Here is a 58,585-nt window from a genome sequence, read left to right as displayed (position 1 = left end):
GTCCTTTATAAAATGATACTAAAAATAATTTTCATTAGCAATTATCAGTCAAAAGATTTGGTCGAATAAAATCGCAGTAGAAATAGCGTTAAACACGAAATCAACGGTATTTATAAATAAAATTTCATCGATTTTATTTATTTAATTCGTAGCTTGACGTTCGACGAAAATCTCTCACAGTTGTCGTTGTCTTCGACGAACTGCAGATGATCGTGCAAGTATGTATTTTTCATTGAAAATATTTAAAAGTTTAACAATTTAAGAATTTCAAACACACATAATACATATTTTTTAAAATCCAAGAAACAAGCAGTGAAATACATGTAGAGAATTCTGCTGGTCTAGGAAAATCGATCTTCCAAATTAAAAAATTTCAAAACACAGTCTACGTATTTTTAAAAATAGAAAATAGAAAAAATATATCTAGAAATTATTTTTTAAGTTTAATAATTTGTCCTTGTTTGACTTTCTGATTTTTCCTACAATGATTATTAAATTAATTTTATGTTTTTTAAATCATTTCCAAATCTATTTGGGTCAAAATGCATTTTAAGGAATATCCTTTTGATCGAAATAGCTATGCATAAAGCCACGAAAGAAACAGTGAAAAGACTCCTTGAAACTACTTAATTTGTTCAAATAAAATTTGTATTCTACTTTCTGCCATTTCAACGCCATGGCGCGTCCCAATATGGACAACTTGAAGTTGTTTGTGTAAGAATTAATTGTCGGCAATTTGTACGGACTAAACGGAAACAGTATTTCTTGTACATTCCTTGCATAAACATCCGCAGTTTAATCATAGCTTTCATCGCATTAGCGCGAGCTTCGAAGAAGCGATTCTTATCGGACGAACGCAGAAAAAGGAAAGAAACTCGATTAATTAATGACTTCTTCAACTCGACCCGTTGCGCTCGCTAACTTTCCAATTCAACTACTTCCGCGTGGCAGTTATATAATTTTCTAGATCTCCGCCATAGAGGAACTGCAGGAGATTAGCTCAGATTTCTATCGAGGTTATATCCTTGCTTTCCTAACAACAAGCTTCCTTAATTTGCGAGAACACTGCACAGTCTTTACGTCGAAATTCTACGAGTCTCGACAAACGCTATTCCGCCTAAAAGTAAATCCACAAGTTATTCTTTCGGATTAATAATATTCTTACAAGGTCGATCATAATTTTTCTATGAAATTTACAAATATACTCTGTACAGACCTATCGTTATTCCGATAGTTCCAATAGTTTATTCGCTTCATCTTTTAGTCAATCATCGTACGACTCTTTTAACGGAAGAAACTTTTTTAATTTAAAAAAAAACACTTTATACAGTCTTTTCATTATTTCATAGAAATTCTACATTGTCAAGTTACTCCTAGATATAAGTCCAACAATTGATTCATTTCTTTTTTAAATTTAACAATATTCGAACAGGGTAGATTTTGAATTTTCTAAGAAAAGAAGCTTTCTTAATTTACAAATATACTTTATACAGACCTTCCATTGTTATTCCATGCAAATTCTACGAGTCCTTGCAAACTACACCATTTAATTATGGATCCAGCAGTTCATTCTCTTCGTTTTCTAGTCGATCAACGTTCTTACGACTCTTTTAACAATAGAAATTCTCTTAATTCGTAAGAAAATTTTATACAGTCCCTCCAAAACTTATCTACGTCCAGACGTAGGCTCAACGATCAATTCACTTTGTTCTTCCGGCAATATTTTCACAAGATCAGCGTTAACTCTTTCAACAAAAGAAGCTTTCTCAATTTACAAAAAAACACTTTCTACAGTCCTTTCAATATTCGTTTCTTCCTTCGCGCAACCAACGTTTTTACAGAATCGATTCCAACTGTTCTAACAGAAGGTACCTCCTTACTTTACATGAACACTTTGTACAGTCTTCTCGGTGCAATTTACTCGAATATACAGCCAGGATATAAATCGCGAGCGGTTCGTATAGACTCGGAATCGACAAATGTGCTCTACGATACGCATAGGTATTGAAAAATGTTAATGGTCGCATCATATGAACTCCGTGACGAAAATCTTTTTGAAATCGGGCACGGAACCACCAATGTCGTGCCTGCAGATGTCCCCATTGTCCAGGTAACTAACTCCGGGGTTGGTCAGGATGCTCTTCAGGCTCTCTATCGATAGATCGGGCAGTTTACCGTCCACGGTCAGCTTGTCCAAGTCGTTCATCGAGTAGCCAGGCCCTATCCTTTTCTGCTTCAGGTGATAGGATTGTATGCTCGGCTTCGTGTCGTCCGTCTTGCTCCTCCTCTCGTCGCGGTCGTTCGTCCCGTTCTCGATGATCCTCGGCGTGAAAGATCGCATGTTGACCTTTACCTCACTGGCTCTCTTCGAGGGCAACAGCTCCACCTGCAAAACAGGACGTTCTCACGATCCTCGTTGCGCAACTGCTCACCCGACGAAAGGCCAATAAAGTGCTCGACCGAGTAATTCCTACGTTCTTCGCGCCTTTCAGGATAAATACACGAGTAACGGGAGGATCGAACCGATTTACAGGGTGACTGGAAAGTGTGCATTTAGGAGATGCGTGTTTTTATACTGGAACGAATGTGACGGTAACCCGGTGCACAGGAAAATAGCTGGGAAGATCTTTGAGCAGTAGTTTTTGTAGTCTTCATCCCTGCTTAATCCATTTATATCATCCACACACAGTTCACCTTTAAAGAAACGTTCGCAGAAGGTTCAATTCCACACAAAACGAGCGTGGTAAATTAGTATTTATGTCTACGTTTTCGTGGAAATTGTCTAAATATTGTAATTTCTACTGTTTCAGAAGTCTGCAGTTTTTACTTTGAGTATAAATGGGTTAGAACGAGTATCATCTACTTAATTCAAGAATCTAGTGGCATCAGTGCACAGTATTCAAGAAGCAGGAAATTATGGCTGGATAAGTTAATAATCGCCCAGATATTGTAATTTCTACTATTTGTGAGGTTTCGAATTTTTAATTTCGGCATAAATGGATCGGAATGCGTGTCGTCTAGACGATCCAGGAATTAAATGTGCAGTATTCAGTCACGAGATACTGTAATTATTTCCATTACACGGATAGGATCGTGAAATTCCTTAATGATGCATTGTGATGCGATCGGTTCTACGTTTCGTGTACATAGTATCTCATTAATTCAGTTTTGGAGCGAGTGTACGTGGACGGAGTATTCTGTTCGACAAGATTACGAGGTAAATTGAGGAATTTATTATTCAAGTATCGCACAGGACTTGGCAAGCATAGATAGCTTGAAGATTAATCGAAAGATAAATGAAACGCTTAGATAGTTAGACTACCTGTTAACTCTTGACAATATTCAGGAATCCATAGTTAAAATTTCAATTCTAATTCCGTCAGAATCTTAATTTTTCAATGAGAAAATTGCCATTTAAATTGTAATTTCGTCAGAACCTTGAATTTTCAGTGGAAAAATTACTATTTAGTAGAGACTTTACGAACCTACGTTTTATGAAAAGGAAGACGATGATAGTTTAAATTATAATTTTATCATAACTTCAATATTTCAATTTGTCATAACAAGAAAGATGATTATTGTTATAATTTCATCAAAATCTTAATATTTTATGAAAAATTGCATACTATAAAAAGAAAAATAATAGTAGTTTAAATTGTAATTCCATCAGAACCTTGAATTTTCAGTGAAAAAATTGCTATTTAGTAGACTTTACGAATCTACGGTTTATACGAAGGACGACGATGACAGTTTGAATTGTAATTTTGTCAAAACTTCAATTCTTCAGTGAAAAAATTGTCATTTTGTAGAGACTCTACGAATCTACGTTTCATAAGAAGAAAGACGAATGTAGTTTAAATATTAATTCTATCAGAATCTCAATTCTTTAGTGAAAAAGATGCCATTTGGTAGAAATTTCGCGAATTTACATAGTGTAAGAAGGAAGAGATGATTATAGGTAATCTTCGTGACACAGAGAAGAGCATCAGGAATGTTACCTTGGTTCCCTTACGTTGGAAATATTCAAAATCGTCGTTTGCCACGGTGGTGACGGAGCAACAGCTTCTGCTTCGACTTCTGCAGGAGCTCATTGTGTCAAAGTCCCCGTTTTCCATATCGCAGCTCTCATCGTCGGAGGTTTCGTATCCGTCTGCACCTCCCTGGACCTCTTGTTTCTGCGCGTTCTGTTGCTCCTTCCTCTGATCCTGCTTCTTTAAATCGTACGACCTTGAGTCGAGGATTGGTCGATGATACCTGAGAACGTGATCAATCTTGTCAAAACGAAGCAATTCCCTCTCGTGAACCGCAACGGCTGAGTTACGTTAGCTTCAAACGATAGAATCTTGAATTTTCTTTCAAAGAAGAAGTTGGATAGTAGTTTCTAACGTAATGATTATAATTGTACGAAGTTTGAAACGTGGAACCAACTAATTCAAAGCTTTCTGTCAGGCGTGTAAGACGTTATTTGCAAAGTAATGAACTTGCAGGGTAGAAGTAGTAAGAATAGGATCGAAAAAACTGGATATAAAAGTAACATGGCATGGACTTTGAAAATAAAAAACGAAGGGAATTTTATTTAATACAGTTGAGTATCGGTTGAAAAGTTTATGAAAGAAATATCAGAAGAGTATTTCTGCATTATTTAAAGGGAATCTAAAAAAAAGTTATATTAACAAAGTGCGATGAACCTCGATAAAAACACATTAAAATTGTCCAAAACTGGTGACTCAATTTTAATCAAAGAAGATTTCCAAAGTACTGCTTTGTCATTTCTCACAATAATTAACACTTTTGCTTTTTATATACAACACTGGCACATCTAGAGGAGCTCAAAAAGGGTGGGGGGGGGGTTGATGATTATTCAACATTAAACAATTAAAATCAAATAATAGAATTCTTTATCATATCCACTATTGATATTAATATATCTCACATTCGATACTTCAATTTTTATACAAAAAAAAATTGTAACTTTTCGATACCAATTCCACGGAAAATCCTGCAGTATACATATGTACAGTTAAAACAATTTTAACCAACGTACGAATATGTTACAGGGACACGATCGGCTAAGGCAGCGATTCTCAACCGGGACGATAAATTTTTATAAACTGCCGAATAAATGTTTCCAAAAATTTTAAATAGTTTTGGGCAATCGTATATCTGTTTTTCTTGTTTTAAATTCGAAAAGTAAGGAAAAATAAGGCTTCGACTCTAGTAAAGGGAATCACCAGGAATTAATACTATCTCGATATTGTGTCTCATCGGTAGATCGTTGTTATTTCCATAACAAACACAAGGATCATATTAAATAAACAAGGTATGTGAAATTAATTTACGAAGGAATCGTAGACGAGAGATTAAGAGCAGAAAGCAATCGAAGAATAAAGGTTGTGAATCGCTGGGCTAAGGACTCATAGACGTGTGCTCACGATTGGCATCGAGCATGATCGAAGCTCTGATTTCTCCGCAGGGCGATTCTAGGGTAACGCTGCTGCTGTTCCTGGAGGTTGTTGTCCAATCCCACCATTAAATTCTCCAAACCCAGCACGCTCCTCGCGTGTCTTCTCGGCGGTTCCTCTCGTATCTCGTCCAGACTTTTGGTAAACTTATGTTTGCTGCAGGGATCTTCCAGCTGGACAAGGTTCTCCATATTCTGTCCAAAGACGTCCGTGCTACCGATTTTCCGGCGACAGATAGGCAGCTCTTGGAAACTCTCGTTCGGTCTTGGACGTTTGCTCTGCTGTTCCATCGTGATTTTCTTCGGTGCTTCAACCGTGTTCGCGTCCTGACGCGGCTCGAAAGTTGAACTGGTGATGGACGACAGCTCCGCGGGAAGAGAAGCGTAATTGCTATCCTCGTTTAGGGACTGTGTTCTGGGATAATGCTGTATGCCCATTGTGATGGTTCCAGTCTTTCCTGCAAAACAATTTTCCTTTAGGACCCACGTATTTGCAACGATAAAGGAAAGATAGGAACATGAGACTGGACACATGGGCGAACTTATTTCAAATAGTAATTTAAAAATAATCGTTCCGAATAAAATTAACGGGTATTTTATATTATTAGCCAATGATCCTTCTTCAACAAAATTTGCAGAGGAGAAAGTATTTTCAGCATTACCGTTATTGTTTTGATCTGTAACAAAACTTCCTTTCAAGCACAGCATTCATCTTTAAAAAATCATGAAACTCTGAATAAATCGTGTTAATGGAAACTATGTAACTGTAAAGTATGTACAATTATTAAATGATCGAAAACACAGTCAGATGCAAGTAAAATGAATTTACAGTATTGTAAAATCTTTAAACGAAAATTCTGTTTATAATTATAACAATATACAGTATATATTTACTAGTTAGCTTTAGTCTTTAACGAAATACATAATCTATATGCCACATTTTATCTGATTACAATCCTTGTTAGTCATTTCCAAGTTCATAAAGATTGAAATATTACTATGATCATAATTAAATTCACTTATTTGAACGAAAACTCCAGTTACTTAAGGGGCCTTTCTACCTTGTGGGATTAAAAAAATCGATATTTTTTTTTTGCATTTTCCTTTAGTATGTAGTCTCGAAAATATGTCTACCAAATATTAAATTGAAATTTGAAAAACTAACGAAGTTATAACCTGCTGAAATGTACCGCGTGCAGGTATAACAACTGGACGTGAAACTTTAAAGCTGTTTTTCTCGAAACTACATTTTTCGGCACTGCGTGCGTGATAACTAAAAAACTATTCAAGATATCAACATCAAATTTATACAGTATCTCCAGAACTGGTCTCCCTATAGCACGAACTAGGATAATTGCGATATATGCAATACTTTTTCTTTTATTAACAAAAAAGCAACCAAATATATGAAAATATTCAGTATTTTTTCGTAAAATAGCTACCATTTTGCCATTTTTTGTTTTTTTGAAAAGATCCTAGTTCATGCTATAACCACACTCATCTATATTAAGAATATCGTTGGTTTTAGGATTTCGAATAACTTGTTCGCAAGATATCACGTACGCAGTCGGGTGCCGTTCGTAAAAACTGTTGTTTGATGATCAACAAAAACAGCGTAATCAATAGATATTATGCGTTGCAAAAATTCGTAAATATAGCTAAATATATAATAAATGTATCTACAAAATCCGGAATTAATCGCTCTTTAATAACCCGCAAAAAAAAATCACAAAGAAACACGTATTTGTCATGCCTACAAGGTAGAATGGCCCCTTAAGTGAAAGATTATAATTAATGGAGATAATCACACTTTTAATATATGAACTGCTTGCCCTTCGTCATAGACGTTCGATATATGATCGAACTGATCTACTGCATAAATGCCCTGTTTTCATCCCCACTACTGAGATTCTTTTCTATTTTCGACAGTCGACGTGGACTATTTCTATAATTAAAATCGATCCATCTATTCCATAATCGTCTGACTTTGAGTCCCAATTTCCGGGTATGTATCCAACTTTTATTGTAAATGGAATTCCGCTATATATCGATTTTATTAATTTAAACCTGTTCTCGGACTTCCCAGGGCAAAAAATAAAATTCCTCTTCTGCTTCTATATAAAGACTTATAAAAGGAGGTTTTATGAAGCGAATCTAGATTGATACAGAACTTTATATTCTTGCTTTTAGCGCGCAGCAAATGTAGAGCAAAATAAAGTTTCCGCTTGAGTATCGACATTTTCTAAATAACTGTCAACGGAATCGATCGCGTTCTATTTGATCGAACGAACATTATAACAGGTTTGGCGAGGAAGTGTTGCTCGTTTCTAACTCGAATATATGTTTTTGATAAAAGAAAAAATTCTTTAAATATTATATAGCACTGTCTTTTTATAGCTTTATGTATAGAATACTTTATATAAACATGTAACTGTTAGAACCTGTACAGAAATATTCTACGTACTTTATTTAACGATTCCATGTAAAAAATAATGTGTAGTTTCCTATAAAAACCAATGAAAATTAATGTATCATGCTAAATATCGTCCATCTGTTTTTATTTGTAAAACTTAAACATTAATTTAAAAATTACGTACATTTAATATTTTATCGAAAGTCATCTATTAGTTTTTACAGCTTTTAATCTGTTATACGATATTTTCAGTATGATCGCTTAAAATTTCTGTGTATTGACCAAATGAAGAACCTAAGATCCATTGAAATACATCATCTATGAAACACCAATTAACATGATTTGAAATGATTATTTTTAAATTACTATTTGAAATAAATTTTGTCCAGGTCTGTTCGCAGATACAGTTGCGTAAGTTATACCTATTTTTCATTTTGGTTATAACAGTTAGATATCCTGAATAAATAGGTACAATTAAAATACTAAAAAAGTAAGTGGAAAAATTCATTTACCTCTGTTCTGATGATTGTGTAATCTCCCGTAGAGGCTTCCGTTGGTCAATGGAAACTTTAAGCCATGATTTAGGTTCAGCTGCAACTTGTACTCGGCGTCCTGCTCGAAATGACGAAACTTGCCGTCTATACCACCTGAAATGGAAGCATAACAGAATTTTTGGTCAAATCAGCTGAAAAAAGCAACTATTGTCTATGAAAATGCTCACGACCCATTAACGCGATTCAGATTTTCAAAAGCGAAGAAGAATCATTTTATAATATCTCCACGATAAAAAGTTACTCCATAAATAATTAATTGACCATATGTCGATTTAGGACACAATCAGACGGTTCCAAAACGATCAATTAAAAAGGGAGCCGAAAATTAAAATCAGCAATTGTAATCTTTCTGTTTTTTTTCTTAAATTAATTGACGAACGATACAATTAAGTGTGTCTGATATGTATTTAAACTTAAATTATGTCAAGATACATTTTTATATCATTCTTGAATTGTATTTAATATATTCTATTTTCGTTCTATTTTTTGATTACGAGCTTGTTTCGACCGCCTTTATTAAAAAGATAATTGACAGCTACTATTTGTTGCCAATTATCACCTGTTTCGATCACTAAAATATTTTTCAATGAACAATATATCAACAAATAACATCAAATGTTTTAATTCAAAAATTCCAGAATGTGTTTAAAGATGGAATTAAAAAGTTGACGGATAGAAGATGGCAATAGAAAGCGACGATACAAAATAAACGCAAGTATTAATGGAATTTGGTGTGACATTATGGGATTGACAGGGTGTTAGTGGACTGCAAGGAAAACAAGAATAGCAAGAGTAAAAGGGAAATTAACCGCGCGGTATGTGGTTAGCCTGATTACGAGACTGCGGCTTGTAATATAATTAGTATTTTTACTTGGCGATGACGCGTCGATGCATCTTTTGCAGCTGATTCCCACGCGTGCAGCTGTTTATGAATTTTTCATTCTGAAATCGATGCCATCCTCCGACGCAGAAATATCACAGAACAAGAGAATCCTGTTCCATCGATCGTATTACCCGATTAGGGCATACCAAAAATCGTTTCTCGATGCTTGAATTTATCGGTAGAGGAAGTGCAACATATTTAGAATTCCGAAGTATTAAAACAACCACTGATATTATATAATTTTTAATACAGCAAATAATAGAAGAATTTTTATATTCCCGACTTGCAAAAATTAATGTTCAAAGATTCAAAATTTTAGAGTAAATGATATCTACTCGTTTGCTCGATAATTCTATGATATCTATGGCATTGTCATCGTTTCAAATATAAACATATTGCTAATACCGAAGATAATTTAGAACATTGTTTTTTCGTCATGTAAATTACAGTAAAGATAGTAAAATTAAAGTAAATTTTAGGGCTTATTGACTTTTGGTTTTTTGTTATTACTGACAATTTGAAATATAAAAGTTTATTAGTTTCTGTATCGTGTTATATAATTTGTTTCTGTTCTCTGCTGTAATTTTTCATTTACCTTGAAGAGACTGGTATTTCAAACATGCTGCACCTCCTCTACAATAATGTAAATCGGTGGTGTCAAACTTATATTACAAACATGACTTACCAAATACAATTTTTAAAAAGCAGCAAGGAACCAATTATTGTTCAAAATATTTTTTCCTATAATTTTGCATTATCAAAAAATCGCATCGAGTGACTCACAAGAACATTTTGTTTGCTATGGTTTGTTTCGACGAGTTTGTTTAGTTTGATAACAAGAAACTATGGTTTTCATGCATCGATTTAATAATATCAAGGCTTACCGTGCGACAATCTTCTCGCGTGATCTTGCTTCGTGTAGACCTTCGCTACGTACCGACAAAACATTTTGTCGAAAAGCGCCAGGAACACTGGTAACAGGGTATCTTTCACCAGGGGTAACCAAGTCGCGAGATTTTGGGGTGTACAGAAATCCATAAGAAGCTTTGGCATGATGGATATCACCTGTAAACGAATAACCACATTATTCGAGTAAATTTTCATATAAATAACCCTTTATCGCAAACTGCAATAACAAATCGTCTTTGTCGAATTCATTAGAACCCCTAAATTAATTGGTCGAGAATTTTTTATACAAAATCTACTGGATTAACCCTCGGACAGCAGTATCAGTGGGTCCATTTTGACCCAAAGTCTGGATTTTATTACAAATTTTGCACTATTCGTTCAATTCTTTGCAAATCAAATTCATTGATTTTCCAACTACGAATTCCATAGACATTTAGATGTAATTAATGATACTCCTGCAACTGTTACCCCCGACAAATTATCACAATTATTATATGAATAAATAAATGAAATTACCATCGGCTGCATAGTATTCATATTATACTTGAAACGTATGTTAACTAATAGTCTCTATCAAACAAACGACGTAGTACGATATATGAACGAAGAGTATACCGATATGCTTTATGAATTGGGTGTGTGCGACGGAATGAAAGATACAATGATTATTTTACTACCTAGGTTTAATGCATCCTTCAATCGCATTTCAACAAGTTCTGACATTGTACCATGTGATTAAACCTTACGCTGTATGATAAAGTTGAATGAATTTAAAGTGGATTTTCAATTAATACTGCTACTTTAAATCAATATTATTCTGTTCACTTTATTCTTCCTTTAATTACTTTATTTTTAGTAATTCTTCATCTATTTTATTTAACTGTTAATGGGTCAAGTAACCCTTTAAAGATTTATTATAATTTTATTTATTAATTTTATTATCATTATACAATTTCCTTATTATTTAAGAGACCCAGCCAAGTTTATTAGCAAACCCAATAATTACATCTGAACATATTAAACCGGAATGATTTCTGTATTCGCTTATTCTAAGCATTTCTGGGCTCACATTAGATTTTCGATAAAGAATTTTTTCCCCGAAAGTGCGTAGGATTTCGGGGGTATGTCTATTCACCAAAAATGATTAAAATTGGCCCCCGCAAATAAAAATAATTTTTTTAGAACGATTTCAAATTTTTTAATTTCGCCAAAGAATTTAGGCACCTACCCCCTTGTCGATTTTTCTTAAAAATTCGTTTTTCATTTTCAATAAATTTGTTTGACGCCCTACAGAAAAGTTGTCTAATACTTTTTTGTAGGTACCCATGAGCTCTACTTCGGAAAACAGTTTCATTGAAATATATTCACTATTGTAGGAGTTATGGCCGTTTGAGAATTCAACTATTTTTATGGGGTTTTTCTCACTTTACGGGGTTAAGGGACAACTTTTCGAATATTTTTGCAATTTCTACATATTCTTCATCAAAATACGCGTTGTTTGCCTTCTGAAACATTAAAATCGTCCAATCCGTTTAGGAGTTACGATATTTTAAACTTACTCATGAAATTTCAGGGTAACATTTCTGACTAGAGATTATATTTTCGGTAATGAATTTTTTTCTCGAATTCGGGGGTATGTCTATTCACCAAAAATGATTAAAATTGACCCCCGCAACTAAAAATAATTTTTTTAGAACGATTTGAAATTTTTTAATTTCACCACCTGCCCCTATCGATTTTTCTTAAAAATTTGTTTCTGATTTTTAATAAACACAATCATGGGTAATGTAGTAATACAATTTATTAATCAAAAATAAAATATATAAAATTGCTGCTTTATTCGTCAACTGTTTAGTATCGACGTCACTGCTGGATGCGTACGACTGTGACTTCTTTGTTTGTGTGAAATATAATCCGTAACACTTACTTACTTATCGAAGAATAGTCGGGACACTACTGTAATTCGTATACCTGCATATTTTGTATCCTTTTAACTAACTTATACGACGTATAAATTGAATAAATTCTGTATTTTCAAAGTGAATCCCCATTGTGTTTATTAAGCGAATTCACGGACCTAGTTTATTTAAAATCACATTTAAAATATAATACTTCTCAATCTGTATATATGGATGACATTTTCACTAAGGAGATGAGAAAATTAATTCTCAAGATTGGATGTTAAAGAAAATAAATCTAGATAGGACTTTTGAATTTTAATAAAAAGTTTGACTAAAAAGAAAGTTTCGAGGGTAATTTGAGGAGTTTGGTCTAGCAGTGAAACCGTTAACTAAATTTTATCGAAACGATTCAAACAAAAACAAGATTTCACTTTAGCAGCACTGACCAGCATACCATCGGATAATGACATCCTCCTCCAAATTTAGGAAACGAAACATGAAGTCACAGAAAAGGGCAACAAAATAATACTCACATGGATACCGGGACACGTAGGCATTCCAAGAAATGAAAAAGCCGACCAGATAGCAAAACAAGTAGCCAACTCACCAATTAGCTACCAAAATATCCCCACCAAAGAGGATTTAATTAAAGAAATCAGAACCAAGTTAAAATGCCAGTGGGAATCTGAGTGGAAAAACACAGCTCCATCACACATCAAAAACATAGATGACTCCTTTTTTACAGAAAACAAAACAACTACTTTAACTAGAAAAGAGCAAACTGCTATATCCCGAATAAGAATGGGACACTCAAAAATCTCCCACTCATACTTATTATCAAAGGAACCCATCCTAATATGAGAACACTGCAACACAACAATTACAACGGACCACCTAATCCTTGACTGCCCAAAATACAATACTTCTTCGCCGTAAACACAAGCTGGAATCTCAAGTTAAAGAAAACCTCACCAACAAAAAGCTACACAACCTACTGGGATTCATCAAAGAAACAAAATTAATTGACAAAATATAAGAAAAAACCACCCGACCGACGCCGCTAATAACCTCGCAGTGGATGCGGCGTAAAAAACCACTAAATAAAAAAAAAAAAAACAAGATTTCCTGTGCAAATTAAATTTGATCGCCTGATGGCGTATCGCGAACAGGGGAAGCTTGAAAGATTAAAGTACCGTGTGTTTTGTGTATATACAAAAGATTCGAAACGTACGATGCTTTGTGAAATATTTGTACTTAAGTTTAATAAAAACAATTTCGGTACTAATATTTTGTTTTTTTATGCAATGGAACTGAGTTAACTGGATCAGATTCAGCTTTCCAAATAGGATCGCGAGGGATGTTTTCCTCGACACGCACGACATCGATATCGACGACGGCCGCGTAGAAATCGTGTCAGGATCAGTCGCGGCTTTCGCTGGGCAAAAAGGAACGGAATGCAGCTACATCGCATGCAGCTAATTGTTCGACTCGTCAGCCCTGGACGCGTCGATAAACAACCGACGCGTGCGCTCCTGTAATTTCGCGGGCGCGCTAATGAAACGAGAGAGAGAACAAAGAGAGAACGCGACGAGGGAAACGTCGAAACGTCGTTGGTCTTACGTGTCCGCTATACTTTCGATTTTAATGATCCACAATTTCCACAGTGAAAACTCAGACTCGGTCGCGCTTTCAAAAGCGCGCGCGTTTCGCGCCAGAGACCCACGGGTTTCCTCACGTGTTCCATGCACGTAACATGGACGATATTTTCGTCGTAACAGCACACCAAGAGAAGCGTTATTGTCGTTGATCGTATTTAAAAATTCTTATTCGTTTTGATTTTCAAAAGGGAAATAAAATCGAAATTAAAACTACAACTACCGACAATTACAGTGGATTTGTATCAAAGAAATTGAAACGATAGATACGTGAAGAAATGTATAATGCAATAGAAATGAGTGTTTATTCATTCTCCTATAGAAAATTACGATAAATTTTCAAAAATCCAACCGTGTAAATTTTTTATAATTTTTATTAGAAATTGCGAATGAGTCATTTCCTAGTGTTAAGAAACGCGATACACTGCGGGCGAAAGTGTAGCATACTTTGAAATAAATCTAATTTTTGTTATACAGGGCGTTCGGCCACTCCTGGGCAAAATTGTAATGGGAGATTCTAGAGGTCGAAATAGGACGAAAATCAAGAATATCAATTTCTTGACTGAGACTTCGTTAAAAAGTTATTTCAAAATTAAATTAAAACATTAAAAATCGTTCTAAAAAAATTATTATCGATTGCAGGGGTCAATTACAATTATTTTTGGTCAATAGACATATCCACGAAATCCTAACCATTTTCGAGAAAAAAATTCCTTACCGAAAATATAATCTGAGGCCAGAAATGTCACTCCAAAATTTCTTGAGTATCTTTAAAACGTCATAACTTCTGAACGGATTGGAGGATTTTAATGTTTCAAACGGCAAACAACGCGTATTTTAGTGAAGAATATGCAGAAATTCTAACAATATTGAAAAAGTTATTTCTTAACCCCGTAAAGTGAGAAAAGCCCCATAAAAATGGTCCAATTTTCAAACAGCCATAACTTCTACAATAGTGAATATATTTCAATGAAACTTTTTTTTGTAGTAGAGCTCATGAGTGCCTACAAAAAAGTATTAGATAACTTTTCTGTATGGCGTCAAACAAAATTACTAGAAATCAAAACCGAGTGTTTAAGAAAAATCGACAGGGTGCCTAAATTTTTCGGCGAAAAAAAGTTTTTTCAAATCTGCCTAGACAAATTATTTTTAGTTATGGGGGTCAATAACAATCATTTTTTGTCAACAGACATACGCTCGAAAGCCTACGCTTTTTCGAGAAAAAAATTTAGTACGAGCGGAAATTTAAATGTTAATAATTTTTTAACGAAGCCTCCATCAACAAATTGGTATTCTTGATTTTCGACTTATTTTGGCCTCGAGAATCTCTGTATATATTTTCAGAATATCTTATCGTTGTATCTTGAAAACTAATAAAACTCGAGTGAATAAATTGCAGGTTAATGAATTCGTCTTGAAAAGCACTATCGCATGATCCACAAAAAAATATATAGTTGTATTTAAAAAACGAAACTTCACCATCATATCTTTTAAACTAAGTACATAAACAAACTTTTCGTTTACGCCAAAATAGAGATCCTATTTTATCCTGCAATTTACATACAAACAATTTTTTCGTATCATCAATAGTTATTGAAATATTGCGACTGTCACACTTTAGCGTGAACACCCTGTATATGAATAAAATAAAACGAAATTGCATCGCCCTACTTAGTTTTATTGTAAAAAATTCTATTATTAATCAAATATAGAGCAAAAAAACTGATAGTACACTGAAAGTTTCAAATTTGATCATGTTTCTTTACGAATAAATTATTACAAGCTCTAAGCTTAGTTTTTGTTGACAAAGTCCATTTAGTCCCGTTGAACGATCGCAACAAATGGCGTCCGATCGTGTCGACCTCGATTAAAGGGAAACTAAGATGTTCACCCAGATACATGCCTTAAAAATCGATCAAATTCTACACGATGTTCGGACGCGTGCAGCGTGACGCCTGCGTTCTCTCGGACAATTAAAGCAAAGTAAAACGAACATGCTAGTTACGGATTCAGCACGAGTTCGCGACTGCAGTTGATTGGTGAAACTCGCGACTGAGAGAGAGAAAATGATGGAACTAGGATCGGACATTAGGGATAAGAGAGAGAAAAAAATATGCGCTAACCGGAGCGATAACGCTTCTCTTAGCACGCGTTACCTATCGAACATACGCCGCGTACCAAAAGTACACGGCAGCCGTATTTATCGAGACATTTGGAGCAGAAAATGTATCGCCTGAGATTTAATTACGAGGATGGTTGAAAAACGAAGGTTGCAACGGTGGGAGACTCTGTTTCTTCTCTCATTCGCGAAAGAATCAAAATTACATCGTTGGGTAATTGGTAGCAGAAAACGGTAGATATTTATGCAAAAATTTAGAATGTATCGTGAAAACCTTGTTTCCGAAATATTATTATATACTTCGTATACACGAATTTCGTTGCTCGACGAATTTTAACAAACTTTCACTTTTCTTTGTTTGATTTAAGGAGTTGCTCTAGTCTGAGCACGGAAACAGACTATTTCTGGAATTTTATAAAAAGTAAATTGTTTAAATTATCAAATTGACACTTTGTACTTATAATATAGAACAAATATAGAACTTTTTCTGATTAGAAAAGGAAGATCAGACTTTGTTTATTTAACTACATAAAATTAAACAACGTAGAGAATAAGTTTATTTCACGGATAAATCGGATGGAAATAATATGTAGACCATATATTATTTGTGTCTGAGATAACCAGAACCTAGCTTGAAATGCTTAAATCTTCTTCACAGATGAATTATTGTGTTTCGAACAAAAATTCAAAAGTCCAGTAGAATGGCAGAACTGACGAACTTCTACCTTTATTTGAAAATATACATATTTATAAATTTACAATTTATCCACAAAATTAAGTCTCAAGTCTCTATAAAAAGTATTCGATACAAACACAACTGTACTCTTCATTGCATATATCCACGATTTTTGCACAAAATATTTGACACGTCGACTGCATGGGTTTCACAAATATATTCTAAACGTTCGTCATATTTTTTACTATATTTATTACCATTGTGTAATACTGCAAAAGGGTTTTAGAAGAGAGAATAGCTTTTTCATTCCTTCTCGATGTTCGATGTTCAACGTTCCAACTAAAAATGACTGCGTTGTATGTTAACGTTGATAATAGAAACAATCTATTAATTTTCTGATAACAAAGACAGAATACAGGTGAAAATTGACTCTTCTTCGTTGGCGAACTGTTAATGTATCTCAGTCGTCGCAAGCGATGCTATCGTAACATTCAGTTCTTCTTCAGTATGTAACTGCAAAGTACAATTTGCACTTTACACACAATTAGCATGATTATGAACGTAGTCTAGGTCAATAATTTTTAATATTCTTCCTCGTATTCCATAATGTAGGTCGGCGTACCACAAAATAAACGACACATTTAATTTTTTTAAATTTTTAACTCCGTAATCCACTTTTATAATTACTGATATGTACAAGGGTGGTCTCAGAAGTACCCGACCTGAGGTATAGATGGCGGTTATTGTTTCAAAAAAATGACTATGGTCGGAAGTACCAACCTTACAAAGCTTAAGTTTCAAGCTTGAAGACGCTACATTGTTTAGTATTTATTTGACAACCATTAATAGCGAACGCTTTCAGTGAATTTGTAAACATGGAAAAATTGGTCATCGTTATGTGATACAATATTTTCATTTGAAAGGTCTGAGACCAACCAATATCAAAATTTAGCTAGATTCTACTCTAGGGGAGTCTGCTCCTTCATTTACAACAATAAAATATTGGGTTGCAGAATTTAAACGAAGCCGTATGAGCAACCAAGACGAATACCGCAGTGGTCGATCAAATGAAGTGACCACACAGGAAATGGTGAAGAAAATTCACTAAGCGGTATTGGACGATCGTCGACTGAAAGTGCGAGAGCTTGCAGACATGGTAGGCATTTCAAAAGCTGTGTGCAAGATGGGTGCCGCGCTTGCTCACAATGGAACAAAAACAGCGTCGTGAGGATGTTTCAATCGACTGTTTGGCGATGTTTCGCAGGAATAAAGCCGAGTTTTTGTGTCGATTCATAACCATGGATGAAACCTGGATCTATCACTTCACACCTGAGTCGAAGGAACAGTCGAAACAATGGACTGTAAGGGGAGAACTAGCTCCAAAGAAGGCGAAGACAGATCCATCTGCTGGCAAGGTCATGGCGTCAGTTTGTTGGGATGCGCGTAGAATAATTTACATTGATTATCTTGAAAAAGGAAAAACAATCAACGGTGGCTATTATGCGAATTTATTGCAGCGCTTAAGTGACAAAATCAAGGAAAAACGGCCGCATTTGGCGAAAAAGAAAGTGTTGTTTTACCAAGACAATGCACCTGTTCACACATCCGTTATCGCGATGACCAAAATCCAGGAGTTAAAGTTCGAATTGCTCCCTCACGCACCCCATTCGCCAGATTTAGCCCCCTCGAATTATTTTCTCTTTCCAAACTTGAAAAAATAGCTCGGCGGTAAAAGATTTTCCAATAATGAAGAGGTGGAGTATGCCATTAATGGCTATTTTAAGGAGCTCGATGGTTCTCACTATAAACAAGGTATCGAACCTATTGAACACTACTGGGAAAAGTTAAAAGGAGATTATGTTGAAAAATGAATATATTTGTTCCCAAATTTCTTGGGTTTTTTTTGTTAGGTCGGGTACTTCTGAGACCACCTTCGTACATATATTACAACTGTCATGACGTAAATCTCTATTTTATTTTATTATTAAAGATCACGAATATTATTTGATAATTTCCATATACAGTAGAGCGTCGATTATCCGAATGAATTGGAAGATAAAATCGTTTCGATAATCGATTTTTTGGATAATCGGTCTGAAATAATCAAATTCATAATTATGTCATAAATCGATTAGAAATTAAGAAATTTTGTAATCTAAATGGTTTATATGTAAAAAGATACATAGTTAATAATAAAGAAAATACAATATAAAAAATTAGGCGTGTTATTCCAATGCTTCGCTTTCGCAAGATCCACTTTTACATTGCGTCATCTAATTTATGATCAGTTGCTGTTTTTAAGCTATTATCTAATTTCTGTTGAAAGTTTAACAATTTTGATTCACTACTTTTAATGTTTCTAGTCGTGGATCTTCCAACATTATATTCTTTTGCTAAATTAGAAGCACTTTCACCCTTTTTTAGACATTCAATAATATCCAACTTTTCTTCGAATTTCAGCACCACTATTTTTCTTTTAACGCTCATCGTATGAGTGATATCTATATGTATGAAAACATTAAACTCAGACAAGATACTAAATTTGGCCACCTAAAGTATCTAGGATACATGTCTCACAACATAAACATTGTTAAATGCGTGGCTAAAATAGCTCGAATTATCGACATTTGGATTATCGACGCTCTACTGTACTTTTAATTTAAGAAAGTTTATTATTCATGACTTTTCACTTCACTCGAGTGTTAAACATGCTGGAAAATTGAGATCTTTGAAGAAGTGTAGTTTCTCAAGATAATACATTCAACAGATATTCCATTAACAGAGATCATCCTCGGATCACGCGAACAAATGAAAACAGAAATTTAATTCTGTTGTGGTGAATAGTTAAATATAAAAATAGATATCGCGAATATAACGAAATTAAGATAGTATTTTATCGTGAAACACGTATTTTTAGGTCTCCTTTCGAAATTTTTCAATGAAAAACTATACAAATTTTGTACACATGTAAAATATTAATAATTGAACACAGTAAAAGAAATGTTATATTATACACGAATACATAATATTACACGAAAACTGAGGAAAGGTTTTTAATTAGAACGAGTTTCATAATAGCAAGTAAATACTAAAATTAAAGAGAATAGTCAATAATTTAAAAAAATATGAAACAAACAATGGGTTTGGACAGGATTTTTAGATTTTGCACATATATTTTTTAAACCAATTTCTTTAAAGAAAATTGATCTTTTGGAATGTTTAGCTTTAAACTTGGTAATGTCCACCGAATTTCACACACCAATGGAGCTCAGCAGTATTAATTCAATTTGCACGCTAATTTGCGGCATAAATTATTTACGAAACAATATATTGAACTTTCTCGATGATAAAAATGCTCGCAAATCGGCTCACGAAACTGTGTATAGAATAAACAGAAAAATAGTTACGCAACGATGAAAGTTCGGACAGATATCCTTCAACTTATGTAAAAGTTAATATCGCCGCGAGAAGGGTTGCAGTCGCTTAGGAAATCGCAGCTGTCTGAATCTACATGAAATTATGCGCAAAATGAATTACACGCGAGCAGTATGAGCGGTTCGAGATTACGAAGTTTTAATTCGCTTCGTAACCAGCGGATACGAAATCGAAACTAGAACCTTAATTAGAGAACACAACGACTTTGGAACGTGACGTGCATGCGTGCATAATGCCTATACCGAGGGTGTACCGAAAGCAACTCTCTCTAGGAAAGGGAAACCTCGAAATATCGTCCCATTAACACAGTGAAACTGTTCACGGACGATCTAATAAAATTTCCAATTTCACTAGGCCTTCTCACCGTTTAAGAAGAGATCTTAGAAAGCGCAGAAGAGGAGAAGTGAAAAGTAATCGAAGAGTAGGGTAACGGAAGCTAATATGGAATATTTGTATATATAAATATAACAATTATAACTATAAACGTAACAGGTCGCCCTTCGATAGTTTCCATTTTCAACAATTTTTGAATTAAACGTTATTTCTAAATACGAAATTGTACATATTATTATTGATAAAACACGAGAAAGTAATTTTGGATCCACTCTATAACTAAGGGTATATATTTTGTTAAAAATTGTTTTCTTTTTACTCTACGCTATTCCTGCATCAGTTGATTCAACGTCGAAAATGACAAAAAAGTAAATCCTCGACATGATAGATTTCCTTTCGCTGATTTGTTCGTATTTTGGATTAACCAGCAAGATCCGAATTTATCAAAAATTGTAAAAACTTGGGAAAATGTTACCAATGCAGTGAACAAAGTGACAGGCAATTTAAAAACATTGCTGATTCGAAACTTTGCATTTAGAACGAGTGAGGAAATCTAGGGCAAAAAAATTATTGAAAATCTGTACAAATCTTTGCCAAATAATTAGAGATAGAACATCGTTAATTACCTAATAATAAACGAAATTCTCTTTTGGAGGAAATCGACCAAAGTTTAATAAAAAGAAATTTATTAACAGCATGAAAAAAAATATTTTGCAAGTTGCTTGTCCATCATGAAATAGTAACTTAGTAGAACAAATTTTTTTCGTTAGTATTTGCTACGAAATAAACTATTTTTTATAAAAGACTTATACTTTAATTCAGTCGATTTTTCCCTAAAATGCATAATAATTCAGTGTCTACGTAAATAATGTCAATTTGTACGACAATCCTAGGAAAGAAGAAAAAAATAGTTTAAGCTACAAGCAATAAAAGGATTAATAACGAAAGATATTTATTCTTTTGTCCAGAACTGTACATGATTAATTTTCAATTATTGGCATTCCTCTGAGAATCAAAAGATTATGGCTGGAAAGTATATCTTTAAACAGGTTTGCGAAGACTGGAGGAAGTGTTAACCTACTGGTTTTAATCTGTTTTATCCTCACTTCGATGTTTGCAAATTGAATGATATTATAATATATACGCGTTGCCTGACAAATTAAATTTGAATCCAGATAACCCAGACTTTCAAAACTGTCTGAAAATCGAATATTATTTTCGCCCCACTTTTTCCACACTCCATCCATGGCAAGTTGTTCGAGCATTTGTAATGCTAAGTAAATGAACCCAAGATTTTTTTTGTCTCCCGCGAGCATGCAGATAAATACTTGATATATTGCCAATAGAAACGTAAGTACCTCTGTAACACTTAATTTACCGTCTGGAAACGAACATCCACACGAATCCTAATTTACACAGTTGAAACGCGACTCACCGTAATTTCCAATTCGTTATAATTGGAAACGAATGCTCGTAATCGCGATAAAAAGTACACAGAATACACATTCTTCTCCTTAATTATATTTTCTACTATTTTCGTTCAGAAATTTACTACCTTTCACACTATTTATTTCAACCAAAAGCTGTCTTTTCACATCTAATTAAAAATAAACAGTAGGTAACAAGTCCAACGAACAATCTTCAAACTAAAATTTGTATTGTTTAGAAATCCAATATACTATTCACAATATTACATTGACGACTGTCAAAACAGCACGTTTCCTGAACTAGAATTCTTTTAAATATCTGTCGTCGAGAAACAACTTAAAAATGAGATTTTTGTGTTATTTTGAATGTTGCTAGATAAGTTCAAGCGAGTCGAAAACAGTTAACAAACGTACAAATAATTCGTACAATGTTAGAAAATGGAATTGTGCTGTTTTTAATTCCCGAAGAACGAGTAAATCATCGAGTAAACTCAAACGGCGGAGACTTCAACGCCAGCATAGAAGCAACCTAATTCAATGGCGTCCACTGGGCGCGATTATAAACAGAATGCGTCACGCAGTCGGTTATAAATATTCACAAGGAAGGTCAGGGGAGTTTCTCCTGCGATCATTTTACCTGTCGACCGAATCTTAATCAAGTTTGACATCGAGGTCGTCGTCCGTATTAAGCTCGCACTTTCGAATATTTCGACGCGTTTTCGCGTCTTCTCCCTTCCTGTCTCTCTTTGGATGCGACGCACTATAAATATTTATCAATCATAAAATACAATAAAGTGTCACGCACGTGTATATTAAAAAAATCGAACGTTCGAAACAGCTCGAGATTTCCCTCTGTCCAACTTTCTCGCCGCTGAACGGAATTTCGGCGTAGAAAAAAGGAAACATGATCGGTGACTCGTCAACTTCCGGATAACAGGCATTCGAGCCGGTTTCCTGCTTACGAGGGGAACCCTTTTCACGCTCCACGACCTTACGATTCATTCCATGCGAACAATCATGCAAAATTCTCTGATCGACAATAAGATTCTACAATTTTATAGTATAAATATTGACCTCACGGAACAGTTTAGAGCAATGTTTCTCAACGTGTGGCATAGTTCCCATAGGCGTGGGCGATTTTACATATTTTGGGAGCAATTGGAAAATTATATTGCATTAATTTATAATAATGTCTTGATTAAAGAAACCTCTTTACTCGAGGTTTAGAGATTTTATAATTATTGATCCTAACCTGAAAAAGGTAGACAGAAATTGTCACGTTAGTATTGCATATAAAACATTATAGAATCATGTACTTTAAATACTGGATTTAAAAATACAAGTAACCTGTAACCCATATTTAATATAAGTTTGCACGATTTACACTAATGCAACACTTAATACGATAAACAAAGTTTAATTAGTAAGTTATGATTCATTACAGAACTTTTTAAACTGATATCCAGATATCATGAAAAAGTTAGTTCAGGAATGAATCTACAATTTTTTTTGAATTAGTTCAATTAGGACGGAATTTCTCAAGCAGATTTTTCTTTCTTTGAATTAAGAAAAACGACAAATGACTCGTTTTAGAAAAACAATTGTTAAAATTCTCGCAATTATTTACTGATTTTTACCGAAGATTGTTCGACGAAATTATTTTCGACCTATTACTAAAGTTTGAAATGAAATAAAATATCTACTAAAATAGAATATTCAAAGCTAAAATGCAAATTCCTGATTTTCACCTCCGAATAATAAAATAATAATTCGTAGTTTAATCGCGCAGTTTAGGTGTGAATTAAACGATCGCATTATTAGGAAAGAATCGCGGTTATAATGAAATTTAATGAACGAATTATGTAATGGTCACGCCAGAGTATTAGAGAGCGGCCTTGTAATCGCATATTTTTAATCGTTTCCGAACGATAAGCAGAAATAAGTTATATCCGCAGGTTTTAGACGCGTAACATTGTCACGGCTCGCTGGTCGCCTGCTATTTAGTGGATTAGTACAAAATACGCTACATATAGCTGAGACACCTCGATCGAAGCTACTTTAAAACGGATTTAATAAATGTCACGTTTCTCTCTTACCACGATAAATATTGTAAGGTAACAATTATCTGGGGAAAATCGATTCGAAAATAATAATTAACTCTCGTATATAGACCGTACATGTTTTACTATTTTTCACTTTCGATTGCAAAAGCCTCGTACTGATTCTTACAACTATTATCAAGAATAACTAACGTTTCTGCTTGTGTGTGTGATAGTAGAGACCAATCTTGAAACGAGTATCTATTTATTGCAGCGATCATAACTGTTATAACCAAAATAATGAAAAGTTATAGGATAACCACTAATTATATTTTGAACTAAAGTGTTTTTTTTTTTAATATATTTTGGTTGCTTGAAACGGTTAAGCTATCAATTTACTCTAATTTTCCCTGTTACGATTCTTTTACGTTACTAATAATAGTTATCAAAAATTTGGATGAAAAATCGTACTATTAACAATGGTAAAACATAAACCACATCGTAAAATGAAGAATTTGTCTTGTCTCGTGCAGAAAAATAAAAATGATTATTATGTAACAAAATTTTTGAAAATCGAATCGGAGACTCTTATCTTCTTTTCTATTATTTCGAAATGATATTCCTGCGAAGAAAATAAGAAATTAGCGTAATAGCTATGCTTCACTGATGTTTTGCATATCCATCTTGCATTATGCATATTTATGACTTGAAGTATTTATACAATATGATAATGATTTATATAAATCACAAACCTACAAGCCATCTACAAGTTCTCGTGCAAATTTCTCCGATAAAATCTTTATATCGTTGTTAAATTTCTATTTCTCTCGTTCAAAATTCTATTCTTCATATTGAAAAATAAAAAATATCTCGACACGTTGGATATGATATGATGATAGAGTATTATTAGTAAGTGCTTCAGTAAAAATCAATAAAATCGTTTAACCTACCCACAGTTTGTCACGTAAGTATAAAATTTATTATACTATAAATGGACCTTTCAACTGCATACATTATATTTATACATAACAACATATGTACATACATTGTTGAATGGAACTTATATTGTCTGACTTTGTGGAATATTTAAATAATCCCGTGCGTTTGTCAATAACTAACAATACGGAGCTATCAAAGACAAGATATTTCTATATCGTCTATCTTTTTCGAGTAAACACACGTTAAAAATAACTATGCATTCACTATACGAGAGTTAATCGTATTTCGAAAATGTTATTTTTAAAATACTATATCAATTAACACTTTTAAAAATAGTCAGGTCTGGTGTAAAATAATAATCTAGCAACTATTACTGGGAACAAAGCTGAGTAATATTCGTGGAAAAACTATTTCGAATACTATTTTAAATAATACACACTATAAATTTAAAATAAAATAGTATTTAAAATATGAAATGAAATTTTAGTAAACAAAATATTTTATTTTGATAATATAAGACTCTAGCATGGAATAAATATTTTATTTTAATAATTTAAAAGATAAAATGAAATATTTTATTTTTAAAATTTAAAGCACAAAATAAAATACTTTCTCTTTAAATTTTAAGTAATTATTATATTTCGAACTGCCCTTAGCCTGAAAATAAATTGTGAAAATGATTAACGTAATGCAAAAAGAGATACAGTAAGAATCCAAAATACTGGGGAAGATATCGAAGAAGGTAGCTTACCAAGATAGGCAAATGTTGAAAGACGTAGCAGACGAAGAGGATGCTGTAAATGGTGGATCTCCCACTGGCCTCGTCCACCTGGACTCTCTTCTTCCTGAGACAGGCTCTACTGTTGGTAGATCCGCTGGTGCAGGATCCGCTGGAAGGATCCCAGTGCTGCGGATGACATTCGAACGCCCCGGAGGAGTTCTTCGAGCTGGTCTCCGACAGATCCGACACTGACTTCAGCAGTTCTGCCTTTCGCGTGCGACAGACGCTTCTGAACAAAGCCGCCAACAAGCTAATCAGCGTGGTCAACAGTAACAAACACCGCAGGGAGTTGACGAAGACGCCATATTTGATGGAAATCTCCTGGGCCATGAAAACGCAGAGTTCCGGTTCAAAGTTCAGAACGCCCGTCACACCGACGCAGGCACCGATCACGCTGAGACTGACCAGGTGATACTTGAGGTGGTTTTTCGTGAGGCGTAGACCCTCGTCTCTGGTGCTGATCGCGGTGAAGATCGCGATCGAGGTTAACGTCAGTTCCTGGAGGATGCTGGACGAGTTCAGCATCCAGACTAGAGTCGAGCAGAACTCTGCGAATTGAACGAAATTAACGCTATAGGCGAAACGTAGTTGGCTGATACTAGATAAAAAAGTCTGAAAAGGAAGTAATCCTGATGGGCAATTAATTCAAATGAAATAATAGTTGAAAGTTGTGGGAATTCACTTGAGAAATTTGATATTGACTAGAAAGATTGCGTCAATGATTGTTCTAAATACGTGTAAGTCAGCAATGTCAATGATCGAAACGTCTTCGATTAAAAAGACAGTGTATACTGGTTGAATTAACACAATATCTTGTATAGTTAATTTAACAGCGAAATAAATACAAGGGTTGATTGATAACTAAGGTCTCAATCTTGTAAAATATATTTGACATAAGTGGAATTAATGAAATCCATGATTTCCAAGAATTCCAAATCCCGAATAAAGTTTAGAGATTCCTTTACTAATAATGACCATAAAGCGACTGCTTGCTGCAAGTGTCTAGAAAATTCTGAATAGTCAAAAATAGGACAATCACGTCCGTATCGTAAACGCAATCACATTAAAATTCTATTTGAATTCTTAACAATATGGCTTCCGGATGGATACCGCGTCTAAGTTCAGCCGATCATCAATGTTTCGCAAACACTGTAACGGTTGCTATTTGTATCTCCAGGGCTATTAAGCTCTGATGTCCAAGTCCCATGTTTTCAGGAAGTCCTTTTATTCGCGTGGTCACTGACGCGGAACAATGCGTCAGCCAATCAGAGATTTTTAATAGATTAGCTGAACCTAGACGCGGCATCCAGCCGCTAAAGCCTCAAATCTCGTACTACACAATGGTATTTACAGGCATGTTTCTAGTGTAAACTATCACATATCACATTATGTAGAAATTACAAATAGCAATAGAATCTTTATTGATTGAAGGAATTAAAAATCAGATAATAGGTTTAAGTCTTTGTGTCTTCCGTTTTAACTGTCATTGAATAGTACGATAATTACATAGGGATATTCTTCTAACAATTTGGTGGAGTATGTACTGTATGATTATTCTGTTCTACATACTATTATAATGCAATAACGGCAAATATATGCTGCCAATATATTCAATGAATGTACAATAAATTGAAAATATAACTTCCATCCCTCGTAAACAAAGGAAGACATATTCACTATTACACATATTACACTATAATGTAGACCTTACAAACAACAATTTTGAATGAATTAAAGTATGAAATTCAACTGCATTTATCAAACTTATCTCCTATAAATCTAGACATCTTTTCAATGAGGACAAATTTTCTCAACGAAAAGGAAATCAAAAGGGCCAAGAAAGTTGTCAAACCTAACATATCAGATTAAAAAGAAAATGGTATTTAAGTCCCTGTTAGACATTAGCAAAGTGTTCATGCGGATGGAAATTATTTTGTACAATATAAATAAGTTCTCTAAAACTAAATAGTGTCAAATTTTCTTTGTAAAATTCAATATTTCATTTACAGTAATCTAGTAGGTTTATTCTATTACCTCCAAAGTGATTAATCGGCCGAATGAGAGTAAGGATCGCGTAGAAAAGGAGTCCAAGTTGATGCGCGAGACTCTCGGAGAGAATGGCCACCGTAAACACGTCGACCCTCCTTTTCGCCGAAGATGGCTGATTTTGATAGATCAGCAGCGACCATGACAGCAACAGGATGCATATCGGTGAACCTACGTAGGTGGGCAGCCATTCTCCTACCTCGCTTCGCATCTCTGAAAACAAAAATGACATGTTGATGGTATGCTAAAAACTGCAGAAGAACCAGATTTTCATGTTCGTTTTACAACATTCTACATATTTTAAATTTGTTTTTTTCAAAAGGATCAACCTTTTCCCACCGATACCAGAATTTCTAGTTTATCCAGTTTCGTATAAGCTATCGAGTTTCAAAGCGACCTTTTGCTCTCGAAAATTACTGATTCACAAAGAAATTACAAGCATTATTTCCTGTGTGTAAAGTCAGGTAAAACATTAACATAACTGCGGAAATAAATGTTAAAAAAAAATTTTATAAAATCGAAAAGTCGACCGAGTAAAAATGATCAAACTTATGAAAATAATTTCAAGGATAAATTTTAAAAAGTGTCTTTTGAAAAATTTCTGAAAGTCTCAAATATTTTCACAATTTTGGGGTGAATAAAGTTCCGGAATTTTGATTCCAATATATTGCACACCGATCAATTATCCGAATATTCATAGTATTTGAACAGGGTGATGGATGACTATTTCGAATACGCTCAGTCAGAGTAGGTAAATGTTCGAATAACGAATAAAATTTTTAGATTTATTCGAGAGCTAACATTTTGACTACAACTTTATTCACCAAGATATTGGTTTAAAAACTCCTCGAATAAATTCTAATTTACGAATAAATTTAAAAAATGGGACAATAGAAGTTAATTCAGAAACGAATCACAATGTGTACAGGAATTGTACAAATTACAATTTTTGCGTATATTTTCAGAAAACATCAAATTTCTATACGCTGTTACCTAGTACAATTGATTTTCAATGCAGATTAATATTATATACAACATTTATTATGTAAACGTATGTTTTGTTTTACTGTTATGGAAGATGACCAACCGAAAAAAGAAATTTCGGTCATAAATAGTGATTATCACGTAATATAGAAATTTATAAAGCAGTATTCTTTAATCGCGTTGTTTTCTGGAGAACTTATTTTTAGACTTTATGATTATTATTCTCGATTTAAGGATTATTTTGTAACTTCTACAATTTTTAGTATTCTGTATCAAATTTTACATATATTCTTGAAAAATGAATAAAAATGTGAACAAAACTTTCGCCGAAAAAATTATATAGTTTATTTGTAAAAAATATATGAAAACAGGTTATTTTTTCGACCGAATTTGTAGAAAATCCCTTTCAAAAAGAGAAACTATGACACTTTTGTGCCAGACTTATCTACACGATTTTGGCCTACATTAAAAAATATACAGAATTTTTTTATGTAAAAATATTGAAAATACAGTTGTTTCAATGGAACTCCTTTTTTTCTATCGGTAAAAATATTTTCGAGGCCGTATACTTTCAAAAAATAAAATTTAAAAAAACAATAACTATTTATTAACAATTTATATCGTATAAATTCTTAGGATAGTCTTTTTAATTTCTGGTTAAATAGTATCCTAGATTCGTTCCAATTTCCATGAAAGTGTTTTGTCAGGCAGAAAGCAAAGCAGAAATCGAACGAAAGCGAGTAATTTGTAAGAAGTCGCGAGGGAACATTTAATTCCCGGGAAATTGCAGTCTGAATGAAGAGATTCGGAGACAAGGTTCCCAGTGAGATTGGTAATACCTTAATCTCGATGAAAGCTCCTGCAATTAGAGTCGCACACGTCGAATTATTACATCCCCGTGTCAGGGAATTATTGTTAATCAACGCGATGCAACGCGGTAAGAGGAAACCCGAGCATCGTGACGCCACGAGGGAAATGTCAACCGTGAACGAAGAAGAGGACTCTAGTTGAAGAAGACGACATCGAGCCCTGCAGGAAATTTTTCTTCCTCGTTCCATGTATTCAGCAGCGGTTTCTCCGCTTCTGGTAGCGCGCTTCTTTCACTGCACTGGCCGCTGCAACTTTCTATTCCGCGTGCAGTCATGGTCTAATTTATTATTGGAAGCCATGCCGGCGAATTCCAACAAACCGATCTCTTGGGCGAAGAATGTTTTCCAGAAACGTTCGATCACTAAATGTTTACTTTCGTACCGCTGAAGAAAAATCTTTAAATACAATTTAGAAATTTGCTGTTTTTTTAAAAATAAATTGTAAATAAGGTGACAATTTAATGTGGGCATGTTTGGCATAATAATTATATAAAATGACTTTTAATTTTGTAACTTTTTTTTTAATTCACATAGTTATCATTTTTCAAATATAATTAGGAAATTTCTTGATTTCATAATGGAAATGATAAATTAATTAAAGAAATACGTGTATTTGGTAAATAATAAATCAAATTTAATATGAGAAAGAAAAGAGATAAAAGGATTATGAGCACGCAGACAGATGGTCTTAAAAATAAACGAAATTAAATTAATCATTTTATTATTACGTATTATTTATGAAATATAATTTTATTCTTCAATAGTTAATTATATGAAACAATTTCTTGTTACATCTGTCTTAATAATTAATACTAAATAATCATTGGACTTTTTATTTAATTTTGACACAAATCCTGACATGTTCATAAATTTTAATTTGATCCAAAACGTTTTGACTTTAGTTCAAATCATCGAAACAAAGAACAAATAATATAAAAATTATGTAATAAAAAAAAATAAAAAATAAACTTAAAATTAAATTATTTACTTTAAGGGTATCTTCTAGTAATCCATGTCAAAAAATTTTATATATATCCGTTAAAGATGAATGACAAAGTGAACGAAAAACTCGTATTGAAAACTCTCATGGTTTTTCGTAAAAAATTCACAAAGAATGCCTATTGTGCCGTCTAAAAGTAGATTGTTAGGTGAGTGAGAGTGGAACACACACAGTAAAACTGTGATAATATCGCACGTAATATAAATGAAAATTTAAAAATTGTTTTATAACTCAAAACTTGACTTTCAACTTTTCTACTTTTATACCTCTTTATTGTTTTAATATATCAAAACTAACTGTATAAATACAGCAAAAACGGTATTGTCTATTAAAGGAGTTCCTCCAAAAATTCGAGATTAGGCGAAAGACGTCGTATTCCAACGTTTCAAGAAATTTATGTTTCCTTCACCTTTTTCACTCATGTTCCATGAAAGAAAATAAACAAATGGAAAACATGCTCAGATATACATGAGAGAACACCAGCTGACGGTACCTAAACTGTCATAGTGATGATTATAACAGGAGATGGCAATAAAGAACGATTCCATATGAAAGGCAACTCTCTGTTTAAATTAAGCATACCGTTATTGTCACACGAAGCGTATGAATAGAAAAACTCCACGTGAAAAACGGCAAACTATTATTGCGTTATTTATTCTAAAAATATGAAATGTAAAAGTATGTTGTTTGTTCAGAAACAAGTTCTATAAAATCGTAAGGCAAATATCCATCGAATAAAATAATTGTAAGGCTATACCATTTAATTTAAAGCGATTTTAGACAATTTATAGTATTTTAGACAACGAGTATTTCAATATTGCTTTCAAACATTCTCAGTGACATTCCATTTAATGAACTTTGTCTTCTTTTTGGCGATCCGCGCGAGGTGGGATCGAGGAAAGTTGACAAAAGAAAGCAGGGATCAAATCGTCGAGAGAACTCGACGGTTTCCCTCGAGCACGAAGAACGTCGCTAATAGCCACGCATTAAACTCGATGATTTCTGTATTATTTCGCCAGATGTTTCAACGAAACGATTGTTACGCGACGAGGAAATATCCCTTGAACTGTCAGTCACGGACTCTCTTCAGAAGCAATCTCTATTCAGGAAGGATTCGCCGGGGTTGGTCGAGGTTTCTAAAAAAGAAACGACCGAGACGAATGCATTGCAAGAGGCGAATCTCTTGCAAATCGTTGTTCAAGTTTCTAAGGTAACTACTTTCTCGTGGACCTTATCACGAATGCAAAACTAATCGAAAATTATAAACGTGTATCTTCGATCTCTTCCGAGCGCTAGTCAAACCGCCTTTTCCTCGTTCGGACGCTGCGCAACTTTCACGCGCAGCTAACGACCCCGTACAAGTTCGCGCGTTCAAACGGGATTTTTTTCTGGAAAATTATCGGCGAGGGAATTTCAAAATGGTCTCGCAACTGTCCGCGGGAGAACCGGTGGCAATAATCGTTCGCGTTGCTTGCGTAACTGGTTTAATAGGTGCGATTGGCGCTGGGAGATATGGCGGGAAAAATCTCCCAACGAATGAAATAATAGAAGGTGAGTGAGTATACGACTGACAAGGAAATTAGAACAAGAATTATAGTTGAATGGAAATTTCTATAAGAACGATTAATTGACAAATATTAATTTATTCTATAAACTTATATTAGTTACTGTACAGAAAGTTTACGAACAAACACAATGCATTTATTGTGGAACGATGTATGTAAAGGAACTCGCGAGTTTCCAATTTATAAACAAAAACACTATAATAGCGTCTAAGTTAAATACATTTGTATAGAAACAGTACTAGTAATTTATTCGCTTCTGGTTTTATCACTAGCATTGGAAACATTGTCAATGACTTAGAAATAGTGAGTATTTAAATTGGAATATATAATTTATAATGTAATATTATTATATTTAAGATAATTCATCTTGAAGCAAAATGGTACGAGGAAAAGTTTAAAGCGTAGAAGAAAACGGGAAAATAGAAGTACATATACCACAATGCAAATTTCCCTGTTCGAGACATAGACTAATATTATAATTTTCAGAATTTTTATAATAATTTATTAAGTTGTTCCTGTAAAAAACATTTAACTTTTTTATTCATAATAATATTGTTCTTGTTGAAATTTCGTTCACTTTGTTCACTGAGTCATTCACAAGAGTATAAAAACAATTTTTTGACAAGTAAATGTACACACCAAATTCCTTTGCATACAACTTTTATTTAAGCCATAGAATCAATACTGTAATATTATAAATATAAAAATACGACTGTAAAAAATAAAAATATGTGTATAATATCCATAGACACATTTAGTAATTAGAAATTTTATTACTATCGGTCAACATTTGACACCTAATCTAGTATTAGAATATCCAGAACTCAATAGAACGTCTAACTAATGATTTACCTACATTGTTTGTTCCAAAAGTAATGAGATTATCTTTTTAAATGAGGTTATAAGAAATCAACGTTACAAAGGTCAAAACTATTTAAGATGTTATTTTTCAATCATAGGTAATCATTACACCTATTACCGTGGTATTAAAGACCAACATACGTAGAATTGAAAATATAATAATTTCCTACAAAAAAATATTTGTTTACATTTCGCGATATTTGTAAAAAATTCCTCAATTATTCTTATAATCATTAAATTTGTTAGGGAGACTTCTATAAATGGAGAATTTATGTTATTATATTTTTCTTAAATAAGGACATCATGAGATTTGTCGAAAAAGAAGACGAAATAAATTGATACGACCTAAATTAACACAGGGATAATTTTGCAACGATAGTGTCCGCGTTTTTGTGTAAGTTATGAACATTAGGTTCGCAGACAAAGTATCTAAAAATTACTGAAATTATAACATAATAATCCCTGTTATGAATGTACGCGAAGAAAACTGAAATTAACATATAATTAAAAATATTAGTTTGAAAAGTGTCGAATCATATAAAATATCACAAAATAAGAATCGAATTTTGTAAATCATTTATTGATTGGGCCAAGGAAATTATTCGGACAATTCTTGAATTAATCAAGGTCTTATCGAACAACTATTAAATATTTAAAAAATACTAAAATGTCACAATTCTGAGATTTTTAAGTATGTACAATACCTACTTTTATCGCAATATAAGCATCAAGTGATTGAGTTTCAGTTTCCTTCTATAGCAGTCTTATTTTCTGTCCTACTTGCAAATATTTTCAATACTCGACTGCACATGTCAGGATTATTCTGAAGGATAAATCATACGTCAGGGACGAGGTAGAGTGTCAAAGACGATATTTTCAATGAATGTTTGATTTACGAAGCACGCAACGCTTTTAAAATCTTAATTACCTATCTGACGAGCGCCTTGGAACTTCATATTGTAATTAACTTCTAATACGAAAGTATTTCATTGAGTATAGTTACATAATACTGTTAAATAAGACTATATTTTATGTGAAATTTTATTAACAGACTGAGAATATTTATGCAAATGCATATTTTTATAAAAATCGAAAGCAAAAGCAGGACTTTCATTAAAATTTATTTTACATTTTTGTTAATATATGGTATATTTTCGTGGAGTCTCAGTAATCGCATGCAATTTGAACAATAAGTACGAGAAGTGATAGAATAATACATCAAAACACTATTGAATTTAAGACATAAAATACAATTTAATATTAACAGAAAAGTGTCAACAACTGACTATTGAAAATGTATAAAAATTACTTATTCAGTGTAATATGTATTATAACTGATCTAGACATTAAATTCTTTATTGTGGCTAAGTTGTTAATCGCAAAAATAGTGTTAATTATAATTTTCAATATTTTTTACAGTTTAATAAAATATAATGATATTTTATTCATCGATCTTTACTAAGGAATTAAGGATTGCCACGTTGTTTGTTCCAAAAAGAAGGCAGGGTCTAGTTTTTGACATTTTTAAGTTTTTTGAAAAATGATCAACATTATTTTATCACGAGTTAGTCTTTTACAATTTAATAACCACGATGTTAATTTCCAATGATTTTATTATATAATACTTTCGTACATCATTACACATGGTTCTTTGACCTATTAAGGATTCTTGAAGAGACCCAACAAATATATGGGATGAAACATTCTTATTATTTCTAATTGACGTAGTGGAAAAAATATAAAAATACTACTTTGGAAAGTCAAATTATTACACTTTTCCAAACATAATAGACTAAAAACAAATTATTAATTTTTTTTTTAATTTTATAGTAATCTGGAGTATATTCTGCACAGTACATGTATATTGTACATACTATTTGCACATTTAGCATATTTTACGTGCATACATATACAATACATTTTTTATATGCATGAACATTGTCAGTCCATTTGTCAGTGTAAATAAATATTATTTTCTATTGAAATAATTTATGCAAATAGGGAATCTTACAACGAGGCTTGAAAGAGATTGAAACAGTCCACAAAAGATTAGCCAGCATAAATAATCTTTAGAGCATGTGTCCTCCTCACAATTATATTTGCCAAAAATTCGTCTTATTTAATGTTTGTTAAACATTTTCTTTGATTCTAGTTTGCATACAATTATTATAAACTTGAAGGTACGTTTTATTAACAATAAATTCGTTTGCATTGAGTCTTCTTATTTTAAATAATAATTAGACACATTGTTAGGTGCAGAAACTTGCAATCCCTCTGTATAAATACACCCTTGTGGTTCTCTGAATCTCAATTTATACGGCTTTCAGTCAAAGTGAAATTAGTCTCTAGTAACGTGGATCAAACCAGTTAGAAGCCACAGAAACCAGGTTAATTTTCCTTCCACTGATAACAATGTCGTTCGAAGAAACCAGTCTGAAGATCTTGTCTTTATTATACGCGGCTCTTTTGCGCGATGTGAACATTGGTCTTCCTGCCGTTCATGCCGGAAGTAGGTTACACGAAGAAAGTCTACGGAAACGTGCTCGTCCGTATGGCGGATATTTAAAAAAAGACTTCACTTTCACGATGAATTACGAAATTTTTATTTGTCGGTCAAACGTTCAAATTCTGGGATATAAATTCTCCAGTTTGATACCAATCAATCTTTGGAACTGAAAATCTAGAGTACAGAATCTAAGAGAATCTATCGTTAAAATACCAAACCCAAGAGAATTTTTTATCACCAGAATATCCAAAGTCATATTATATTTTATTAGGTGTACAAATGAAAAATCCAAATTATCTTAAACAGTTATAAAATCAAGTTTAAAGTCAATAGATTTTCCTGCTCTTTTGGGATCATATAGTGTTGACATATAGCTAGTTAAAACAAAAGATAGTTTAGCGAAAGGCCCAACATAATCTTCAAAAGTATTCAATTCAGTAGAGTCGAAAATGGCAACAGATAAGGTGCATATCCGACACTGCATTCTTTACAAATTCCAACAAGGGAAAAATGCTGCAAGAGCATGCGAAATGATTTGTTCCTTTCTCAGTGAAGGTGTTGTATCGTATGATGTGTGCGCATTTTGGTTTATGCGGTTTAAAAGCGGTGATTTCAGTCTAATCGACAAACAACGCCCTGGAGGCCCTCGAAAGTGCGACAACAATGATTTGGAACAACTGCTCTCTTAGAATGCGGCACAAACACAAAAAGAACTTACAGAACAGTTAGGAGTAACCCAGCAAACGATTTTCAAACGCCTACGTGAGATGGGAAAGATCCAAAAAGACGGGAAATGAGTTCCGTATGAACTCACTGCAACCAACAAAATTCAACGAATGGCAGCGTGTCTTTCTCTTCTCAATAAGCAGCGTCGAAAGTCTTTCTTGTGGAAAATCGTTACGGGTGATAAGAAGTGGATACTCTATGGCAATCCGAAACGCAGAAAGTCATGGGTAAATCCCGGCGAAGCACCAACATCGGTTGCAAAACCCAATCTCTTCGGAAAGAAGGTTCTTCTCTGCATTTGATGGGATATCAAGGGCGTGGTTTATTATGAGTTGTTGGAACCGGGTGAAACAGTTATTGCGGACTGCTACCAACGTCAATTAATCTGCTTGAGTCAAGCATTGGAACGAAAACGTCCGTATACTGCCACAGGAGAACGTCCAGTGAAATTGTTGCATGAAAACGCCAGGTTACATATTGCTTCCTATACAAAAGACACCATAATGAGTCTTGGCTAGGATGTCTTGCAGCACCCGGCGTATTCACCAGACATTGCTCCATCTGATTATCACCTGTTCCGGTCGATGCAACACGCCTTATCCGACATGCACTTCCAATCAGTGGATGAGATCCGAAAATGGCTTGACGATTTTATCGGGTCGAAAAACATAAAATTTCTCCGAAATGCAATTCATCAGCTGCCTGAAACATGGCTTAAAGTTATAGAAAGTAACGGCGAATTCTTTGATTGAACAATTCAATTTACTTTCTTGTAAAATAATCATTGAATGTGGCTGAAAAAATTGGATTATTCATTTGTACACCTAATATAATTATATTATTTTGATGTAAAATAAAATTTACATTTTTTTCTATATTTGTTAAAATTCCTTTTCTTAAAAGTTTCTTAAAAGTTTCTATTACTTATAAAAATAAAAATAATTAAATACTATACATGGTATTCGGCCATCCCTGGGAAAAATTTTAATGGGACATTCTAGAAGCCAAAATAAGACGAAAATCAAGAATACCAATTTGTTGATGGAGGCTTCGTTAAGAAGTTATTAACGTTTAAAGTTCCGCCCGTACTGAACTTTTTCTCGAAAATGCACAGCACTTCTGGTTAATGTCGATTCACGAAAAATGATTGCAATTGACCCCTGCAAACGAAAATAATTTTTCCAGAAAGATTTGAAATTTTTCAATTTCGCCTTTTGTCGATTTTTCTTAAAAATTCGTTATTGATTTTTAGTAATTTTGTTTGACGCCCTATAGAAAAGTTGTCTAATACTTTTTTGTGGGTACCTATGAGCTCTACTTCAGAAAAAAGTTTTATTGAAATATATTCACTATTGCAGGAGTTATGGCAGTTTGAAAATTGGACCATTTTTATGGGGTTTTTCTAACTTTACGGGGTCAAGCAACAACTTTTTCAATATTGTTAGAATTTCTACATATTCTTCATCAAAATATGCGTTATTTGCCGTTTGAAACATTAAAATCCTTCAATCCGTTCAGAAGTTATGACGTTTTAAAAATATGCAAGAAATTTTCGAGTGACATTTCTGGCCCGAAATTATATTTTCGTTGAGGAATTTTTTTCTCAAAAATGGTTAGGATTTCGAGGGTATGTGTAATGACTAAAAATGATTACAATGGACCCTTGCAACCGAAAATAATTTTTTTAGAACGATTTGAAAAATTCTTTTTTCGCCGAAAAATTTCAGCACCTACCCGAATTTTGTTCTCGAAAGTGGGTAGGATTTCGTGGGTATGTATGTTCACTAAAAATGATTATAATTGACCGCCGAACTTTTTAACGAAACCTCAGTCAAGAAATTGATATTCTTGATTTTCGTTTTATTTTTGCTGCTAGTCTCCCATTAAAATTTTTCCCAGGAATGGCCCAACACCCATGTATACGTTCTTCGATGAAACAAAATCGTTTGAATAGATTGTCCGTGTTATGAATAGAATGTAATTTTCCAACATAAAACCAAGTTTAACTTAATTTAAAATATGTATTATCATTTAGTTTCTTTTCAGTATTAAATGTTGTTTTAGTTCTTTGCCAATTTTTTAAACAGTAAGACATAAATATTAAACTGTGATCGTTTTCAATTATAGGTCAATAAATATAGAAACATTTTATATTGTTATATTAAATTTTTAATATTATAGACCTGATAGAATGATATTTCTAAGCCAATATACTAATATATTTGGTAATCTTTAATGAAAAAAAATTTTTACCCTTCTACTCCTTAATCTGAAACGAAGATTCGAATATTTCTTTGAAATGTTGCGATAAAAAAAAGAAACTACAAAAATTCTTTAGATTTCGTTAAAAGCCACTTCGTAAAGCAACGAATTTACAGCCTTTCGTTTCTAAAAGTCATACGTTTCCCTCGGAATATTGATTACAATGGATCACGCAGGAAAGAACACATTCGAACTGATTGCTTCCTAATCGCCCGTGTTGAAATACTCGTAAACGCATACATGTGGAAAGAACGTGTTTCTAACCAATACAGTGTATGAATTATGGGACGCAACGGCGAGAGGTGTGTCGTTCGATTAGGCTGGAATGCTGAGAGGTGTAGCATCAACCAAGGTCGGAAAAAAATGCTTGCTGGTGCGAAGCCACGCGAGATCAAGAGGGAAGACGTTTATACTAGCGAAACCTGACCTTGTTTCGGTCGGGGACGCTCGAACCAGTTCTGAAGGAACAAAATTCCTGGGAGGAAGACTTATGGAATAACCCATTCTTGGCCCTGCAAGGATTCACGAACGACTAGAGGACTCCTGAAACTATAGAAGCTACGCAAAACAATTATTACATTCTATAGAAACGGTAATGGAACCAGAAAGAAGGAACTCTGGTGTCTACAGAAAAAACGAATCTATTATCTGAGTTTTAATCGCTTGTAACGAATAACAAAACTTAAAAATTCTTATTTTTATTTATAATTTCTCAGGTAGGAGGTTTTTCATTGAAATAAATTAAAATTTAAACCCTTCAGCTGGAAATATTAAGCAACATTTATGTTTTGGGATATTATACCGAATATCTATTGTAAGACATATTCGTAATCAAGAATGAAATCTGTTTAAAAAAATATTTCTGAAAAAAAATCTGAGTTTTGAAGAAAATATTACTAGGTTAAAAGATCTATAAATAGATCTGCATGGATTTACAAATTGCTAACTAAAGTGTAAGATTCTTGAAACCATAGGAAACCTTGAGAAATGAAAATTATATTTTACAGAATGGATTGAGCACTATTTTTGGATCCTTATATCAAAGTAGATCTATTGGAGGATGTATCTTTATTCGTGAAATTTGAATGTTCTTTAATAAAAGAATATGGAGATTTTTGAGAACTAATCATACATTCTGTAGGAAGACAGAACAATTTCTGGTTTAGAAGATCTGTAAGAGATCTTGCAAGGATTTGAAAATCTCTGATAAAAGATAGGATACTGGAAAATATGAGAAACATTGAAAATCAGAAGTTACATTCTGCAGAACAGTATTTTAATATTAAAGAATCTATGATCGAGAAATGTCTGTTAGTAGACCTTTCCTAGATCTTGGAAGAATTTACAAATCTATTAAAATTCCTCAAATTCTAAAAACTTTTGAGAAGTAAACTTGCACTCTGTAGAAAGTGACGAGCAGTATTTTTAGAAAAAAACCTCCAAGAAAAGTAAAGTTAATCAATCTAAAAAAAGGGTATCATTTTTTTGAATTTATAAAGGCATACTTCTGATAGATTTAAAAGAAAGTAATGCTACGATAAACGGTAAATATTATACTAATTTCTATAACTGCGAGAAATTATACTAAAGGTGTGTGCAGTTCCTCCGTGACAATGTACTAGTTCACACGGTTCTTGTCGTGAATGCTACTAGCATAATGCTACAATAAAAAAATGTGGACTTGCCGAACTAACAGTAAGTCATCTACCTTATAACCTAGATCTAGCTCTTACCGATTATTATCTATATTAAAAACCAGTCGCAATAATCAATACATTATTTTTCATTGAAATTCTAGTTTCAAACAATTAAATTTCAAGGTAATGGAGAGGTCAATTGGACATAATTAGATCATTTTGAATATTTTTTTATTGATGTTACGCATCTCAACTTCGCGTCATGAGAAATGTATTAAAGCAGAGGGAGACTTTATTGAAAAATAATAAGCGATTTGTTATTTTGCAGAAGACCTTTCCTAGTAAAGAATCCTTAGGAGTCTGAGAACTCCTTAGAAGTAAAAGTTACATTCTCTGGAAGGTGCAGTATGCTGAGTAGAATATAATCCTATGTACTAGGGGTATTAAAAATCTCCCAGAGATTCATAAATTCCTTAGAAATTGAAGAATCTAATTAAAGAAACTAATTAAATTCATCAAAAATAAAACTTAAATTTTACAAAAGTCGGTATTAATTATTTCCAAAATTACAAAATCCAAGGATAATGTAAATGTATTCAAAATTCATCTAATAGATTTACCAATCTTATACATTGTATATTTTCCGAAGAACGATCTGTGCAAATTTTTATCCATGATACGCATTCTCATATCTCGGCAAGTCAGGATTTTCAACACTGATTTAAAAAACATCGATTTAGCTAATATTAATAAATGTATATTGTACATACTATTTGCACATTTAGCACATTTTACTTGTATACATATATACATTTCTTATATGCCTAAACATTCTCAGTTTATTTATCAATGTAACTAAATATTATTTCCTCTTAAAATAGTTTATACAAATAGGGAATCTTACAACGAGGTTCGAAGGAGATTAAAACAGCCCACAAAAGATTAACCAGCATAAATAATATTCGAGAACGTTATTCTAAGAAACATTACATAGAAATGGTCTATGAGCTCCATTAGACTGGCAAAAAAGTGGTCCATGGGGAAAAAAAAATGTCTGACCGTATTTTTCGTTTCTTTACTTGCTCGATCGTATAATGCGAATGGAAAACTTCTAGAAAACATATATTTTAACCAAATGTTCTTAATCTCGTCCTACATAATCATCAGAAACCTCTTTGCGTTTCCTTAGACGGGATATTCGAGTGCCAAGGGTCAAAATATAACTCCCTTCGAGAGTTTCTTTCGGCTGATAAAAAAAAGTTTGCTGTTCGTGGTTTAAAATAAGCACGATAAGAAATTGAGGCTCGCGTATTAGCAGCGTGATTGGTTGGAGCGTAGGGAACAGCAATTCGCGCAATTACCTTACGGTGGGATGAAATTACGTTTCATGATTGTGACCTTTGGCCAATTAGAGCCTTCTCCATCCAGCAATCAGCCGGCCTACGTGAAAACGATATCTGGTGTCACGAGTATCGTGCCCCCCCAGTAAAACTGGATGCTCTAACTCGGTCATGTGAAATTCTGTCGCCCACTCTAATCGCCGTGTCTCCGTTCCTCTTTCGACGCGCGAGGTCGCTATAATTTCTCTGGCTCGCGATCGGGACGTCCCCGTCTCCATCGAGCTCGGAAAGGACGCTGGCCTCCACCTTGGAACTATTTCTCACGATTAATCACCGATCCTTCGCCGGGAATTTCGTTTTACGTTGCTGCGATCGAGATACGCCTCCGGGGATCAGGATCTTCGATTAGAATGCAGGAATGCTAGGATCCGGTTCGTTCGAGTCGAGCTTCCGTTTCTGGATTTGGAGATCAGAGAAACTAACTCTCGAGAAACTTCTTTGACGATCCACTCGGACGAATACCACAGTTTTTATTTAGGTACGTTGCTCTTACCGCGAGTACCAGTGGGTCCCGATGTTATATGTGATAATTCATCTTTAAACAAAATGCTACGAGGAAAAGTTTAAAGCGTAGAAGAAAACACGAAAATTGAAATACATATACCACAATGCAAATTTTCCTGTTAGAGAGATAGGCTAGTATTATAATTTTCATACTTTTTATAATTTATTAAGTTGTTCCTGTACAAAGCATTTAACTTGTTTATTCATAATAATATTGATTTTGTAGAGATTTCGTTCACTGAATTCACTGAGTCATTCATAAGAGTATAAAAAAAATTTTTTGACAAGTAAATGTACACACCAAATTCCTTCGCAAATAATTTTTATTTAAGAGATAGAATCAATATTGTAATATTATAAATATCAAGATACAACTGTAGAAATAAAAGTATGTGTATAATATCCACAGACACATTTAGTAACATACTAATGATTTTCCTATGAAACTTTATTACTATCGGTCAACATTTAACACCTAATCTAATATTAGAATATCCAGAACTCAGTAGAACATCTAACTAATGATTTACCTACATTGTTTGTTCCAAAAGTAATGAGATTACTTTTTTAAATGAGGTTATAAGAAATCAAAATTACGAAGCTTAAAATTATTTAAGATGCTATTTTTCAATCATAGGTAATCATTACACCGTGGCATTAAAGACCAATATACGTAGAATTAAAAATATAGTAATTTCCAACAAAAAAAATTTGTTTAGGTTTCCACAATTATTATATTGCGAGTACCAGTGGGTCCCGATGTTATTTGTAGCCCACGTGTTGTTTATAATAATTATATTTGCATAAAACAAAACGGTTATGAGCGAAACGCGGAATTTAAACATTAGAAATGAATTGTATTTCAAAATAACAAGTGTTATGGCACAAAATTGCATTTCCTCTATAAATGTTTGCTTCAGACTAAACCGAAGATTTATGGAAAAGAAGATCCATGGAAAATATGAAATAGGATTAGATATCCAACAATTGAGCAACATAATAATAAGTTTCTTTTGACAATTCTTGTACAACTTATAACTTGTGAAGTGAACTTGTGTCGAAAAAAAAAGTTTTTAAACTATACAGAAATTTTATGAGTTACTTCTGAAATCCTAATAAAATCAAAAGTTTACATAAATTCCGTGAGGGGTTAAAATGACTACTCTCGGTATATGTAGGCATATTAACACTAGAACTACCGACAATTATAATGTATTTATTTGTACCAAAGAAATTAAAACGATAGATACACGAAGAACTATAATTCAATGTAAATAAGTGCTTATTCATTCTCTTATAGAAAATTACAGTAAATTTTTTAGAATTTTTATTAAAATATACGAATGGATCATTTTGACTGCTTTGGTAGTTCTAGTGTTAAAGAAGATAATTACATATTATATTAGGTTAGTGCATATGGAATATCAGATTTCACAAAAAAAATTTAAAGCCACTTTTATAAAACAAAATTATATTAGTTAAAATTATTCTTATCTGCACAAATATCATTTGTTTAAGAATCTGAATTTTCAATAAAATGTACAATTTTTTTCTTTGACATATACAAAATATAGAAGTGTACAAAATAGTCTACGAAGAAATGTATAAGTATATATTTGTATATTTTTGGCCAGTAATGTACATCACTTCGACGATATTAAAAACACGGAAACATTTTCTATTTTACAAATTGATAGTTTGAACCTTTAACGCGTTGATTTCATGATCAAATCTACGAAATTGCCTGCGAAGTCAAAGTTTTATTTTTTGTCGATTGGAAACTAGATAATCCAAAATTAATTAGCGTACAATTATCCCTCAAAATACACGGTTTCGATTATACAACGCTACATGCACTAAAATTAAAACAAAACGTAGAAAAAAGATTGACACCATACAAAAATATTTTGAAAGAAATGCAAAAGAGACGTGTTAAACTAAAATTATGAATTTATAGTTTCCGGTTGACAGAGATTTGAAGTGTGGAGGAAGAAAGAGAGGATGTATTTCGAGAAATAACTGTATTTATTTTTGTAACCTTATTGAAATTCTTAAGTCCTGTCAAATTAATTTTCTTTAACATTTCATCTTAACAATTGCGAGTTTAGTTTCTTGTACTGGTTAGGGGGTGATTTAATGTGAAAAAATAAGTCGAAAATGTGGAATAAAAAGTTGAAAATTAATCTAGTACGCGTGCAATAGACTATTAAATAGAGTATGGCTTGGACATCGCTGGAAGTAGAAATAGCGAGTAATGAACAGACACGTCAGACAAATTAAAGTTAATTATCTCGAAGATGAAGCATTGAACGAAAGCATTTTATTCTGCATTTTCGATTCATTTGTTCACGTAAAATCACCTCTTTCCCGGTTTTATGGTTACTAAGACACCTTGTTTACTGCAAATCGATTGGCAAAATGGCGTCGTACTGCTCCAATCCCCAAAATAACCTAACCACGATCCCGAGTATTTCATATATTCTACACTACATTTTGCACATACACTATCTCTTTATTTTAAAATAATACATTTAACTATCTCAAATTTATTATAATGTAAATTTCAAGCTCATTTAATAATGTCATCGATCATACACACGGCCTGAACGGAAAGTCGCGTAATAACGGTGCTACATTCGCCGTTTTAAGGGGTTAGACTACTATACAAGGTTACACGAATCAATTTAAATAAAATTGTTCTCCCTAAGTATAACAGAAGCGACCAAGAGTATTTTCCACTTAGACTCACGCGGAAACTTGAAAAACATAGCGAAGAAAATTTTGAGTGTTGAATCTGTAAGGAAGAAAAGTATTGTAATCGAAAACAATTACGGAAAAAGATGTTTTAAAAAAGAAAATCTGTTTATAATATACAATGTAACTGCAGATTTAACTTTCGTGTTTCTATCCGAAGATCTGACTACGTTTTAACCAAAATCCGCTCTTGTAATTTCTCTAATAGATATTCATTATTGATAAAAGTTCTAAAAAATGTTTTAAATAAATCTTAGAGAGAATTTAATCTTGCGTGGAAACGTCAAATAAACAATTTCTTTATCGTGGCTCAAATTTAAATTAAATGAAATCTTATTCCATGCGTACTCGTTCGAATTAATAACATGCATCACGAATGTTCTAATCAATATATTTACGAAGACACAGTCTTATTTAAATAATCGTTATTGTCGATTAAAATAGTATTGAAGACACGTTCGACAGTAGAGCGCGTCTCTTGAACGATCAAAGACGAGAAATCTTATTGTCTGAGAATGTTAACCTTAACGGTGGACTGTGCGCATCGTTCAGAGTATGACAAACGTGATTGCAATACCAAACGAGACATTTAAAACAGGCAACCTGAATAACATGTCTTTTGGCAATAGAAATAATGCATCAGGCCAGGTTTCAAGAGAAACACAATTTTGTTTCATGGTTTTCTTGTAACTGAAAATGTAAATGAGACGTAAGATCAACTTTTTTTCAATGGAACGAAAAGTTTTCTTTTATAATCCATTATAGAAGTTTAAGATACGTACAATGACCCATGAGAAAAGGTCATTCAAGGTCGTTGAAGGTCAACTATGACGAAAAACAATTTACTTCGAAGAAATGAACTTCCTTGTTTTTTAAATTGTTCATATGTTACTCTCGTATTTATTATAAATTCTGAGTATTATTTTTTTCTATATAAAGATAGAGCATTACTGCAGTTTTTTTCAACTGGAAATTTTAGCATTAACATCCGTACACGCTCACTAGTGTAACAATATAATCTATCCTCATGACACCTAAATCGTCCATTTTAAGCGGTCAATTACCATTTTAGCGACGCTTCGATTCAGCAAATCGACGGGTTTACCGTTAGAAATTTACCTAGACGGAAGTTCTCCGATCGTTTCGATCCACTCTACGCTCTTTCATCTTAAGCCAAGAGTACTCCGAGGTCCATTCACTTCTACCCTCTCGCGTTTATATCTTTTCCATACTTTCCACGCATGCAATTAGTGCTACAACATCGAATTTAAAGTTCCGTGCACGAGTGCTTTATTCGTAATCAATCTATTTTACCCAAATATAATTATTATAAACAACACATGGGACACAAAGAACGTTGAGATCCTCTGATTCCTACAGTTACAGCAACATACCTAAATAAAAACTGTAGTAATCTAGAACTCGTCTGAGTAGCTTGTCAAAGAATTTTGTTTTAACAATTCTTATGCGGTGAATAAGTTTTGAAATATATTCAATTTTCGAAAAAAAAAATACGTAAACTATAATTTTATTGAAAAATGAAATCAAAAGTTCATCTAAATTCTGTAAAGGAACAAAATAATCCCTCTTGATATATGTAGATATAGTATATGAGTTTTATTTCCTAATACAAGGAACGAAAGAAAATTATTTTATAAAATTAATCATTTATATAGTTCGATAAGAAACATAAAAAATTTCAGAAAATAAGATGTACCACAAATCGTCATAACAAATGAAAAACCAAATCATTTCAACACTTTTGGTAGATCTAATGGTGATGGTGAAATTATGTAGAACCAATATTAGAATATTTATAAAATGTTGAGTTTAAATACAAAAGTATATTCCAACACCTGGCCGTTAATGAAAATATTAATTATTATTAAGCATATGCGCCAAGTAGGAACAATATTTTGACGAATTTATATTATTTAGTCATACAGCTTTATCCATTAAAAATTATATCGACGAATACTTTCTGTAACACATTTTAAAAATTCCTTAGATCATCACAGTTATGCAGGGTGTTCGGCCACTCCTGGGAAAAATTTTAATGGGAGATTCTAAAGGCCAAAATAAGACGAAAATCAAAAAATACTAATTTATTAATGGAGGCTTCGTTAAAAAGTTATTAACGTTTAAAGTTCCGCCCGTACTGGATTTTTTTTCTCTAAAATGCGCAGGATTTCGGGGATATGTCTATTTACCAAAAATTATTGGAACTGACCCTCGCAACCGAAAATAATTTTTTCCAGAACGATTTGAAATTTTTTAATTTTGTCAAAAAATTCCACACTTCGAATTTTTTTCTAGAAAGTGAGTAGGATTTCGAGGGTATGTCTATTCACCAAAAATGATTGTAACTGACCCTCGCAACCGCAAATAATTTTTCCAGAAAGATTTGAAATTTTTTAATTTTGTCAACTTTAGGCGCCTACCACCCTTTGCCGATTTTTCTTAAAAATTCGTATTTAATTTTTAGTAATTTTGATTGACGCCCTACAGAAAAGTTGTCTAAAACTTTTTGAAGACACCCATAAGCTCTACTTCAGAAAAAAGTTTCATTGAAATATATTCACTATTATAAGAGGATCAACTTCTCGAATATTTTTGCGATTTCTACATATTCTTCACCAAAATACGCGTAGTTAGCATTTTGAAAAATTAAAATCGTCCAATCCATTCAGGAGTTATGACATTTTAAAGATCCGCATGAAATTTTAGGGAAGCATTTCTGGTCTCAGATCATATTTTCGATAAAGAATTTTTTTCTCGAAAGTGCGTAGGATTTCGAGGATATATGTATTCACCAAAAATGCTTGTAATTGATCTCTACAACTAATTATAATTTTTTTAGTATGATTTTAAATTTTTTAATTTAATTTTTTAATAACTTTCTAATGAAGCCTCAGTCAAGAAATTGATATTCTTGATTTTCATCTTATTTTGGCTTCTAGAATTTCCCATTAAAATTTTTCCCAGGGGTAGCCAATCACCCTGTATGTATAGTATAACGAGTTTTCGTTGATTCCTCAAGATTTAGCTAAAGAGGGAGTATTCGCTTGTTATGAAAATAATTGTTACATTAGGCTGGTGCAGTATCGAATTTCACGAAGAGATATTAAAGCAACTTTTAGAAAACCAAATTGTATTAATTAAAACAATTCTCATCTGCTTAAATACCATTTTTTTTAAGAAACTAAATTTTCAATAACGAGTACAAGTCATTTTTAGTCTTTTGGTTGACCTCATGTCAAATAACTTTCTACACCGCCATTGTAAAATTGGTGCTAGGAATACTACGAAGCCGTTCAATAAGTCCTTAGCAAAAGATAGAAAAACAATTTATTTTAGGTACATTTTTTAGCACACATACACTTTTCTAAGCATTTCTCCAACATTGTTAAGCCATTTAAAAAGTAAGATTTCGGAAGGTCCTCAAAATAGGCATCTGTTTGGGCGGTGATCTTCCTCGTTCAACGTGAACCGTTGTCCACCGAGTCATTTTTTTAAGTTTGGAAATAAAAAAAAGTCACTGTGAGCCAAATCCGACGAATACGGTGGATATTGTAATAATTCGAACTTTAATTCCATGATTTTGGCCATCGAAACTGCATAGGTGTGCACCCGTGCATTGTCTTGATGCAAGAGGAAGTTCTTTGCTTCAATCGACAATCAAAATGAAACCATGTGGTGTATATACGAGGTGTGTAAATTAAGTAATGAGACTGGCAACGTAGCGTTTAATTTGTCAACATTTGGGACGCGGGACTTGGAGAAGCGGTAGGTGAACGTGTGATACGCCCTCGATACAAGTTTGTAACTGCTGGAGTCCGTAGCAATTGTTTTCGTAAAAGAGTTCTTTCTAGTGCGTTCAAAAAATGAGTCAAAAGTCATGCTGATTTGCTTTTTCGATGGCCAGGGAATCGTCCACAAACAGTTTGTACCTCAAGGCCAAACGGTCAATCAACACTTCAAAAAAGGGTCATGCGTGTGAGGCCAAACATCAAGAACAACTGGGTGTTGCATCACGACAATGCGCCTTGTCACACAGCAATTTCGGTAAATGAGTTTTTGGCCAGTAAAAACATTCCTGTGGCTCCTCAGCCTCCTTATTCGCCTGACTTGAGTCCTTGTGATTTTTTCCTCTTCCCAAGATTGAAAAATCACCTCAAGGGACGTCATTTTGGGACACTCGAAAACATTGAAGCGGCTGTAACCGACTAACTGAAGGCTATACCAGTATCCGAGTTCCAGCACTGCTATGAGGATTGGAAGAATCGTCTCCAGCGCTGTGTGGCTTCCCAAGGAAGTTATTTTGAGGGAGACAATATTCAATTGTAATTCTATTCGAATAAAAAAATTTTTTTAAATCAGACTCATTACTTAATTTACATACCTCGTAACTCAAACTTTGACAGTTGTCTAGTGAGTAATGATGCTTACTAAAAACAAACCATTTTCGATGCTACGAGCGCCAGGTCTTGGATTTTTTAAGGACTTATTGAACGGCCCTCGTATTATGAGGACTTATAAACGTTGGGATGCCGTAACGATCGCACGAAATAAAAATTTGAACCTGAACAAACGTTCATAAATTGAATGGATGATAGCATGGCGATTGAAACGGTAAAATTGCATACACGTGACAGGGTTCGTCAAAGTGTTTGCTGCGAAGGATCGCAGATAGACGAAGATGGAGCGAACGGACTACAACACGGTCGATGGTAACTCAAGCGAATTAGATCCTTCTAATTCGAGTGTTGGCACTCGTGCCAAGCGCACGGTGTTGGGGTGACTACATCGTCGGTTTCAAAAGTGGGTTACGAATAGCTACGGGAAAGTAACCGAGAGAGCCGATCTGTCGCGTCGCCGGCAAAGATTAGGTGCGGCCGATTTGCATCGACGGTTCGCGTCGGTTCAACGTGCCTGAGTCGATCGTCTCCGGCGATTTATTTATTCATTATACGGATAGAACCGATTTCGTATAGAGAAACTAAATAAAGGGAAGAGACAACGCGCGTATACAGGGTGTTCCGTTATTCGTAGCACAACCGACGAAGAGGTGATTCCTCGTAAATAACAAGAATTTGTTATACGATGCTTCGATTTCAAGAAACTCGAGTTTGAAAATATACATATGGGGTAGTGTATAATAGTATTTAAATTGAACATCGGTAGAAATCAGTCAAATCATATTCAATCGTTCATGTATATGACAAATTTTTAATTAAAATTATCTCGAAAACGAAGCATCATAAAACAAACTTTGATTCTACATTTTGACACATTATAAACACTTGTGAAAGATGGTTTCAACGGTTCAAGACTGGTGATTTTGACGTAGGAAATAAGGAACGCGTAGGAAGTACTGTTAAAAGAAAGTTTAACCCAGTTAACGAACGAACTTACAAAACAAGTTGGAATAAGTAAAGTTGCAGTTTGGAAATGTTTCAAGTAATTTGGAAAGATATAAAAAGAAGAAAAGTGGATGGCACATGTTTCTCTGTTGTGTCGATTCGAGAAAAGAAGTTGCTATAAAAGCGGATATATTATGACAATTCAGGCTATGAAAAAAGTTGATTGGATGCAAATGAACCGGTTCGACAGATTCCAAAACGCAACATTCATGGTCACAATGCCCTTCTCTGTGAATGGCGGGGTGAAAAAGGTGTAATTTATTAAAACCTGTTGAAATCTGATGAAATCGTCAATGCAGATTACTAATGCTAAGCCACAAGTTGCCAAAAACACCACAGAGATGATATCACAGTTAGGATAGGCTGTTCTTCCTGGCCATGCAACACAGTTGAACACGTTGACTGCCAAACCAAACCTCTCAAATTGTCCACGAAAACGATACTTTCTTTATGGACAATTGAAAACTAGCATACCCACAATTTGTAATAGAACGTATTTTTACAGTTGAAATTCGAGAGTGCTATCTAGATTTATTTTCTTTGACATTTAATCTTAAGAATTATTTTTCTTAACTCCTTAGAGAAAATTTATGTCACCCATACATGGACGGGTACAAAAACTGAGACTTTGAATATCTTTTAACATGCTTTTTTAGCTTTTGTATCATGGAATACGTGCAGACATTTAGCGAATCAATTCAACAATTCGTTCAGAAAATATTTTAACTTTCATCAAATGCTCACGAAGCGTCGATTTCAACATTCAGAGTGGATGACGTGACAGTCAATGTGTTAAAAGAAGAACACTTCAAAAACTACAATAAAACGAGAAAATGAACGTTCTACCAGCAAAATGGGAGAAAATTACAGAAGCCGAAGGATAATATTTTAAATAAATATATTCAAACGAAAAATTAACAGAACTTAGTTAACGACATGATAGATCCCCAGCCTATGGATGTGAACTCTGATGATAGTTATGATCATATTTATCCATAGGCCGACTGGTTTTGTACGACAAGAAGCGATTTAGGCCGTCCGTGGTACGGCTTCGAGTTCCTCTTCGATCATTGGTGCGGTTTTTGCGCTCGCGCGGCCGCCTTCTGCAAGGAAGGTGCGTGCCAAATTCCTTAGCAGACGCAACCGCGCTGTCTATGTTCCGCGTGGTTTCGAGGTCAGGGAAGAACGGCTATTTTGCGGGCTAGGAATCTTCTCTCCTCGATCCCATCATCGTATCGAGTTTCTTTCCGCGCTCGCGATGCTCCGAAACGGACCGTTGGAAGTTGGATGCACTGTTTGTACGGTTGTTGACCACCGGAAATTGCAAAACGGATGCTAAATTTTCTATTCATTTTCATTTTCCGACCTACAGGGTCTTTCAGAGCCCAGCGGACCGTTTCGACGCTAACCCAAAAGGAAACATCCTTGCAATGTTATGAATATCGAAAATGTATTGTTTCTAAGTACATGTCCGCAAAACAGAATGTAAAAACATACAATATCATTCATATCTTGTTCAGCACGTTAATTGCCATGATGGTCACTGGTGACCATTATTTCGTAATTTTTTCCAATCATAAAGCCATTTCATAATAATTTAACTATATAAATAAATTGGATATCTGATTTGGTATTAATTCTATGCATTGAAAAAAGTTGGCATAATTTCATTTACAATCAAGAATTTATTCAAAATTAAATATTTTCGAACTAACAATATATCTTTAAAACCCTTCATTCTTATTTTGTTTAATAATGTCACCGACATTAGGACCACTACAAAATAACGAGTACGCCATTGAACTATTGAATACTTTTGTTTTCGTGCAATATTTTGATAAAATGTCAAGGATATCTCTAAACAGGGAAAATTGGTATGACAGTCAACGTGTTAAAATCTAAATTAACAAGTAACAAAAGTGAGTCCTGCTAGTATGCGAATAACAAGTAATTTGTCAATTATAAGTCAATAAACAGTGATCCAAAATACATTGTAAGGACATTGAAGTGTGGTAATGGAGAGATGATGATGTGGGCATTGTCCCACAAATAGACAAAAATATTTGCAGGAAATTTCACAAAGCAATATCGCAGAAGAAAATATTTCTGTTTTTTTATGGTCATCGTAATCACAGGACCTAAATCCTATCGAGAACTTATGGAGAATTATTAAACGAAATGTGCAAAAGCATTAAAAATGAAAATTTGAACGATATTTACACTGGAATTGAAACACAATGAAACATTTTAATAGAACATTGTGCAAAATGAAAGGATACAAAGATGCGTTGGAATTATTCCGTAAAATATTAACTTTTTAAAAACTTTTTGTTGCTTGTGCTAATGAAAATAAGCTTTTCAAATACACTGCACATCTAACAAGTATTATGTGGACCATCTAACAGCTGTTGTCGCGACTGATTAATAACATGTCCGATCTAGATTTGTGCCAAATTTCATTAGTGTAATCGCGGGCGTTTGAAGGTAGTTCTTTGTCGAACATAATCTTCGAATATTGATCATAAAATTTGAATTTAAAACGAGGGAAACTTTAACGGAAACGATTGAAATGTAAGAAAGTAAAACAGTAATACGATCAAACATTTCTCACTTATATGTATAGATAATCTCAAAGTGAACGAGAAGATGTTGACGAAAACGTAATTGAAAAAGTTTGTCTACTTTTACAGTAAAATCGTTATTCCTCTTTTAGAGAGAAGAAACGCAAAGAACACGATTCTCGATATTATGTAAAAGTTATGAAAATCAAATAATTAATTCTCATTGCACAAAATGCTTCCCCTTGTAACGCGACTAACATTAAAGAATTTCATTCATTGGATTTTGCACTTATTTTCAAGTTAAAATTACGCTTGAAGGAGCGACATTTTGACTGCATTAAGGATATCTACAGCAATATAACACGTGAGCTGAATAGTACTCGGAAAATTAACTTTTAGGAAGAAATTCAATTGTTATATGACTTTGTCACTCGGTAAATAAATTTAAAAAAATATACCGTAGGCTAAAAAAAAAAATTTATTTTCTTGACAGTTATATTTTTAGGAATCTAGTCTCAAAACTTCGTGGACGCACCGTGTCTTGAATTAAGAAAATAGAATATCGAAGGTTTTATTACTTTTATTAAACGACGAATTGTTGGCTATTTAGTATCTACAATATAATATAATAATTTATTAGAAATGCAGTCGTCTCAAAGTTTTATCCGCCACTGTAAATGACACCTTCTCGACTCCTAGTACTATCGCAAGCAAGGGCGTTTTCTCTCGGGTCTTTTCATTCTGTTCCGAATCTATTTTCCTTTTGGCAACTCCTCCAGCGACTAGACGCGGTCTCACAGGTAATTTAATCAAGTAGTCCAGACGAAACGCTAACGTCCGACGAATTGGGGTGCCGGGTCGAGACGAAATTAGAATTCCACCGCGGAACGAGCGCAATTTCGAAATTACAGTACATCGGTCTCGGCACATCATCCGATCGAGGACTGCATTTACATTGTTCTGCTCATTGAGCGAATTAATGCACCGTTCGTAAGCCAACGCAAGGACGCGAGGCGGAGGCGTCCTTGATATTCCTCGAATCATTTCCCTCGGTTAACGAGGAAGGGAAATAAAAAGAAAACGCGTTCGACGGTTACTCGAATGTTTCCATTTCTGAACAACGTCCCGAACTCGAGGTTCCAACCGTCGATTCTTGCTGGCATAATAGTTGAGCAATTTCGAGGTCTTTCGTTTATAAGAAGAGCGAGTGAATCGTCAGACAACAATTTTTGCGCGAAACCTGCGACTATGAAACTGTTAACACTCGATGATACATGAAGTGTCATCACTTTACAGTTACTCAAACTCGGTACGTGGCAAAGTCATAATTAATCCTCGAACAGCGGATGCATCTGTCATTATGACCCAACTGTTGTATCATATTGCTTGTTCGATGATGAACGAAAATTTAATCGATCTATCGAGTACCTGTATATACATAAATAGATTTTGTTTTAAAGAATTATACAGGATGTCTCAGATTTGAATGGGTAAATTTTGTCAGTGTATTCTCTAGCAGCGTTTTTTAACATTCTTAAGGACACCTTTTGCCAGTGTAATGAAGCTCGTGGACCTTTCTATGAAACGTTTCTCGAATTGTCGAAAATTCTGACTTGCTCAGATAGAACCTAACAGCTTAGAAGGGACATCAGAATCCTCAGACAGGAAAGGATCGTGGATCCAAGTTCAATTTTAACGTCATCGAGATAAAAATATTCGTTAAAAGAATTCTGTAGTACTTCGAGGTGATTGAAAAATTCGTTTTTTAAAAGGACATTAGTTAGAGCCTTAGCATGTACTTCTATCAACATTTGAAAGTTTCCAAAGACGTCAAGCTTATAATTTCTCTGTACAAAACATAGTGGTAATTTCAGGATAGTAAATCGAAAGACTTATTTCAGTTTAATAGCTATCATAATGTCAAGGTATCCGAAAGATAAAGTTAACGTATAACGAAACTATATATTTAAAATTTCTATGCGCAAGTTCAGGGATCGACAGATATCTATCTATGCCCCATCTAAGGTCCGCGGACCACAGCTCAAGAACTACTGTTCTATAGAACTGAACAAGATAAGAATGTTATATAAACACAGATCGTTAAAGCTTTATTAAACAATTATGAAAAAAATACGAAATACGATGGGAACGGTATTGTATGTATACTGCGATACAATATATGTATAATAAAATATACAGTTAGTCTGTTTACAAGAGCTGTGTTTATTATCTGAGGCTATCGAACCATTAGCAGGTAATTAAAATATACATGTATGCATACATCACTTACTGTGATCAAAGTTACGAAAATTTTATTCACGTCCAACGAATACAGATTTTAGATTATTTCGTAAACTAACTTCTATTTATATTTCATTAATAAATTCATTCTTAAATTAGAATCTATCAATGAATTCTTTAAACCAATATTCGGATGAACAAAGTCGTGAACAAAAGCTAGTTTATGAACGAATCTAACATTTTTATTCGTTATTCGAGAATAAAATTTACCCAACTCTGGCTATGTGAAAATTTCAATTGTCATGGTTAAGCTCATACTTTAGTTAAAGTTTAGCCTTTAAGATTGCCCAATCTTAAAACAAACTTGACTTTTATCTGTAGGTGACTTTACAAGAAAAAGTAAATTAAACAAGAATAAATTCGTGTAATGAATTAATACTTAAACTTAATATTCGATCAAATGAAACGAAATAAAAATAAAATTCGTAGGTCGTAATAAATACGATCTTTGATCGTTATTTTTAATTATTTTTGGCAGTACTGAAAGTATGTTTTGAAAACCTCAGATAGTAAACATAGCTCACATAAATGGACTAATCGTAAATATTGCTGATCTGTGTCTATATTGTATAACAGCAATTGTAAATCCGATACTGTTCTCTTCCTATTCCATACTTTCCTCATAACTGTTTAATAAAGTTTTAAACGATCTATACTTATACAGAGAACGACGAACTAAAAAATATGTGATTCCATTTAAAAACACAAACTTGACACATACAAATATATTGATTACACCGACTAATAACCGCCCCTAAACCATTCATGTTTTATCAAAGGTCTTTTTCAATGTAACCAGCAGTTTCGAAAATATTTCGTATATTATAATGTATACAAGTGAAAATATTTCAATGATCTTTTTCAATGTAACAGGTCTTTTTCAATGTAACAAGCAGTTTCGAAAATATTTCGTATATTAATAATGTATACAAGTGAAAATATTTCAATGGTCTTTTTCAATGTAACAGGTCTTTTTCAATGTAACCAGCAGTTTCGAAAATATTTCGTATATTAATAATATATACAGGTGAAAATGTACATAAAATTTGATACGCAATTGAGGAGTATTTGTAGGAAACAATGTAAGTACCAATGCGTTATTTAAGATATAATAAATTAAATTTCTGCAATAAGTTCCTAATAGAGAGAGATAAAATTATATATACTTTCGACTTTTATATTTTCTATATTTCGATATTCTTAAGTAATTTACGAACATACAGGTTGGCACTTACAACATTTGCAGATTTAAATGAATGGCACCTTCGGTTCTTCCTACAACTAAGATATGGCACATACAGACTTTCCTCCAAATATAAATCATTTTTTCACAAACTTATATATTATTAATCTAAGAAATAAAAATTTTTGTAATTTATTTAGGTTATTGGAGTCTCAGTGTTATAAAATATAAATAAAATATAAATAATATAATTAAATATTGTCTACAAAGATTCTTCGATTCAAATCTGCGTTACATGGAATGTTAATTACTGGTCAAAATGACCCTACACTCGTCTATCGCTTCCATTTCGAACATCCGTCTGTCGAGGGTTAAAATATGCTCGAGTCACGGAAATAACGCCTCGTAACTGTCAAATTTGTCTTCTTTTTTGCGTCCACGAGCTTCGCTATCCAATAAGAAGAGAATCGTACGCGAGGGAGGGGGAAAATACGATATCAGATACTCACTGCAGAGCGTCAGTGATTATGCGGAAGGATCGTTGCCGCGGAATGCAACCGCATCGCTATCCGTGAGTCTGTGTACGCGCGCGATATCCTGATCGATCGAATCCTCGCAGCCTGGCGACGAAGCGATTTCTATGTTTTTGCTTCCGTCTCTGGCATCGTTGGCCTCCTCCTTCCGTTCAGACTGTCCCCTCAACGATCAATCGAAGCGCCTCGAGATCGATTCCCGCGTTCCGCCGGCGACTTTGCATTCGATTCTCACTGAATATTCTGGCTACCTGTCACTGGTTCTTATCGAATCCGCACTGGACCGACGAAATCCACGGTCAATCGAATTAAGAATAACAATCCGCGAGCGGAGATACTCTAGATCGCATCGTCGATCATTTCTCCAAAATTTACACAACGTTCTCAGTCTCTTTCTATCTCTATTCCGTCGATTCGAAACTTTCACTGTTTAGGGAGCGCGTAGAATTTCACTGGGCCTCGTTTCCCGTTACAATATGGGCACCGCGGTGCTCCGATTAATCGCGATACAGAATCATTGGATCGACGACGGGTCGTGAACATTCGCGAACGATCGACAAAAATTAGTTTCGATGCGGTTTAATTGATGGTCCACGAAGGGAAGAAGCGCGTACGAACGGCGCCGGCTACGATCGAGCGTGCAATATTACCGCGATGAAGTCCGGACCGGGACTGACTGGCCATAGGATTCATTTGGGTCAGCGGCACAACGTAGTATAGCGAAACCAGGGATCCGACTATACTCTCCGTTCCACAGCGAAGTGAAGGTGCTACCGCAAGACGAGGTATAGCACTGATTCTTAACCACTGTGCTGTGGCGCACCACCATGGCGCGAAGCCAGCGGCATTGTGCCGCGAACGTTTGACGAAGGAATCTACAATACGCGACACACGATTAAACGCGATACTACATATTTTGTCGATATTACCATGAATACAACCTGAAATTTATATTATATTTTTCTACGATAACAGGCCCTATTTAATGAAACTACATGTATTTTGTTTTGGGCAATTACTTACAGTTAAGGACAAAAGTAAGTGGACAGATGAGATGAAAATGAATACCAATGAAATTTAATTACTATAGTATCGTACTTACAGATTTAAGCTTTATTTAACATTTATCATTATAGTATATAGATTATTTAAATAACAATTTAAAATAAATATTAACAATCGGTGTACAACAAAATATTAACCAATTTCAGAGAGACAGAAGTAATTGGACGCTCAATTGATACACTGTGGAGCATAACTATAGCACCACTATAATTTTCAAGAGTTTTGTAGTTGTAACTAATGATTTCTAAATGTTAATAATACCACGTGAAAAGCACTAGTAAAAAATTATAATTAATGGAAAAAATACAAAAATAACATTTATTTAACATGAAGTATAATAATAAATGAAATATTGCAATGGTGCATAACTATAGCACCAATGTATATGGAACGTAATAATAAGGTTAAATGGCTATAAAGTGTTAAATTTCTAATTCAGTTTATTAAAGTGAGCAGTTTCAATAATGAGTGGGACCTCCTTTTTTATGTATTAATTCAAAAATACGATTGTTCATACTTGTAATGAGTTTTTTCAAAGTTTCTTCACTAATTTGATTCCACGCTTCAATAACTGCTGTTTTTAGCTCCGAAATGTTCGAAAATTGTCGATTATTTCCATAAATATGCAGTACCATGATACCCCATAGGTTTTCAATTGGATTTTGGTCTAGGGAGCATGCAGACCATTTCAATACATTGACATCAAACGTTTCAAACCATGCTGTGGTTTGTCGGCTTTTATGGATTGGAGCATTATCTTGTTGATAAGTCCATGAAATGTGATTGTTTGCATGAATAAAAGGCAATAAATGATTTTCGTGTAGTTGGAAAAGCTAATCTGAGCTTGCCACAGGAGCAGAATGCACCCCACACGATAAGT

The 58,585-nt window shown here is 33.7% G+C and overlaps 1 protein-coding gene across 3 annotated transcripts; it reads right to left on the bottom strand.

The window, feature by feature from the left end:
- Nucleotides 1-461: 461 nt before the first annotated feature.
- LOC122402483 lies at nt 462-57,318 on the bottom strand. Of its 3 annotated transcripts, none has more exons than XM_043405303.1 (8): nt 56,617-57,318; nt 27,560-27,784; nt 25,496-26,073; nt 10,196-10,376; nt 8,387-8,521; nt 5,433-5,919; nt 3,999-4,254; nt 462-2,386 (listed from the first exon to the last, which is right to left on the bottom strand). In XM_043405303.1, exons 2-8 carry the CDS (start codon nt 27,780-27,782, stop codon nt 2,027-2,029), a joined length of 2,220 nt encoding a protein of 739 aa, XP_043261238.1. In that variant the 5' UTR covers nt 27,783-27,784; nt 56,617-57,318; the 3' UTR covers nt 462-2,026. The 3 variants fall into 3 exon arrangements, with proteins under 3 accessions (XP_043261238.1, XP_043261240.1, XP_043261239.1); XM_043405305.1 differs by having other exon boundaries at nt 2,224-2,386; nt 4,013-4,254; XM_043405304.1 differs by lacking the exon at nt 462-2,386 and adding an exon at nt 2,424-2,694.
- Between the last annotated feature and the right edge of the window lie 1,267 nt (nt 57,319-58,585).

The sequence above is a fragment of the Colletes gigas genome, unplaced genomic scaffold (assembly GCF_013123115.1).
Source record: "Colletes gigas isolate AHSC1104 unplaced genomic scaffold, ASM1312311v1 Colletes_gigas_Sc00037, whole genome shotgun sequence".
NCBI classification, from domain to species: Eukaryota; Metazoa; Arthropoda; class Insecta; order Hymenoptera; family Colletidae; genus Colletes; species Colletes gigas.
The sequence above is the reverse complement of the archived record's forward strand: the minus strand, read 5'-3'. Positions and strand labels throughout refer to the sequence as shown.

Bases quoted from the DNA above. Each gene is read 5' to 3' on its own strand.
- LOC122402483 (XM_043405303.1), bottom strand. From the start codon at position 27,782: ATGCGAAGCGAGGTAGGAGAATGGCTGCCCACCTACGTAGGTTCACCG. The intron at 4,255-5,432 runs GTGAGCACACGT...TCACGTTCTCAG, and splicing joins GATCATGCTCGATGCCAATC to GTATCATCGACCAATCCTCG. The intron at 2,387-3,998 runs GTAACATTCCTG...CCTGTTTTGCAG, and splicing joins TCCAACGTAAGGGAACCAAG to GTGGAGCTGTTGCCCTCGAA.